At 46.4% G+C, this 72,089-nt stretch overlaps 1 protein-coding gene across 1 annotated transcript; it reads left to right on the top strand.

The window, feature by feature from the left end:
• The first annotated feature begins 23,356 nt into the window (after positions 1-23,356).
• Positions 23,357-31,357, top strand: LOC137675716 (transmembrane protein 271-like). Its single transcript, XM_068421906.1, is given in 3 exon segments — positions 23,357-23,406; positions 30,707-30,867; positions 30,870-31,357. Coding segments are annotated over 3 exon segments (699 nt in total).
• The last annotated feature ends 40,732 nt before the right edge of the window (positions 31,358-72,089 follow it).

The raw sequence follows: 72,089 nt of genomic DNA, 5'->3' as shown, positions 1-72,089 counted from the left end.
TTTCTTCCTAATATCTAATCTAAATCTACCCTCTTTCAGTTTAAAACCATTCCCCCTCGTCCTATCACTACTTGCCCTTGTAAAAAGTCCCTCTCCCGCTTTCCTGTAGGCCCCCTTCAGGTACTAGAAGGCTGCTATGAGGTCTCCCTGGATCCTTCTCTTCTCCAGGCTGAACAGCCCCAACTCTCTCAGCCTTTCTTTATAGGAGAGGTGCTCCAGCCCTCTCATCATCTTCGTGGCCCTCCTCTGGACTTGTTCCAACAGCTCCATGTCCTTCTTATGTTGGGGGCCCCAGAGCTGAACACAGTACACCAGGAGGGGTCTCACGAGAGCGGAGTAGAGGGGCAGAATCACCTCCCTCGCCCTGCTGGCCACGCTTCTTTTGAAGCAGCCCAGGATACAGTTGGCCTTCTGGGCTGCAAGCAGGCACTGCCGGCTCATGTTGAGCTTCTTGTCAACCATCACCCCCCAAGTCCTTCTCCTCAGGGCTGCTCTCAATCCATTCTCCGCCCAGCCTGTATTTGTGCTTGGGATTGCCCCAACCCACATGCAGGACCTTGCACTTGGCTTTGTTGAACTTCATGTGGTTCGCACAGGCCCAGCTCTCAAGCCTGTCAAGGTCCCTCTGGATGGCATCCCTTCCCTCCAGCGTGTCGACCACACCACACAGCTTGGTGTCATCGGCAAACTTGCTGAGGGTGCACTCAATCCCACTGTCCATGTCTTCGACAAAGATGTTAAACAGGACCGGTCCCAATACAGACCCCTGAGGAACGCCACTCATCACTGGTGTCCACTTGGATATTGAGCCATTGACCGTAACTCTTTGAGTGTAACCATTCAGCCAATTCTTTACCCACCGAGTGGTCCATCCATCAAGTCCATGTCTCTCCAATTTAGAGACAAGGATGTCGTGCGGGACAGTGTCAAATGCTTTGCACAAGTCCAGGTAGATGACATCAGTTGCTCTTCCCCTATCCACCAGTGCTGTAACCCCATTGTAGAAGGCCACCAAATTTGTCAGGCACTATTTGCCCTTGGTGAAGCCAACCACCTCCTCGATTTCTGTGTGCCTCAGTACAGTTTCCAAGAGTATCTGCTCCATGATCTTGCCAGGCACAGAGGTGAGACTGACTGGCCTGTAGTTCCCTGGGTCTTCCTTTGTTCCCTTCCTGATAATGGGGGTTATGTTTCCCCTTTTCCAGTCAGTGGGAACTTCACCAGACTGCCACGCCTTCTGAATAATGATGGGCAGTGGCTTAGGAACTTCCCTTGGGACCTGCAGATGCACCTCATCACCTCCCATGGACTTGTGCACCTTCAGGTTCCTTAGATGGTCTCGAACCTGATCTTCTCCTACAGTGGGTGATTCTTCATCCTTCCAGTCCATGCCTCTGCCTTCTGCGACTTGGGTGGTGAGGCTAGAGCACTTGCCAGTGAAGACTGAGGCAAAAAAGTCATTGAGTACCTCAGCCTTCTCCATACCCTGGGTAACCAGGTCTCCCGTTTCCTTCCAGAGGGGGCCCACATTTTCCCTTGTCTTCCTGTTATCACCAATGTACGTATAGAAGCTTTTCTTATTGTCCTTGACATCCCTGGCCAGATTTAATTCTATCAGGGCTATAGCTTTCCTAACCTGATCCCTGGCTGCTCAGACAATTTCCCTGTATTCCTCCCAGGCTACCTGCCCTTGCTTCCACCATCTGTAGGCTTCCTTTTTGTGCCCAAGTTTATCCATAAGTTCCTTGTTCATCCATGAAGGCCTCCTGGTGTTTTTGCCTGACTTCCTCTTTATTGGGATGCATCGCTCCTGAGCCTGGAGGAGGTGGTCCTTGAATACTAACCAGCTTTCCTGGGCCCCTCTTCCCTCCAGGGCTTTATCCCAAGGGACTTTCCCAAGCAGGTCCCTGAAGAGGTCAAAGTCTGCTCTCCTGAAATCCAGGGTGGCGAACTGGCTGCATGCCCTCCTTGCTACCCTATGGATCTTGAACTCCACCATTTCATGGTCGCTGCAGCCAAGGCTGCCCTTGAGCTTCACGTCTCCCACCAGCCCCTCCTTGTTGGTGAGAATAAGGTCCAGCATGGCACCTCTCCTCGTCGGCTCCTCTGTCACTTGGAGAAGGAAGTTGTCATCCACGCATTCCAGGAACCTCCTGAATTGCTTGTGCCCAGCGGTGTTGTCCTTCCAACAGATGTCAGGGTGGTTGAAATCCCCCATGAGGACCAGGGCCTGTGAACGTGAGGCTACACCTATCTGTCTGTAGAGGGCCTCATCTGCTTGGTCTTCCTGGTTAGGTGGCCTGTAGCAGATGCCCACTATAATGTCTCCAGTCCTTGCCTTCCCTTTAATCCTGACCCATAAGCTTTCCAGCAGCTCCTCCTCCATCCCCAGACAGAGCTCCATGCACTCAAACTGATCATTGACATAGAGCACAACACCCCCTCCTTGTCTCCCCTGCCTGTCCTTCCTAAAAAGCCTGGATCCCTCCATTCCAATGCTCCAGTCATAAGAGTCATCCCACCATGTCTCTGTGATGCCAATTAGGTCGTACCGTTGCAGGTATGTGCACGTCTCTAGCTCCTCTTGTTTGTTCCCCATGCTCCGTGTATTTCCATAGAGGCATTTCAGTTGGGCCCCCAACGAAGCTGCCTTGCTGCCTGAAATTCCTATCCGTGGCTCTTCTGACGCTCTCCTGCCGAGGTAGGTTTTCCATGCCATTTTCTCGTCTTCTCCGTGGTCGTGCAGGAAAAACCACAGGGCACCTCATGATGTGTACTGTCTGTCTCGAGTAGGTCTTGCAGGGGAACGCTGTCTCCTGATGGCTGAGACATTCTTCGGTGCAGGTGGGGAGCGGGGTCTGTCCTCCACCTGGGACAATTTGTCCAACACCTCAGTGAGCAGTTCTGTGGATTTGTCAGATGGTTTTTCCACAGCTGAGATGGTGGCCCGTGTGGAGGAAACGAGATTGTCTGCATACTGCCGCATCCTATTATCTATGTCGCCCACCATTGGGGCATCGGCATCTGCCCAGCTAAATAACTCTAATGAGTAGCCACATGACAGTGGCACGGTCTGTACCCACTTGCGCCACATGGGTCCGGTAACTTTGAGTGCATCTGGATCTAGTGGTGTCTGCGGGTCATCCAGGTCAGCAAAAATCAGCTCCCGCACAGCTATTTCCCTGAGATTCTTAACACCTCTCTCAATGGTTGTCCACTTGCCTGGGTGGTATATGACATCATGCCTGAAGGGATACCTGTTCTTCACGCTTTGCAGGAGTCGCCGCCAGAGAGTGAGGGGCTCTGCACCACTTGCAAGACCCCTATCAATACCTACCTCTCTAGCCATTGAGAGCTAGAGGTCCCAGCTACTTGGCTTCACTACCATCTAACTCAAAACCATCAGCTCCATTATCCCAGCAGCGGAGCAGCCAAATAACAAGCTGCTCGCCTTCATGACGGTTGTAATCTCTACGTATATCTCGCAGCTCACTCAGGGATAGGGATCGAGTTGTTACCTCTGGCTCGTCCTCCTGTGATGTCCTAATCGGCCATCACGACCTGCTCTTTTTGTGGTTTTCATCTTCTGTACAGGAGCGACTGATACCAGCACTGGTTGAGTCCCTAGGTTAGCTGCATCCCCCATCACTGGGGGCTGATTAGCTGCAGCCCTTGTTGCCAAATACTGGGTCATCGCAGCAAGTGCTTCCTGGAGCTGAGTAATCACAGTACCCAGTGCAGAGATCTGAAGAGACTCTGGGGTAGCCGGGGCACCTGCTGTAGGGACTGGCAGGGTCTGAGTATCTGCAATTTCAGTTGTGGCTGCCGGGGCAGCTGCGGTGTCTGCTACAGTGGTAGCAGCAGCTGTGCTGTATCCACCCTTACACCAATGCTGAAGCGAGAGCAAGAACTGAAAAACACTCAAAAGGCCTGACAATATGAGCATGGTGGTCAAAACATCCCACGGGTATTAAAAATTTTCAAAAGCCATTGAGATCTGCTTCAAGGGAAAAAGATCATACAGGTCACTCATTCCCATCTCATAGAAATCAGAAATGGGCACAGTTCCAAACGAATTTATAATACCATAAACCAATGCCAAACCACATAGCAGACTGATACAGTTAAGTCCATGCCCAGAAGTGACAAACCACACAAAACCAGTAACAAACAACGGCAAAACCATACATTTGATTAGCCATCTGTCCTGGTTTGGCCTAAAGCAGGCCAATTTTCCTTTCAGTGATTTTTACTTTCAGCTAAGTGTCTTCTAAGTAACTGCACTTTCTGAGAATAACTGCATGTTTAGCAGACAGTGTCTGCTTCCAAGACTGATAACGCTCAAAGTTTGTAGTTATCACCGAGGCACCGGTAGGGATGTTATGCAGAAAGGCTCTTGCTGTACTTATTCTTAGAGAAACCAAGGTCACTGCTAAATTCCTCACTGCTTACGAGTGAAGAGCCGAAGGGGGGTCGCACCTGCAGGGAGGAGCGGACAGGGCAGGTGACCCAAAATGGACCAACGAAGGTATTCCATCCCATACATGTCATTCTCAGTATAAAACAGGGGGGATCACGAGGGTCTCAGCCCTTCTTCTGCTGTTTTTGGGGGCCTCTGCCTGCTTGGGCTGTTCCTGCTGCTTCGGGGTGCTTCTGCGGCTTGAGCCTTTGGCCAGTGTCCAAGGAGGACTCTGTCCATTTTCCTGCTGCTCCCGATCCCAATCCATGCATCCCTGAATCCAGTTCTCGACCGTCGCTGGGCCCAGCCTGGGCCTTCCCGGAGCCTGCCCTGCAGTGCCAGTGGTTACGTGGCTGACATCAGGGGAGCTCGATCTTGGTTTTGTATATATTTGTATATATTTGATTATTCCAATATTATTATTATTATACTCTTTTTTTTTTCATTATTATAGTTTATTAAAACTGTTTTAACTTTCCAACCCATAAGTCTCTCTCCCTTTTCCCTTTCCCTTCGGGGTGGTGGGGGGAGGGTTAACAGAGAGTATCTGCCACAGGTTTAATAGCCGGCCCAGCTTTAAACCGTGACAGATTTATTGGCGCCCAACGTGGGGCTCGAGAGAAGCTCCGACAGGTTGCTCTGATAAGTCGAATCCCAGCTCCAGTGGGAGGAGACCCGGAGAGCTCAGCCGAGAAAGTATCAGATTTATTCCTTTGAGATTTACGAGGGGTTGGAAATTAAAACAGATAGCTAAGATGATAATGTCATTTTTGAACGCTCTGTTATCTCGTCTTTTTATAGAGTTTCTTTCACAGTTGACTATTGCAATGCTGCCTTACCTGCCGTAGGCGCTGTGTTATTGCTTGCTTCTTCTTAATGTTTACATGCGGTTTAGCAGTGGGCGCTGGTCGAAATGTATTGTTTTGGTATGGGGTTTGATACTGATTTATGCCGTGATAAACTGGGCAGTTACTATTCCGATCTCTTATCTCTATGACACAATGATGGGCAGCTTTAATCATGAATCGGTAGCAGCGACTTCATCTGCGCACTCCGGGCATCCTTTAGCTGATTTTGTTAATGATTGCCCTTTCAATTTTACTTTGGGAAATAGTACCTTCCCCTTTTCTGCCAAGCTGATTCCACTAGATTTTGCGAAATTCAGATGGTGCTGTGTAGGTGGCATGTTTTTATTTTCAGTTGTCCTGAATGTGTTTCTGATGTGGGATAAGATTAAATATCGGTGCAAGGACAGGTGTAGGTGTTATGCAGCCACCTCAGATCCTACAGCGCATGCTGCCGCTACAGCTACTAAATCCACTCAAACACTGGCAGCTCGCACCACAGCCGCTACACCCCCCAAGACAGCAGCTGCATCTACTCAAACCTCGGCAGCCTACGCCGCAGCCGCTGCACGCCCCAAGACAGCTACTGCAGCTACTCAGACTACACCCTACATGGCCACTGCAGCTACTCAGACTACACCCAACATGGCCACTGCAGCTACACGGGCTACACCCAAGATGGACACTGCAGCTACTCAGCCTCTAGATAGTCTCAGCACTCCCACGACAGCCACTGCATCTACTCAAACCCCAGCATCTACCCGATCTGTAACAACCTCCCCTGTAACCAGGAAGAAATACTGAAAGAAATCAGCTCGTGAAGAGAAGGATGATGACTCAGAGCCTTCTAAGGCAGAGCCATCATATGACCCAGGTGAGGGCCCTTCTCAGGCAGAGTCAGGGCCTGACACAGATGGGGGTTTCCTTGATCATCTTTTTAAAGCAGACCCATCACAGAAGAAAGGTCCTTCTAAAGCAGAACTATCACAGGAGGAGGACTCGGACGTAGAGATAACCTACCACTCCTTATCCCTGAAGGACCTGCGAAATATAAGGAAAGACTTCAGCCGTCATGAAGGTGAGCCAATTATTACCTGGTTGCTCCAATGCTGGGATAATGGGGCGGATAGCATGCAATTAGATGGCAGAGAAGCCAGACAGTTGGGATCCCTGTCCAGAGACGGTGGAATTGATAAGGCGCTTGCAAGAAAGTCAAACACTATCAGTCTCTGGAGGTGACTCTTGTCAGCTGTAAAGAGCAGGTATCCCTATAAAGATGATGGTCTGAGCCGCCCAAGCAAATGGACCACTATAGAAAAAGGTATTAACTAAACTACCTTAGAGAACTAGCTGTGCAAGAGATCATTTATAGACACCCACGGGAAACTGTAGGTCCTGTAAATCCTGATGAAGTGGAATGCAACTGATCCATGTTCCGGAAGGTTGTGAAGAGTGCTCCACCGGCATATACCCATACATTGTCAATATTAGTCTGGGGAGAAGATGCTATGGCACGATCTACTGTGGGTAAAATGGCTAACTGTATGCAACAGTATGAAGATAGTATTTCTTCCCCACTGCAGGCCTGCATCTTGGCTGTGGAAAAAATGACTAAGGAAAACCAGGACTCATTTAAACAACTGTCAGACAAACTGTCCAGGATAGAGAATAAACTTGATTCTCTACCTACACAGGCCTGCATTGCAGCCGTTAGGAGAAAACGCTCTCCTACAGGACCGGGTCAAAGGAAACGGAACACGTCACGAGGTATCCTGTGGTTTACCCTGCGTGATTATGGGGAGGACATGAGCAGATGGCATGGACAACCTACCAGTACCCTACAGGCACGAGTACGTGAGTTGCAAGGTAGAAGAAAAACTGGAGAGAGTTTTCCTAGGAGGATGGCTGCTCCAGTTACCAGTGAGCAGGACTCCAGTCACGGTAGATGGGCCTCAGGTCCCTATTTCCCAAATGTGAATAGGGGAAATGAAGGTCCAGTCCACGTGAGCAGCACGAATCCATTCCTTAATTAGAGGGGCCCTGCCTCCAGACAGGTGGAGGAGAGGGATAACCGAGTTTATTGGACTGTGTGGATTCAATGGCCTGGCACGTTAAAACCACAAAGGTATCGAGCCCTGGTAGACACTGGTGCACAGTGCACCCTAATGCCATCGGATCATAAAGGGACAGAATCTATCACTATTTCTGGTGTGATGGGCGGAATCTCAAAAGTTATCATCATCTGTGTTGGAGGCCAAAGTGAGGCTAACTAAAAATGAATGGAAAAAGCACCCCATTGTGACTGGCCCAGATGCTCTGTGCATCCTTGGCATGAACTACCTTAAGAGAGGGTATTTTAAGGACCCAAAAGGGTATAGATAGGCCTTTGGTATAGCAGCTGTAGAGACTGAGGACATTAAACAGCTGTTTACCTTGCCTGGCCTCTCAGAGGATCCTTCTGTTGTGGGGTTGCTGAAAGTTGAAGAACAACAGGGGCCAATTGCTACTGCCACGGTGCACTGACGACAATATCACACCAATCGAGACTCCCTGATCCCCATTCATAAAATGATTAGACAATTAGAAAATCAAATGATTAGCAAGACTCGCTCACCCTTTAATAGTCCTATATGGCCAGTGCGAAAGTCTAATGGGGAATGGAGATTAACAGTAGACTCCTGTGGCCTAAATGAAGTTACGCCACCACTGAGTGCTGCCGTTCCAGACATGCTAGAATTTCAATATGAACTGGAGTCAAAGGCAGCCAAGTGGTATGCCACCATAGACATTGCTGATGCGTTTTTCTCAATTCCTTTGGCACCAAAGTGCAGGCCACAGTTTGCTTTTACCTGGAGAGGTATCCATTACACCTGGAATCAACTGCCCCAGGGGTGAAAACACAGTCCTACTATTTGCCATGGACTGATCCAGATTGCACTAGAAAAGGGTGGATCTCCAGAACATTTGCAATACATTGATGACATCATTGTATGGGGTGATACAGCAGCAGAAGCTTTTGAGAAAGGGGAGAAAATAATCCAAATTCTTCTGAAAGCTGGTTTTGCCATAAAAAGAGGCAAGGTCAAGGGACCTGCCTGGGAGATCCAGTTTTTAGGGATTAAATGGCAAGATGGGCGTCGCCAGATCCCGATAGAGGTGATCAACAAAATAACAGCTATGTCCCCACCAACTAACAAAAAGGAAGCACAAGCCTTCTTAGGCGTTGTGGGTTTCTGGAGAATGCATATTCCAGATTAAAGCCAGATTGTACGCCCTCTTTATCAAGTGACCAGAAAGAAGAATGATTTTCAGTGGGGCCCTGAACAACGACAGGCTTTTGAACAGATTAAACAAGAGATTGTGCATGCAGTAGCCCTTGGACCAGTCCGTACGGGACAAGATGTTAAAAATGTGCTCTACACCGCAGCCGGGGACAATGGTCCTACCTGGAGCCTCTGGCAGAAAGTACCAGGGGAGACTCGAGGTCGACCCCTAGGATTTTGGAGTCGAGGATACAAGGGCTCCGAGGCCAATTACACCCCAACTGAAAAAGAGATACTGGCAGCATATGAAGGAGTTAGAGCTGCTTCGGAGGTAATCTGTACTGAAGCACAGATTCTCCTGGCACCCCGATTACCAGTACTAGGCTGGATGTTCCTACTACCCATCATGCAACTGATGCTACATGGAGTAAATGGATTGCATTAATTACACAGAGGGCTTGAATAGGAAACCCTAATCGCCCAGGAATCCTAGAAGTGATCATGGACTGGCCAGAAGGCAAAGACTTTGGAATGCCACCAGAAGAGGAGGTGACACGTGCTGAAGAAGCCCCACCATATAATGTACTACCAGAGGATGAGAAGCAGTATGCCCTGTTCACCGATGGATCCTGCCATCTTGTAGGAAAGCATCGGAAGTGGAAAGCTGCTGTATGGAGTCCTATACGACGAGTCACAGAAGCCACAGAATGACAAGGTGAATCGAGTCAATTTGCAGAGGTAAAAGCCATCCAGCTGGCTTTAGACATTGCTGAACGAGAAAAGTGGCCAAGGTTGTATCTCTATACTGACTCATGGATGGTGGCAAATGCCTTGTCGGGGTGGTTAAAGCAGTGGAAGCGAAGCAACTGGCAGCACAAAGGTAAACCTATTTGGGCTGCTGAATTGTGGCAAGATATTGCTGCTCGGCTAGAGAAACTAGTCGTGAAGGTACGTCATGTAGATGCTCACATACCTAAAAGTCGGGCAACTGAGGAACATCGAAACAACCAACAAGCAGATCAGGCTGCTAAAGTGTTCCAAATAGATTTGGACTGGGAACATAAAGGTGAACTATTTTTAGCTCGGTGGGCCCATGACACTTCAGGTCATCAAGGGAGAGATGCAACATACAGATGGGCTCGTGACCAAGGGGTGGACTTAACCATGGACTCTATTGCACAGGTTATCCACGACTGTGAAACGTGCACCGCAATTAAGCAAGCCAAACGTTTAAAACCTTTGTGGTATGGGGGGAGGTGGTTGAAATATAAATATGGGGAGGCCTGGCAAATTGACTACATCACACTCCCTCAAACCCGCCAGGGTAAACGCTATGTGCTTACCATGGTGGAGGCAATCACCGGATGGTTGGAAACATACTCTGTGCCCCATGCCACTGCCTGGAACACTATTCTGGGCCTTGAAAAGCAAATCTTGTGGCGACATGGCACGCCAGAGAGAATCGAGTCGGACAATGGGACTCATTTCAAAAACAGTCTCATAGATAACTGGGCCAAAGAGCATGGCATCGAATGGGTATATCATATCCCCTGTCATGCACCAGCATCTGGGAAAGTTGAACGGTATAATGGGGTGTTAAAAACTACCCTAAAAGCAATGGGGGGTGGAACCTTTAAAAACTTGGCACAAGCCACCTGGTTAGTTAACACCAGGGGATCTATCAATCCAGCTGGCCCTGCTCAGTCGAACCTTTTACATACAGTAGAAGGAGATAAAGTCCCTGTGGTGCATGAAAGGAATCTATTGGGAAAAACTGTCTGGGTTCTTCCTGCTACGGGCAAAGGTAAACCCATTCATGGGATTGCTTTTGCTCAGGGACCTGGATGTACTTGGTGGGTGATGCTGCAGGATGGTGGAGTCCGATGTGTCCCTGAAGGTGATCTGATCTTGGGTGAGAATACTTAATTCTGAACTGCATGATGTTAATTGCTGCATAATACTAACAGTGTTCATAAGTGTCTTTCAGGTTGAGGCAGTGGTGATGGGAATGGAGCTAGCTGCAAGTAGCATCCAGTAACCTCCTCGAGACTGACATCTTTAACCTGCAACCCGTGGGCATGAACCGTGAAAAAACTCATACCATCTCTCCTGCCCTGAGAGACTGCTAGCCAGATGGAAACCCACAATCCTGAACTAAATGAACTTAATGAGCTTTTTGTATAGAGATGAATCATAAACTAGTGATATCTGTATATATTTGAAAATGAAAAGGTAGTGGTGATCTGAGTATGACATGAATGGTATGGAATAAGGGGTGGAATGTCCTGGTTTGGCCTAAACCAGGCCAATTTTCCTTTCAGTGATTTTTACTTTCAGCTAAGTCTCCTCTAAGTAACTGCACTTTCTGAAACTAATTGCATGTTTAGCAGACAGTGTCTGCTTCCAAGACTGATAATGCTCGAAGTTTGTAGTTATCACTGAGGCACCAGTAGGAATGTTATGCAGAAAGGCTCTTGCTGTACTTATTCTTAGAGAAACCAAGGTCACTGCTAAATTCGTCACTGCTTACGAGTGAAGAGCCTAAGGGGGGGTCGCACCTGCAGGGAGGAACGGACAGGGCAGGTGACCCAAAATTGACCAACGAAGGTATTCCATCCCATACACGTCATTCTCAGTATAAAACGGGGGGGATCACAAGGGTCTCGGCCCTTCTTCTGCTGTTTTTGGGGGCCTCTGCCTGCTTGGGCTGTTTCTGCTGCTTCTGCAGCTTGAGCCTTTGGCCAGTGTTCAAGGAGGACTCTGTCTGTTTTCCTGCTGCTCCCGATCCGTGCATCCCTGAATCCAGTTCTCGACCGTCGTTAGGCCCAGCCTGGGCCTTCCCGGAGCCTGCCCTGCAGTGCCAGTGGTTACGTGGCCGACATCAGGAGAGTTCGATCTTGGTTTTGTATATATTTGTATATATTTGATTATTCCAATATTATTATTATACTCCTCTTTTTTTTTTTTTCATTATTATAGTTTATTAAAACTGTTTTAACTTTCCAACCCATAAGTCTCTCTCCCTTTTCCCTTTCCCTTCGGGGGGTGGGGGAGGGTTAACAGAGAGCATCTGCCACAGGTTTAATAGCCGGCCCAGCTTTAAACCATGACATGATGAATTCTTGTACCAAAACCAGTCAAATCTCTGAAAATTTCAACCCTCCAGACTCTTAGACCAGAAGTCTATGGTTCTCCAGGTGATCTATTTACATTGGGCACTAAATAAACTATCCACATTTAGCCTATACCCAGGGCTAAACAAGAAACAGTTTTTTTCTCACCCAATGTCCTTTCCCCAAATGAGGAAGGGAATTGGGAAAAGGAAGGAGACTCATAGGTTGAAGTTAACCAGATTTAATGAAATGAAGAAATCAATATAAATGCTAACAAAAAACAGACAAAAGTATACTTATCCACAGATCACTGGCAAGTTGCTCCAGGAATCACAATGGTGAAGGAAGGGGGGCATGGCACCCCCCCACTCTTTCCAGCAAACCTTCTCTTTTATAGTAAGCTTGATGTCAATGATATAGAATACACCTGTGGGCCAGCCTGGGTCAGCTGCCCTGCATTGAACTTCTAAGGGCCTTGATCACCATGGCTGGCCACAAACTGAAACCAAATCCCAATGAAACCAGGACAGTGCTAAATAACTCTAAGTGAAATTCTGTTAACTCAGAGTGACACTCAGGAGATATAAATAATAAATTATGCACGAGGGGAGGTTGGTAGTGGAATAACTCCTAGGCTTCCATATTGAGTCTCGTGCTTGACAGGCAGACAGACATTTTGGAGAGGAATAATCAAGGAAACTGTGGGAAAAATTTACTAGCACAATTGCCCCGAGGGGGAAAATAAAAAGCTCCTGTAGAATTATTAATGCTCATTTTAAATTTGTGTGTCAGCCTAGTCTTTCACAATAAATTATTATGAGGGAAGCTGTCATGGTTTAACCCTGGTAGGCAGCTAAGCTCCACACAGCCACTCACTCGCTCCCCCCACAGTGGGATGGGGAAGAGAATCAGAAGGGTAAAAGTGAGAAAAATCATGGGTTAAGATAAAGATAGTTTAATAGGGAAAGCAAAAGATGCGCACAAAAGCGAAGCAAAATAAGGAATTCATTCACTGATTTGCATCAGCAGGTAGGTGTTTAGCCATTTCCAGGAAAGCAGGGCTTAATCATGCATAGTGGTTACTTGGGAAGACAGACACCATAACTCTGAACATCTCCCCTTCCTCCTTCTTTCCCCCAGCTTTTATTGCTGAGCATGACATCATATGGTATGGAGTATCTCTTTGGTCAGTTTGAGTCAGCTGTCCCAGCTGTATCCCCTCCCTCCTCCTTGTGCATCCACAGCCCATTTGTTGGCAGAGCAGTCTGAGAAACAGAAAAGGCCTTGACAGTGTGTAAGCACTGTTCAGTAGTAACGAAAGCATTGCTGTGTTATCAACGCTGTTTTCATCACAAATCCAAAACATAGCACCATACAAGCTACTATAAAGAAATTTAACTATCCCAGCCAAAACTGGTACAGAAGCTAACTGAGTTCAGCCTCCTGTTATGAACGCGGGGCAAGGAACGATCCTTTCCTTAGAAGTTTGCAGTCAAAATCAGAAAAACAGAAAAACTGAGATGGTCACAAAATCATGGGAATTATCATGCTGGAGATATGACATCTGACAGCAGCAGAACTGGAAGCTGCAAGGCAAGCACAAGAAACTTCTTGTACAATAAATGAACAACTTGATCCCAGTGGAAGTTTTGTTTTTCTTTCCCTAACCCTTGTCAGTTAAATGCTAATACATTGATGCATATAATTTATATCCCTTCTTAATTTGGGGCCAATATAAGTGGGTGTTCTCACTGTTCATAATAAGTTGCTAATCCATTTTTTAATCCCATTAAGCTCTTGGCAATAACAATGAGGTGATATAAAACACATATTTCCTTCGCATTTAAATAAGAATATTTATGTTGTGTGTGAGGGAATAAGGCATTTTGGCCATTCTACCTATAATTGTTTCATTAAGTGTTTAAATCCTTCTAGCTACAGTTCTTCTCTCCACCCTCTGCCACCCTGAGTGTCTCTCAAGGACATTGTCTTGGTGGATAAATGGAGAGTTTGTATGTGCTTTTCAAGGCAGTGCTTAGGTTTTAATAGACATCAGCACAAGTGTTGTACTTTGTATAAGTGTGCCCAATATGCATTTATCTTTTAGGAGATATAATAACACAGGGAAAGTTCTTTTAAAGATCTAAAGGCCAGATTTTCACCAACAGTGCTGGCACCTGACACAAGGGTAGCCAAGATCCTACAAGAAGTGTAATAAAATCTTCATGTGATCAAGAACCATCAGACCCATATGACCCATTCCTCAGAGGGGATAGTCTGGGAGCAGGAAGATGTTATAATGACCCTGCTTGTCAGGGCAGGCCCAAGATGAGAGACAAAACCTTAGGATTCAAAGGCTCTAGCAGGTAATAGCTTGAAGAGGCTGAGCTCTGCCTGTTAGCCAGTTTTTTTAGCTCTCCTGATACATATTTACAAATATGTGTTATCACACACACATTGTGTGTGCCCCCACACCCTCTAGTGGACCTGGCTTAGCAGGATAACGGGCATGAAAAGTCTGAACCTGAGCCAGGGCATGCATCTCCGATGCAGGTGATCAATGCCCCATGCCTGTCAGTGTTTAAGAGGCATTTGGGCAATGCCCTTAATAATATGCTTTAACTTTTGGTCAGTCCTGAAGTAGGAAGGCAGTTGGACTAGATGATCATTGCAGGTCCCTTCCAACCGAACTAAACTAAACTAAACTATTCTAGTCTAGTTTAGTCTAGTCTAGTCTAGGTCCTCCGGACCATACCCTGCTTGTAGGGGCCTGGACCGTGGGAAAGTTATAGAGAGAACATACCAGTACACTGTTATGTAACAGCATGAGATAGATAGCAAGAAAGCATAAGGATGTGGCTTGCTTAAGTTTATAGTAAGTATCCAATTAGAACAGTAGAAGTGGCACGCAGCCAGATTGTGTACAATACTTGTAGCCAATAGCTTAGTGTGTAACCGTTACATAAGAGAGTATGTAGGTTATAAAAGAGCGTGTTAACCAAAATAAAGAAGCTACTAGAGCACCATATTGGTGTGCTGTAGTTCCTTCCTCGCGCGGACCCCAACATTATGGTGACCCCGACGTGATCGTTGCATCGGAGAAGGGGGACCAGACGAAAGATGCGAGGATGACTGCCGTGCCGGCAGAGGTAAGCCGGGCCGTCCGAGAGAGACGGGGAAGCCGTCCGAGGGAGACGGGAAGCCGTTCGAGGGAGACGGGAAGCCGTTCGAGGGAGACGGGGAAGCCGTCCGAGAGAGACGGGAAATCCGTTCGAGAGAGACAGGGAATTGTAGGTCTACGTGATTAACGGCAGGATGGAGGGTGCAGTATCTGCACTGGAAAAGGCGGAGGTGGAATGTATTCTGCAGATAGCTGCGCAAACTGAGATTAAGATAAAAAGAAGAGAAGTAGAAACTTTGCTGGAATGGGGCCAGCAAAGAGGTTTCCTAAAAACCACCGATCAGTTGTTTTCTGCAGCTTGCTGGGACGATCTAGGGCAAGAACTTTCGCAGTTAGTCACGGTGGGAAATAAAAAGGCTAAAAAGCTAGTTAAATCTTGGAAGAAAGTGAGGGATATGCTGGAGGCTATGTCCTCTGAGGCGAAAGTGCGATCCGCTCTCAAAAAAGCACTAACAGAACCAGAAGAAAAAGAGCAGTTACCGGCGTACCCTGTAGAGGCAGCCCCTCCCTACGAGAACTTTCCGATACTTCCCCCCGACTCCCCCCGCGGGTTCGGCGCCTTCCACCGCCCCCCCCTCCCCCCCCCCCCCGCAGGCTCAGTGCCAGCTGTTTACCCTGCGATTGAGGAAGAGTTTTGGGGTGGAGAATCAACAGTCCCGTTAGCCCCGTTAATGCCTTATGAAGTGGGGCCGGAGGTGACATCTGGGGTCTCGGTACCCCCTTGGGAGGCTGCCGGAGGCAAACAGCCAACGGTGAATACTGAAACTGTACCCCTCCCCATGGAAGTAGAAACAAATGAGTCAGATGCCGCTCCTGAAGCGGACAGTAACGCGCCTTTGCGAGAGCTACTGCAGCGACAAGAACAGCAAATGCAGGAACTATTAAAAAAAAATGGAGAAGCTAGATGGAGGAGCTAGTAAAACATCGCGGCAACTTGCTTACAATAAAGCCTCACAGGCAATATCTGGCGGGTTAGAGGCTCTCGGACAGGCTATCGAGAAGCAGACAGCTCCGCCAGCAGAACCGGAACTTACTCTGGCAGAGCTAAAGCACAAAGAGGAAAAAAAATCCGGAAGTGGGCGTGAATTTGTGTGGAGAACGGAGAGTGGGAGGAGGCAGAAGCTGACGCGTACCTACGCGGCAGATTTGGGAGTGGCCTGGACGGTCCGTCTCCTCCCCGGGGCAGGCCGTCTCCTCCCCGGGGCGGGCGGTCGCCTCCCCGGGGCGGAACATCGTCTTCTCGTTCGCGCATGCGCCGACTGACTGACCCGCCGCGGCAAGAGCATAGCACTCAAAGACCAGCAGGTGAAGCTCGAGCTCCATCTATGCCAATGTCAGACTCCAGATTCCGATGATCCTGGTGATGAACAGAATACATGGCCTGCAGCATTACCCGGTTATGATCCAGTGCGACGATGGCAGGGAGTCATTCGAGAGGATACCATCGAAGGAGTAATGTTAATGCATAGTACCACCGCAATGCCAGTTTTCACACAAGGAGATCATCGTCAATGGACACCGTTTGATTGGAAAACTGTGAAGCAGTTACAAGAAGCAGTGATGCAGTTGCTAACATCATTCTTTAAGACTATCACTACAAGATGGCAAGCTATCGCTCAAGTCATTCGCAAAGGGACTGCACGGCTATTAGCTGTGGCTGGACGACCACCTGATAAGCTTGTTATTCCAATCAGCCTCAACTACCTACCAGATGTATGTCAACGAGAAAAACTTATGTCCTTAGTCCTATTGAACACGACGATGCAGATTGACAATCACTATCCGTCTCACCCCATCTTTAAAACTCACATATCGCTGGAAGAACGGCCTATTTGTTGCCGCTTGTCTGCGGCAAGCTCCGTTCGGTTGCTGGCTGGCCTGAGGCTATCCGCACCCCAGGGCCATTGAGCACAGACACCAATGTGAGGATGCAACAAATGGTGTTTATTTAACTGCGCAACAGCCTTATATAGGCGTCTTGTGCCGTACGAACTTGCACGATACTTGCCCATCCTGCTCCTTTCGCCACAAGCAATTGTGCTATTGCTTCCACTCTGGTACAAATTGTTGTTTTAGGATGAAAAGGTGGAAAAACCCATTCTATGATTTGCTGTTTAATGTCCGGCACCTGCACAGTCATTGCAGTAGAATTTATGGGGTCAGAAACCAAAGAGTCCACTCGAGCATTGCCTTCTGCAATAAACCCAGGCAAATTAGTATGATTTCTTACATATAAAACATAAAACAATGCAGTTCGGATTTGAATTTCTTGCCACAGAGCTTGCAGCAATTCAAAAACACACTGATTACATATATGCTCTATAACAGATCTATCCAATTGCTTTATAATGCCAGCTACATATGCTGAATCAGTAATCAAATTAAAGGGAATGGGAAAATTCTGAAATATTTTTAATACAGCTCGTAATTCTACCACCTGAGGTGAACCCTTTTGTTGTACTACCATAGATTCCCACTTGCCATCAGAATACCAGACAAGGCCCGCCTTGCCTGTGTTCTCAGATCCATCCGTAAAAATGGTAATTCCATCCACAGGAGTGTCTGCGCACCACACTCCTGTGGCAATTGGAAGTTCCGCACTCAATTTTATAACAGGATGGGAGGGCAAGTGGTAAACAACCTGTCCCGAGAAATTCTCCATAGCTGTTTGCAAAGCAAAGCTATTAGCCATACACCACTCAAAATATTGAGCTGCAATAGGAACGGTTAGTGATGCAGGGATCTCTGGCCACAAGCTCCCGACATCGCATCCGTCCTTTGATGAATAATCTGTGCCAATAGCTCTGTAACGAATCTGATCATTCTGAATTCCACTGACCAATTATTGCATACGGAATTTGCCTATCAAACAAAGTGATAATTTGTATTTCCTGATTCAAATCAATAAGATGTACAAATTTGGAATGTAGCCTGCTTTCTATTTCTGTAATCAGTTGCTGTACCTCTGAAGTAGTGTGTTGTGGTGCTGTTAAAGTTGTGTCCCCTGCTAACAATTGGAATATAGGCTACAATTGTGACGACGTAAGCCCCAAGTACGGCCGCAGCCATAACTTGAGCCTTATGTTCCACAGTACCCACTTTTGCACATGCTTTTATCATAGCCTTCAAATCTGTTTTTCCAGGTAAAGCTTCAATGATCTTTTGACAATCAGCATTAGCATTATCCCTGTTTGCCACAGGTCCAAGGCTTGGCAGCCGCGCAGGTTAACCCCGTGTGGAAACACCAGTCCTGCGCTCCCTGCGGTTCGGGCTGTGAGTTAACTGCTTAGGCCTGGAACTGGTTGGGAAGATTCATTTGTGTCAGCACACGGTTCCCCCCCCACGTTCTTTCTCCAGTTTCCCTGTACTCTGCAGCTGGTTGTTATCAGCTGACCTTGAGCATTATACTGAGACCTGCACAGCTTCACAAGATGCCCTAGCTTCCCACAGCAATGACACATCAAAACAGAGTTATCTCTCCCACTCAGCTTCAACTTCTTAAGGCAGTTTTTCTTAAAGTGACCTTCCTGTTCGCATGTATAACAACGATGAACTACCTTAACTGCCGCCGCAAAAGTTTTTGCTAAATGCTCCATCTGAAATGTGGTGGTTCCTACTTTCTCACAAGCATCCATTAGCTCAGTTAAGGTGGGGTTACGATTTGCCATCCCTGCAACAACTTTCCTGCAGTCCTCACCTGTGTTGTCCTTCGCTAACTGTAGTGGCAACGCTTCTTTTACAATTTTCCAATCTAACAGTTGCCAAATATTTCTCCCCTCAGGACCCGCACCCACAATCACCGGATATGCTTGTGGAATTATAACTCCTTCTAATAACGCATCTCGAATGACCCCTTTCCATTTCACTCCTCCCTCACCTCCCCCCCTTCCCCTGTATACGCGGGCGGACGCTGACCCTCTCCCTCACCTCCCACATTACCAGATGGACGCAAACCTCCCCCCCCGCCCTGATCTAAAGGTGGAGTAGGGAGTTGTAAAGGAGGTTGAGGTGGCCCTAATACTTGTCCCGAACACAGAGGGGGGTTTTGGGGGAGACATAGTCACGTGTCCCGAGGCGTTGGCTGAACGATGCTGCTGCAATTCCATCTTTAATTCTTCCAGTCATCTACCGAGCTCTGTCATGTCAAGTTCGTGTCCATTTCGTGATGGTAACAGTCCTTTAAGTCCTTGTGACTGTGGTACTGCTGACTCCGTAAATGGCGAATCCGGTAAAGGTGGATACAAAGCAGGTTTACCCTCCTTCTTGTCCTCCTGCTCAGCCTCATCCGTAGAGAGATCAATGAGAGGAGGGGGTTTCGGAGGGGGTTTCGGCCAAGTCTCCTGTTCAGCGTCTGAATCAATTAGTCCAAATCGAGTTCGTGTTTTAGGGCGCACTACTGGTTCTGATGGATCTGTATCTATTTTACTCGCTCCCCGCTCCTCAGCTTTTTTCGGAGCTGTCCGTATCGACGGTGATAAAGGAGCTGCCACCGGTACAGCCACCGGGGCCGTGGGAGGTGTTGGTCCCGCAAACAGTGAGGGGGTAGTAGACGTCTGTGGTCCTAAAGCCATAAAAGCTGTATGTGTGACTTCTCTCTCTGCTTTTATTCCTTTTAACGCTTCACTAACCAGCCTCCATGTAGCAGACAATTTAAAGGCTTCCTTATCACCACTTGACACCGCGTTCCAGAGAGAGTCACCAATCTTCTCCCATAAAGGCACTTCAAAGACATCATTAAAGGTTGTAAAATGTCCTTTATCTTTTGCCCAAAACAGTAACTGCTTTAACGCAGCTTCGTCATATTTAATTCCTCTCTCAGAGAGTATATGTTGGAGGAGTTTCACCACTGCCACTTCTGTCTTGGTCAGGGTACACCCCATGTAAACACGCCCGAGCCGCATCCCATGTCGCCCGGTCCTCCCGCGCAGCCCGTAGCAGCCACAAGATAACTCCCCATGTTTTTAATTCTTTGGCAGAACCCGCTGCCATAGCTCGCTCAGCGAGCTTCATCGAGCACCGCTCCCAGGTATTCGGCTGTAAAAAATCAGCCGGTCCTGCCACCGCCCCCTCTTTAATGAGACAGTCCACACACTGGGCTACGTCTTTCGATTTCACAGAAATCTTAAATTCCCCGCCCAGTAACGAAATCACCTTTATCAAGGCTTCCATGGTTCGCGAACCCACTCCGACCACCTGCGGTCCGCCAGTCCAGCTATCACGTCGGGGTCACCATTTGTTGCCGCTTGTCTGCGGCAAGCTCCGTTCGGTTGCTGTCTGGCCTGAGGCTATCCGCACCCCAGGGCCATTGAGCACTGACACCAATGTGAGGATGCAACAAATGGTGCTTATTTAACTGCACAACAGCCTTATATAGTCATCTTGTCCCGTACGAACTCGCACGACACTTGCCCATCCTGCTCCTTTCGCCACGCCTACCTTCCGTTACAGCCCGAGATTTTCCGGTCGCCGTACCCTAATCTACCTACACCTATTGTCGTCAGTGAGCCGTTGCAAGCAATCACGGTGTTTACCAATGCAAGTAGCCGCACCGGAAAAGCCGGATTTGTCTGGCAAGAACAGGGAGAATGGAGAAAACACGTCATCGTAGCAGAAGGATCTGCTCAGGTTTTAGAATTACAAGCTGTACTCCTGGCCTTACAAAAGTGGCGCAAAGCACCCTTAAATTTGGTAGTGGATTCCCTATACGTGGTAGGGGTTGTGAAACGCATACACCGATCGTTGCTTCGCCATATCGCCAATGAACTGTTGTTCAAAGCCTTTTTCGACCTATGGCATGAAATGCAACACCGTCTACACCCAGTATTTGTCACCCACATTAGAAGCCATACCAGTTTACCCGGAGGTTTGGTGGAAGGAAACTCCCGAGCCGATCAGTTGGTATCCACGTTTCCGGTGGACAGATCCCCACAGGCAAAATTAACAGAGGCTCGGCAATCTCATCAATTTTTTCACCAATCTGCAGCAGCATTGCGATCGCAATTCCAATTGACAAAGACTGATGCAAGGGCGATTATAGCTTCTTGCCCTGATTGTGCTAGAATACCTGTGTTACAGATTGCGGGAGCAAATCCCAGGGGACTCCAACCCAGACAGATTTGGCAAACAGACATCACCGAATATGCTGCCTTTGGCCGACTCAAATATATCCATGTATCAATTGACACCTGCTCCGGTCACATGTGGGCTACAGCCCTGACCTCCATGACAGCTAAGGCTGTTAAAAAACATCTGATGCAAGCTATTGCAGTAATGGGCCAGCCAGAACAAATTAAGACTGATAATGGCCCTGCCTATTGATCTGAATCACTTGCAGAATTTATGCAGAAATGGGGTATTACACATGTACGTGGTATTCCATATAATTCTACAGGGCAGGCAATTGTGGAACGTGCGCATCACACATTAAAAGAGCATTTAGAAATTATTTGAAAACAGGGGGAGATGGGACCACAGGATGCACTACATAAAACATTGTTTGTATTAAATTGGCTAAACCCTAAGCAGAACTCGCAAACATCACCTGCCATAGCTCACGGGCAGGGAAATCAAAAAGACCTCAGTAATACAAACGTACCAGTAAGGGTATTCATCCCAGAATCAGGCACTTGGGAAGGGCCAAAGCAATTAATAACCTGGGGCAGAGGGTATGCTTGTGTCTCCACAGGAAATAACTGCCAATGGGTTCCGGCTAAATGGGTGAAGCCGTGGCTAGATGAACCAGCTGACGCTACAGGACCAGACAACTCTAACACCAGAGGCCTTGAGGAGGTGTGATCACCGCCTTGCACGTATCATCTGGCCGTGACTCCAGAATCTGAATCCAGAACGGAAGATGCGGGAACATCATGGGTTTTTTGGACGAACTGGTTGGGTAGTCTGGGAATTGGAAGGTGGATAGCCAGCCTAGTGAAAGGCTTGGCGCAAGTATTGCTATTCTTTTTTGTCTTGGTATTCTGTACTATAAAAGGTTTGCAGGGAATGATATCAAGAACCATTGCCATTTATATTAAAAAAGAAAGGGGGAGATGTAGGGGCCTGGACCGTGGGAAAGTTATAGAGAGAACATACCAGTACACTGTTATGTAACAGCATGCGATAGCAAGAAAGCATAGGGATGTGGCTTGCTTAAATTCATAGTAAGTATCCAATTAGAACAGTAGAGGTGGCACGCAGCCAGATTATGGACAATACTTGTAGCCAATAGCTTAGTGTGTAACCGTTACATAAGAGAGTATGTAGGTTATAAAAGAGTGTGTTAACCAAAATAAAGAAGCTACTAGAACACCATATTGGTGTGCTGTAGTTCCTTCCTCGCGCGGACCCCAACACCTGCTCAATCAATCAAATACTGCAAGGTACCCTAGGATATCCTGGAATCCAAAATAGCCTGGACATTATATTCTCTCTGGTCCTGAACAACAATTGGAGGCAGAGGTCGAGGTTGCTGCTGGAAGGGATCTGGGTGAACAGCGAGATGTGAACAACAGGGAGAGTCCTCAGAGCATGCAGAAGCTGCAGATGAAACGCAACCAGACACACCCAGGCCACGATTTTATACAGGCCTACATAATGGTGGTCCAACTTAGAAGAAGAACGCACCAAATGATCATGTTCACTGGACAACCAAACATAGTCCCCAACTGCAAAGTCTAGTGCTGGTCACCAATGTGTATCTATCTGCAGTCTTTGTAAGCAGCCTTTGCTTTTTCCAGCTGCTCTCAAAGAAGCAAATGTATATGCCACAACTGCTCAAGGGAAGCCTCAGTGGAAACACCCTGGACAACCCCTGGAGTAGCTGGGTGGTCATGGGCATGAAAACCATACTACACATAAAAAAGGGTCTGCTGCATGAAAGAGTGGACACTGATGTTATAGGCAAATTCTGCCAACAGTAACACAGAGACCCAGTCATCCTGATGGTAATTAATATAATGGAGATATTGCTGCACGATCTGGTTCACCTGCTCTGTCTGACCATTATACTGTGGGTGATACGGGGTGAAAAGATGGAGTTGCATCCCCAGCAGGCCCATAAGCTGCCTCCAGAACTGGGCAGTGAACTGGGCCCCTCGCTCTGTCACCATGTTATCTGGCAGACCATGGCAGCAAAACACACGCTATCTGGCAGACCATGGCAGCAAAACACACGCTGCAAAAACAAATGCGTAGTCTGAGGGGCTGTGGGCAGCTTCTTCAGTGGAACAAAACTAGCAGCCTTCGTAAACAAGTCCACCACCACAAGCACCGCTGTATGCCCCTGAGACACAGGCAAGTCCACAAAAAAATCCATTGAAATAATTTGCTATGGCCACGCAGGAGTTCATAAGAGTAGTTGTAATAGTCCCTGTGGCATCTGTGTCAGTCTCAGTCCAAGCACACACATCACAAGCCCGAACATAGCTCACAACATCCGCATGCACTGTAGGTCACCAGAAGCTCTGCATAACTTAAGGCAAAGTCTTCCGATGACCACCATGTCCTGCTATCAGAACGTCATGACACTGCTGAAGGACCTGCACGTGCAGTGGGTGTTTTGCCAATAGACAGGGTCAGCACAAAGGACACAGACACCAGGTTCAAAAGATAAGCTTACTTTTACTTTAGTTTAAGGCAGCAATAGAATAGTAAGGGAAAATAATACAGCAGGAACAAAACAAAGCAAGGTGATGCACCTAATCATTACTACATAGAATTAAGCAGAGTGATTAAGAAAGATTCATCACCAATTGCCTTAATACTTTACCATCATCCAGATTCGTACATCAGCTGGGGAGCCCCTGTTACAGCAAGGATTTGGGAGAGCCTTTCCTGGCAATTGGGAGGTCCTACGCAGTGCGTCCACTCATACGTGAAGTCTCCAAAGTCACTGTAAGAGGGTCCAGCTTTTTTTTAATACTATTGAATAAACAAGCTTATATAACTTCAAATATGGAAAAGTCTAGTTTCACACCATTAGATGCCACCTAAAGCCTGGCAAAGGCTTAAGGAGGAAGTAAGGGAGTGTCTTTATCTATTTGGCACTGACTACATGTTCCCAGACAAGGTCGAACACACGGTTTCCCAGCCTTGACAGCCTGCCTCTAAACAAGAAAATAGATACGTTCTCATGACATGGATACATTCTCATGACTTCTCACTTTCACTAAGGATTATATTTTACCTAAGCTACATCTTTTGTTAATAATCATGCATATTTCACTAATAATCATATACTAATATTATATAATGTATGGTTGGAGGTTCATCTAGAGGTCAACTTTAGTTTGGGGCCTATTGTTCAGGCCTCAGCAATTCAGTGGGCTGACAGAGAGACATCTATCTATCTTTCTATCTATCCATCCATATCTTGGGGAAGAGGGGCTGGAGACCTGCCTGGCAGAAAAGGACTTGGGGGTGTGGATCAATAGGTGGCTGAATATGAACCAGCAGTGTGCCCAGGTGGCCAAGAATGCCAACAGCATCCTGGCTTATATCAGAAATAGTGTGGCCAGCAGGACTAGGGAAGTGATCGTCCCCCTGTACTCATCACTGGTGAGGCCACACCTTGAATACTGTGTTCAGTTTTGGGCTCTGTCTTCATTTAGCCCACACTCAGGGCTAAATAATAACAGTTTTTCTCTCACCCAATGTCCCTTTCCCAACTGAGGAATGAAATTGGGAAAAAGAGGGAGACTCGTGGGTTAAAATTAAACAGATTTAATAAAATAAAAAAAACTATATAAATGCTAACACAAAACACACAAAAGCATACTTCACTACAGGTTGCAGCAAGTTGTCCAGGAATAGCAACTATCAGCAATGAGGAAAAAAGAGAGACAAGAAGAGAAAAAAGAAAAAACAACCTCACCTCTCCCTAGCAAGCCCTCTCTTTTATAGTGAACTTGATTGTTAATGATATAGAATACACCTGTGGGCCAGCCTGGGTCAGCTGCCCTGCATTTAACTGCTGAGGGCCCTGATCACCATGGCTGGCCACAAACTGAAACAAAATCCCACTGAAACCAGGACAGGATTCCACCTATCCATTCTATATCATTTACATCAAGTCACTACTATTTTCCCCATCCCTCAACATACATACACATTCACACAGATATTCTTTCCAGTCCATGGGCCATCTTTCCAAGAAGTCTACTGAATCAATTCAGTTAAAATCCATGGGTTCCATTTCTCATAGTCTTTCTTATGTCAGGAAAAAACATTGGTGTGGGATCCACTCAGTTAGGAGCTCGGGACCAGGCCTAGTACGGTGTTACGGACTGTTGAAGTTGGGCATAGCAGGATGGTGTATTGCATCTTGATCTTGCAGTGCATGTATCTGCTGCAGCACATGTTAAAGGTATGGGGTGATTCTTACTATAATAAATGACACTTAGCATCATACTTCCCCAGAATTAAGTCTCCTTGGGGTACACATTTTACTTCCCCATCCTCCTGCATCATCCACCAGGTGCACCCAGGTCCTTGAGCAAAAGCAATTCCACACATAGGTTTGCCTTTGCTTGAGGCAGGAGGAATCCAAACTGTTTTCCCCAACATATTTCCTGCATGAACCACGGGGACTTTATCCCCCTCTATGGTGCACAACAGTTCAGATTGAGCAGGACCAGCCTGGCTGATAGATCCCCTGGTATTAACTAAGCAGGTGGCCTTTGTTAAGTGTTCATCCAAATTTTTGAAAGTCCCATCACCCATTGCTTTCACTGTCGTCTTCAACAGTCCATTACATCGTTCAAATTTCCCAGTGGCTGGTGCATGGTAGGGAATGGGATATATCCATTCAGCACCATGTTCTTTAGCCCAGGTGTCTGAGGCTATTTCGGAAATGAGTCCCGTTCTCTGACACTATTCTTTTCGGAGTGCCATGTCACCACAAAATCTGCTTTTCAAGGCCCACAATAGTGTTACGGGCAATGGCATGAGGCACAGGGTATGTTTCCCACCAGCCGGTACTTGCTTCCACCATTGTGAGCACATAGCGCTTGCCTTGGGGGGTTCATGGAAGTGAGATTGTCCTGGTTTGGCTCAAACCAGGCCAAATAGTCTTAGAGAACCCAAGGTCACTGCTTACGAGTAAAGAGCCGAAGGGGGTTGTACCTGCAGGGAGTAGTGGACAGGGCAGGTGACCCAGGATTGACCAGCAAGGTATTCCATCCCATACATGTCATTCTCACTTTCCTGTTTATCACTAACCCACTGCCTCCTGGAGGTGGGGCCCAGGAGGGAGGGGCCCTCCTGTCTCCCACTGATTGGTACCAGCTTTGCCAAATCTCCAGTTAAAAGCCTGCAGGTGTGATGGCAGTGGAGCTTTTGCATTTTGCCCTCTGCCCGTGCTGGGTGGAGCTACTGCATTTTCCCCTCTGCCCGTGCTGGGTGGAGGTACTGCCTTTTCCCCTCTGCCTGTACTGGGGGGAGCAATTCTGCCTGAGGAGGATTTCCAAGCTCTCGATCTTGGTTTTGTGTATATTTGTATATATTTGATTATTTCTATTATTACTATTATACTCTTTTTCATTACTATAGTTGATTAAAACTGTTTTAACTTTCCAACCTGTAAGTCTCTCTCCCTTTTCCCTTTCCCTTAGGGTGGGGGGGGGAAGAGGGTTAACAGAGAGCATCTGCCACTGGGTTAATAGCTGGCCCAGCTTTAAACCGTGACAGGTGTCACAGACAAATCAGGGCACCCTGAATGTGGTTTTACATGGGGTTCATATATCCTTCAAACGTTCAGGTATAACACGATTTGAATAAGATTTGAGTCAGTCTTGCTATAGTTACTTATTTATGATGTCAGACAACATTGGGAGGGTTTCAAAGACATGTTAGAGGGGCTAGGATGCTGGCATTTTCTTGGTTGTCCAGAGTTATCCTTTATCCTTCATGGACAGCTCTAAGCTTCCGAGAAGCAACGCCAGGCTGTCCTTCTGGTCCTTGCAATGAGCTAGTGTCCTTCAGTTTGTTTTACTTAAGCATGAACAATACCAAAGTCTCCATTAAAATTCCACTGCCTCATTACATTGCAGTGTGTAATGTAAACTAATATATGTTAACAAAGTTAATACACTTCCATACTATAAAGACTGATATAATAGGGAAGGAAATTTTCATAATGCCATGGGGTTTTTGTCAGGGCTGTATCTCTGCATATTTTGTTTCTGGTTTTCCCTTTTCCCTTTCATGCTCACCATGAGGAGTGGTCAGCAAGGCACCCCCACGCCAGCCATCCCTCCCACCCTGTTTGTGCACAGAGTCCCACTGGCCCCTTGAGGCCACAGAGACAAAGATATTTTGTGTTCCCCACTCCTGTTCAGGTCCCACAAAGTGCTGCTTTATTGAAAGAGTAAACAAAGCAATCCCATTAGTTTGGGGCTGGCCAGCCTGTTCCTTCCAAGTTCCTCAGATGTGTTTCCCTTGCCTGATCTCAATCCCTGGCTGCAGGAGGAAGGGAGCCAGCAGGAGTGCAAGGCTGACACTGTTGGGTCTCACCTGGACCAGGTAGTGTGCCCAGCCAATCCCATTGTCAGGTTTACACGGGTATCCAGTCAAAGGAGATGATGTTCTGTAAATATTATGTCTTCGGCTGCTGTTGTTGTGTTATCAGGAGAGCTAATAAAACTGGCTAGCAGGCAGAGCTCAGCCTCTATGAGCTATTGCCTGCTAGAGCCTTCGAATCCTAAGGTTTTGTCTCTCATCCCGGGCCTATCCTGACAACTAGCTTAATGAGACCCTCCCCACTGGGGATATCAGGTGAAGATGTCTGGTCCCCAAGCCTCTGCAGGTGTGTCTGCAGAGGATGCTGTTAAAGCTCTGCAGTGTTGTACAGAACAGATACAACAGCTCAAGTCACAGTATTCACAGGAACTGAGATGGTTACTGGATGAGATACGGGAAAAGACTCAAGCCTCAGTAGAGTAGCTTTGTTGTCGTGTGGAGGCTCTAGAAAGGGCAGGCTCTGCTTCACCTCCCTGTTCTCCCCCTACTACTATTCTTTTGCGTGGTGGTGATTTTTCCCCTATGTCTGTTTGTTCTCTCCCTCCCCATTTACTGGGGATATGGAACCCTCCCTCTCTTTTTGCATTTCTTATGGTGGTTTTCCTGGAGGGTTGGGATAGTGCTTTTCCCAGTGATCATGCAAAGGTCAGCTTTATTTTGTCCCGTTTGGGGGGGCAAGGCCTTGCAGTGGGCTCAGTCTTTATATGCTCAAGGAGATGGGGGTTTAGATGATTCTACCTCCTTGCTTGCGAGGATGGTGGATTTCTTTGGGGAAATCATGCTTCAACCTCATTTTCTAACCCTCTGCTCAGTCCACACCAGAGGGGGCAGAGTGTGGCAGAGTACACCATGCATTTCCTGCATATGTCAATCTGCATGTTGTCAGAGCTGAATTGGGGGGATGACTCTTTGTTGCCCCTCTATATTCATGGCCTGGTGTTATGAAAATTCCCTTCCCCAACTATTATATTAATCAGTCTTTATAGTTTTCCTATGACTAGTAATCACTAGTGTATGTGTTAGTAATTAGTCAAATCGTGTTGTACCTGAACACTTGAAGGGTATAAGAACTTTGTGTAAACTCACAATCAGTGTGCCCAATTTGTCTGGGACACCTCATGTGCATGAATAAATATTTACCCTTGTAATTCTATACTTTACATCCTAGGCTCTCTCCTTGGTCAGCACGGGCCAGTTGCAAATTTTCGTAACAATGGAGACAATGACAAGAAACAAACCTCACCAGTCACAATAATTGATGGACTATCAAGAAACCACCATAAGTGCCACTTCCAGGAAGATCAACCTGGACTTTGCAAATGATAAAATTGTAAACCAGGAGGATTGAACTAGATGATCTTCCGAGGTCCCTTCCAATGGGCTGCTCAGGGAGGTGGTGGAGTCACCATCTCTGGATGTGTTTAAGAAAAGACTGGACATGGCACTTAGTGCCATGGTCTAGTTGACAGGGTGGTGTCAAGGCAACGGTTGGACTCGATGATCCCTGAGGTCTCTTCCAACCTGGTTGATTCTGTGATTCAATCCCTAACATTCTGTGATTCTGTGTGATTCTGTGGGAATAGAGCTATACAAACCAATTGAGGGATGTGCAGGGGGAAGGGGGAGCAGGGAGGAACAAAGAGGGGGGTAGACAGAAGAGGGTATAAAAGGGGCCAGTCACATTTAAAATGGGGTCAGTCAGTATGCTTGTCTGTCTGAGCCCTGTGCCTGATCACTGCAGTCTGTCCTATCTCATTAAATATTTTCTTAACTAGCTCTCTGTGTAATCTCACTCTCTATCCCATGTGTATGTGTGCCACAAGAACTAAGCGCCAGTTATTAGTGAGACCTGTGTGTGTGTAAGTGAAAATTGGTGCCATCTACTGGAGTCAGACTGAGGGTATGGATGCCCTGCGGCCTGTGGTGTCAGCTACAGGAGCGAGTGGGGGGTCTTTAACTTCCAGCCACTGGGGCGGGAACAGTGTGTGTCTCCAAAACCAGCTACTGAGGGGGACTGGGGCGAGTGAGGTTAGTGATTGGCTCAGTGCCAGTGGCTGGAGCAGGACCACAGGTCACAGCCCATGTGCCTGGTGCAGGCTGCTGGGGAGGGGGCCAAGTGTCTGTATATTCCCCAATCCTGGTATGCACGGGGGGTGTGTGTGTATTCACTATCAAAATTTAAGATGGACTAGCTGGAGAGTAGGCAGGCCTCAGGTCTGGGCCAGGGCATCAGGCAGGCAGAGTTTCCATGCTGGTACACCTGGGGGACTTGTGAATGTGGAGTGCATGAAGGACGAGTGTGTGAGTACATGTGTTTTTGCTAGAGAGCATCAAGCTGCACTAGCCAGAAGTAGGGGACCTGTGAACCACGTAAGAGGGCCTGGGATCTGGGCAGGGATGCCAGGTGGACAGACAGGCTATGCTGGTACTCAAGGGAATGTGTGTGTGCTTGTGAACCTAGAGAGTGTTGTGTGTGTGCCTTCACTAGTGAACTTCTATCTCCACCAGCTGAAGAGGAGGAAGGGGACTTTCCTGTCCATGTTTATGTTTTATGTGAGTCCTGTATGTAGGCGCTGTTGAAGGCAGTACCTTCTCTGTGGCAATCTGTGTGACTGGCTCTGTCAGTGTCCCGGGTCCCAGGGCTGGTCTCCAGCTCTGCCACTGGCTGAACTGTGTGCTATAGATGACAGCAGCATGCACCAAAATAACTGACACAGTGCAAGAACAGGTTAACAAAAGAGAACTAGAATACACAGAAACCTTTCCAGATTAGTGATGGGTTGAGAAGGGGAGAGCAATATGCTCAGGATGAAGTAGCCTTTCCTGCTTACGTTGTCACTGCCTGGGTTTGGTGCCATGCATCCCCCTTTTCTTACAGTGGCTGTAAAACCATTTCCCCCTCTGTGTGCATGTCTGCCACAAGAACCTGGCCTGAGGAGAGAGGATCACTGCAACCAGAAGCATCCACCCTGCACAAATTTTCCTGTGGCATAGCCCCCTTACTGCTGCCATGAGGCAACACCCAGGCAGAGGGAGGGGTTGGGAAGCCAACCCCCATCCCTCTCCTGCCATTTTGCCTTGCCATGCATCCAGGATCCCCAAAAGGAGGGGGCCTCCCTGCCTAGAGAAGGGGGAAGGGGAGAGCATGAGCTTGGCTCACTGAGGCCAGTGGCTGCCTACTGTGGGGAGTGGCACTGCTGCCTTTGGAGAACTCCCTGTCCCCTCTTCACCATGTCCCTGTATTGCATGGCAGCTGCCACCAAGGAGGACGCAAGAGGATGAGGAGGGAGGAAGCGCCAGAGAGGCAAGCAGCAGGCGTCCGGGGGAAGTAGACGCTCCGTGAAGTGGAGTGTGCAGGGAGCCTGCTCCGTGCTCTCCAGCAGCCTCCTGCTTGCCTGCGCACTCAGCGCCACTGCCATGGGCCTGAAGTGCTTCTTGCTGAGCTCAGAGCTCAAGGACAAGCCGTTCTGCCTGGGCATGACTGCCAGTGCCTTCTGCTCACGGTTGGCCTGTCGCTCTTGAGTTCAGCGTTGCTCTGCAGCCACCAGCCAGACAAAGCAGGCAGTGGGAGTGGGGTTGACAGGCAGCTGCACACCCAGCAGTCAGCAGGGCAGGGCACAGGGTGCGAGGTGGAGCAGAAGGCACTCCCTGGGGGCCAGCAGAACTTCCTGCTCTTTGGGGTGCTTGTGTTCATGATGGGTGTGCTGAGTGCCTTTGCTGGTGCTGTCATTGATGGCGGCACCATGTCACTCATGGAGAGGAAGTACTCGCAGTATTGCCTGCTGCAGGCTGGCAGCTTAGTTCATCTGTGGAGTGGCTTGTCCTCAGAGGGTTCCTCTTTGGTCATAGCAGCACTGCGCTGCCAGAAGCTGCGGGACTACCAGCGCAGATTGGTACTCTCCACCATCTTCAACACGCTGGAGTGTCTCCTGGGCCTGTTTAGCCTGCTGCTCATCAAGACAACTGGAGGCTGGCCAATGTGACGCCCATCTACAAGAAGGGCTGGAAGGAGGATTCCGGGAACTACAGGACTGTCAGCCTGACCTCGGTGCCAGGGAAGGTGATGGAGCAGATCATCCTGAGCACGATCACACGGCATGTCCAGGACAACCACAGAATCGGGCCCAGCCAGCATGGGTTTATGAAGGGCAGGTCCTGCCTGAGCAACCTGATCTCCTTCTATGACCAGGTGACCCGCCTAGTGGATGAGGGAAAGGCTGTGGATGTGGTCTACTTAGACTTCAGTAAACCTTTGACACAGTCCCCCACAGCATTCTCCTGGAGAAACTGGCAGCTCGTGGCTTGGACAAGAGTACTGTTCACTGGGTAAAAAACTGGCTGGACAGCCGAGCCCAGAGAGTGGTAGTGAATGGAGTTAAATCCAGTTGGCGGCCGGTGACCAGTGGTGTCCCCCAGGGCTCAGTCTTGGGGCCAATATTGTTTAATATCTTTATTGATGATCTGGACGAGGGGATTGAGCGCACTCTCAGTAAGTTTGCAGACGACACCAAGCTGGGTGGGAATGTTGATCTGCCTGAGGGTAGGAAGGCTCTGCAGAGAGATCTGGACAGGCTGGATCGATGGGACGAAGCTAACTATATGAAGTTCAACAAGGCCAAGTGCCGGGTCCTGAACTTCGGTCACAATGCTACAAGCTTGTGGCAGAGAGGCTGGAAAGCTGCCTGGCAGAAAAAGACCTGGGGGTGCTGGTGGACAGCCGGCTGAATATGAGCCAGCAGTGTGCCCAGGTGGCCAAGAAGGCCAACGACATCCTGGCTTGTATCAGAAATAGTGTGGCCAGCAGGACGAGGGAAGTGATTGTCCCCCTGTACTCAGCACTGGTGAGGCCGCACCTTGAATACTGTGTTCAGGTCTGGGCCCCTCACTACAAGAAGGACATTGAGCTGCTGGAGCGTGTCTGAAGAAGGGCAACAAAGCTGGTGAAGGATCTGGAACACAAGTCTTATGAGGAGCGGCTGAGGGAACTGGGGTGGTTTAGTTTGCAGAAGAGGAGGCTGAGGGGAGACCTTATCGCCCTCTACAACTACTGATAGGAGGTTGTGGTGAGGTGGGGGTCGGTCTCTTCTCCCGGGTAACCAGCGATAGGACGAGAGAAAATGGTGTCAAGTTACGCCAGGGGAGGTTCAGGCTGGATCTTAGGAAGAATTTCTTCACTGAAAGAGTCATTAGGCATTGGAACAGGCTGCCCAGGGAGGTGGTGGAGTCGCCATCCCTGGAGGTGTTCAAAAAACGTCTAGATGTGGCACTTCAGGACATGGTTTAGCGGGCATGGTGGCATTGGGTTGACGATTGGACTTGATGATCTTTTAGGTCTTTTCCAACCCTAACAATTCTATGATTCTATGATTCTATGATTCTAAGAACTACAGGGCATCCCAGCACAGGCTCAGATAGTAGCACCAACTGCAACACCAATGGCAGCAGCAGCAAGAGGGCAATCAGTGGCAGGGTGGCAGCCATCAGGTGCAGCATCAGAGCCAGGGCGCCATCTTCTCCAAAGATGAGTCCATACTCTCTCCCAGGGACTACTCTTTCCAGGAGGTGTCCTGCATCAACATGGGCATCTTCCATGTGTTGGACAAGGCCAGCATGGAGGTGCACAGTGGGGATAATCCCTCCATTGAGCTGCCTGGCTATTCACCCATGGACACTGAGCTCAACACATCTTATCCATACTGCTACCCCTTGCCCTGTGAACAGCCACCCCTCCACACATCTGCAAGGTCATCTACCCAAGGAAGCCTGTGCCAACAGCGCCTAGGGTATGGAAACAAGGAAAAAAAGATGGGTTGGGGAGCCTGTCTGTGTGGCACTCTTCTTCCTCCAGCCCTCCTCACTACCTGCACAGATAACCAGCCACTGGGACCGGATGCCCCTGCCACACAGCTCAGAGACAGCTTTTGTAACACAGATGGCATGGTTATGACACCCTCTGACAGGGAAGGCCAGCACTGGGCTCCTCTCCAATCTCAGCACTATATCTGGGAGAGAAGCTCCTTTCCTCCCTGTGCTGCCACCTCCTGGGGTTGATCCAGATAAATCTGTTCATAAACAACCACCCTGTGCATCCTTTTCCTTTAGCACTGAGAGTCTGCACTGCATGACACACCTGGTAGATAATCATCATGAGCATAAAGTGCTTTGGATGGCCAGGGATACTAAGTAAACCCATTCATACATTTGGGCCTGATGAGGTTTTTTTTGTCTGCCCGTGAAATATCAAGACTGAGTTTTTAAAAGACTGAACAAGAAACGCCTAAGGGTTGGTTACTCCTGTTGTTATTTCTCCTTAGCTAATTTTAGTTCAAGTGAATCATCAGGCTTCAACTTTAGCAGTACAAAATGACCCCATTTATGATAAGGAAAAAGTATAAGGCAACTTCCTTACCTCTTGGAGACAATTTTTAAAACAGCAAAGACATTCTTGTAATGTTTAATAGAGCTGTTATGAGGATACTTACATTTACACTATTTCTTGAAGAACTGAGTTCTGTTAAAAATGAAGTGAGTTAACACCTCCATTGGTTGTTTAAGATGCACATTAAAAATAAACCTACACATTCAAGAGGAAAAGAAAAAAATCAACAGCAACATTTTTTACACTAATGTGCCTGCTTTTGTTGATAACTTCTTACTATAAAAGCTTTCAGAAGTCTACAGTGAAAATATTTACCAAATTAACAGCAACTTAAAATTAATGGTTAGTTACTAAAATAATAGGATATGTCAATTTAAAGGCAGTCCAAATGTCATGCCCATATCTTATTTAAACAGGTTCTGCATTTTAAAAGCAAGGCAGGGTTTATTTTTGTTTTACACAAGTGGACAGTTTAATCCGATTTTGTACAACTACAGAGTTTACTTTGTAATTGTTAAAGAAATTTCTTCACCCTAGGTTTCCCGAAGCAGAGTCTCAGATGCCAATTTCCAGGAAAATAAACAATTTAATTGAATAGTGCGGCCATAAGGACAGCTTGAGCTGTGTGCCTCTGGGGAAAGACTCAGAACAAAGAAATCCCTGGGCATTTATACCCTTACAACCTATGCACCCGCTCTTCACATGCTGTTCACGCGCCCTGCACACGTCTCTTCGTCCAATGGTAATTAACAGTCTGGGGTCCTTTTGTTTCTTATTGGATTCTTGATCTTCCAAGAGAGATGTGAAACATCTTATCTGCAAGAGTTACAGCTTCTGCTGAGTTACAGTTACTTCTGACAGCTATAGCCTCCTTATCTTCCAGTTCACACCGGTCTCAGGGCCTTCCTTCACGTATCCAAGCAACAGTTCAAGATAGGTTCAAAAGTACGCAACAGTTGTGGACCAGGGCTTCAGCAACTTTAGCTACGAATGCTAAGCAAGACTATTCAGACAACAGAATACAGTTAAAAGAATTCAATTAACTAAAATTATTCTACAACAGTCCTCCCTTTGTTTTTATAGGCATACCTGCCTTATAAAGGGTCATCAAGAAGGGTGCATCTATATCCTTGTATGCTCCTAAGTATTATGTTTCTTAAACAAGTCTGAACACATTGAGAAAAGCAACAGAACAATAAGAGCGTAACAACTACAGGAAGTAAAATCTTATTAAGAGTGGCACAATTGTTTTAGTTCTTGATGAATGTAAATATATACACAAAATATTACAAAAATGGATTCAAGGGGTTCCCACACATAATTAATATAAAGGCTATACAATCAGAGCTAAATAGGCTGAGCACTACAGATGTGTGTAATTCATCTGGATGTTATTCCCAATACAAATTTGGTAACCCGTTCATCTCCATCTAAGAGGCTGGTCCTAGCGGGAATAAAGGTCCCAGATATAGTTGTGTCTGCCAAACACTATTCCTGATGATGACAACCCTAGAGGTTGGCGAGGGGTATTTTCAATATCTTAATATCCCATAGTACTATTCCTAAAACTTCAGGCCATTTTAAACCCATCTGACTACAAGTTCAAGTAATTTTATTATTTCTTTCAGTTTCGTTGGAGCCTTTGGTATGAGCTGGACAGCGTATTACAGCAATTTCCCTTGAAAGATGTCCTGATTTGGCCTAAACCAGGCCAATTTTCCTTTCAGTGATTTTTACTTTCAGCTAAGTCTCTTCTAAGTAACTGCACTTTCTGAAACTAACTGCATGTTTTGCAGACAGCGTCTGCTTCTAGGACTGATAACACTTAAAGTTTATAGTTATCACTGAGGCACCGGTAGGAACGGTATGCAGAAAGGCTCTTGCTTATACTTATTCCTGGAGAAACCAAGGTCACTGCTAAATTCCTCACTAATTACAAGTGAAGAGACGTAGAAGGATTGCACCTCCAGGGAGGAGCGGACAGGGCAGGTGACCCAAAATTGACCAACGATGTATTCCATCTCATACACGTCATTCTCAGGATAAAGCAGGGGGATCACAAGGGTCTCGCTCTCTTCTGCTATGGCCGGCATCCAAAGAGGACTCTGTCCGTTTTCCTCCTGCCCTTGAACCCAATCCATGCATTCCTGAATCCAGCTCTCGACCGTCGCTAGGCCCAGCCTGGGCCTTCCCAGAGCCTGCCCTGCAGTGCCGGTGATGACATGACCATCATCCATGGAGCTTGATCTTGGTTTTGTATATATTTGTGTATATTCAGTTATTTTCATTATTATTATTATACCCTTTTTCATTATTATAGTTTATTAAAACTGTTTTAACTTTCTAACCTGTAAGTCTCTCTCCCTTTTCTCTTTTCTTTCCCCTTCTTGGGGGGGGAGGAGGGTTAATAGAGAGCATCTGCCATCAGTTTAATAGCTAGCCCAGCTTTAAAGCATGACAGAAGCTTAATAGCTTCCAAGAGCATTCAGATTTTAGTTTCATTAGTAATATTCTTTTCCACCAAGGTAAGGAATTCTCATTCTTTCTATAGAATAGCCATTGCATGACACACTAAGAGCATACTTAGAGTCAGTATAAATAGTTACCCGCTGATCAAGTCCCCATCAGACTGTTCTTGCTAATGTAGTTAATTCAGCCCCTTGGGCACCCACTGAGGGTCGTAGAGGTGCTGCTTCAAGTATCTCTAAGTTTCTCACCACTGCATAGTCCATGTGTCATTTTCCATTCATGTAGTATGAATATTCATCGGTGAAAAGGGTTAGGTCAGAGTTTTCTAGGGGTTGATCTTGCAGAACTTCCTGTAGGCAGCTGGAGTGAAACACTATCTGAGCACAATCATGATGCAGCTCACCATCAGAGGGAACAGGCAGTAAAGTTGCCGGATTCAAAACATTACATCTTTTTAAAATAATATTATCTGCATTTAAAATCATTAATTCGTAACGATGTGCTCTTTGTGGGGATAATGCTTGTGTAGCATGTTGTTTAAATATCAGTTCTACTTCATGCGGGACATACATGGGTGTTGGGTGACCCAGGACTAATGGTCTGCTTCTTTCTATGATAGTTGCTTGAGGAGAAGAAACACGACTCCACACAATCCAATGTGAATCAAACTGAAGACACTTTATTAAGCATAGGCTGTTCTTTTTATACATTTGTACTTTCCCTGGCTGTAAGCATGTGCATTGCTATTGGTTAATATTACTGTCCACACTTCAAGCACACTCTTCTTTGATGTGTTGATTGGTCACTGCTCTGCCACTGGTCCTTTCTTGATTGGCTCCATCAGTTCTTGTTTCTGATCCTCCGTGTTTGGCTCCCCTCGGCTACTCCCTCAATTCTTGTTTGCTCAACTGCTGTTTTTTCTCATCTCTTCTCTCCAAGGTCGGCTTGTTGACACTAACTGCATGACTCTTGTCACGCAGCTAGGCCCTCACTCCATGCTCTCATACTTCTGGCTCATTACATGACCATTCTCCTCCAGAAACCCCTCCACAATTCCCCCTTTCTTTTCTTGAGGCTGTGTTTATCATCCGCTGCAGGGCCCTTTGCAAGGAGGAGAATAAACACGGTAATACAAGCATGATAATACAAATCACGAACAATCCCATTAATAGCATTTTAATCAATCCGACCAGCCACCCTCCAATTCCCAGATTACCCAACCAGTCATCCAGAAACCCATGCTGTTCCCGTATTTTCTGTGTGGTATCCATGAGCTCTTTGATCTGCTTATGAATTGACTTGGAGTGATCGTTCAGATCCATGCAACACATCCCATCAAAATCCTGACATCCATGACCATGTGCTAATAATAAAAAGTCTATAGCAGCTCTATTTTGTAAGGTAGCATGTCGGATACTATCTACATCATTGGCTAATGTTCCTAAAATTCTAGAAGTTTGATCAGCTCTTTTTGCAACCCAGCAAGATAAATTTCGCAATTGTGTTAGTCCTTGTGCAGCAGCGACACCCGGGGCAAAAATAGAAGAAAGAACTACTTTGGTCCTAGACCATAGTTCTACCTCGTCTTTGCATTCTTTCCCCGAGGTAGTGACACTTCTTTTAATCTTGTGTAGGTTAGTGTGGTTTAATATGACCTTTCGTGTAGGCATTAGTAAGCTTAATTTACCTATGGTACACGGACCTCCCAGTTTTTTACTGGGCAGCCCTGGCCAAGCCCTATCCCCACAAATTAGGAATAAACCTTTCGTAATTTTCTAGGCGTGGCCAAATCTGGTGCTGGCTCTGTTCGACTGCGCCCTACTTTTGCACACCAGATCGATTCATTTTGCCACAATGGATTACTGGGTGTGACATTTTGTAATCTCTTTATGTCGTTCTGATAAATGTTCGATCCCTCTGTGTAATTGAAAAACACACAGGATTCCGCCCCTAAATTTCCTAGGATGTCAAGTTCTTGGGGCTCTAAGGGACTGACAGGCAAGCTATCGTCCCATAAATCCCAATGTTCGCCACATTTCATTGCATTCTCACAGAGGCTCTGTTTCAGCACATTCAACCTTGCCACTATCTCCTTACTTTCAGATCTGTTTAAGGGGACCCCCACTAGAAATGTATGAAAGGGTTGTTCAGGTTGAGCTAAGGAGGCACAAAACTGCGTCTGGTTCAAGCTCCGCATCAGAGTCACCCAAACGTTGTGACTCCCCTTCCATGGTGTCGGTGGAAGGACTATTGGTTGATGACCTTTTGTCAGGTCCAGGATCCAAAGCAGGCTTAACACAGAAAAAACAACCCCTTGCTTCATCATGACTGCGCCTTTTGCTCCCTTTTCTATACCTCCCACGCAAACCTTTTGTCACACTTCCCGCAGTCAGGGCACTGGATCTCTCGAGAGGTCAGTGTTCCGAGGCAGATCCTGAGTTGGCTCCTGTAGTTCGGGTTGTTTTTGTAGCCACGGCTTCACCCACTTAGCTGGTACCCATTTGGCTCCTGTATCTGTAACGACACATGCATACCCTCGACCCAACGTTATTAATTTCATTGGACCTTCCCACACACCAGTCACCCCATTTTTTGCCATCACTTTGGCTTGTTCCTGTTCTTTCTGAAAAGCCTCCATACCTCCCTTTAACCCTGCACCATGTTTTACTGCTGGAGGTACAGAGTAGTCCTGTGGCAAGCGTAAAAAGTTTAGTACATAAAGCGCTTTACACAACCTGTCAGGAGGAGATAGCCCTGGCTCTCCCCCTTTTTGTTTTTGTAAAAGGTGTTTCAGAGTTTGATTCATGCGCTCCACAATAGCTTGTCCCGTTGGTGAATGTGGGACGCCCGTTACATGTGTTATACCCCACAGTTGGAAAAAGTCCTGTGTGGCGCGTGCCACATAGCCTGGGCCATTGTCTGTTTTAATCGTCTGTGGAATGCCCAGGGCTGCAATAGCAGAACGCCTGTGTCGTTGAACGTGTTTGCTGGATTCGCCTGTTTGTGCTGTAGCCCAGGTAGCAAGGGAGAAACAGTCAACACTCACGTGGACATATTTCAGCCGTCCAAATTCGGGGATGTGTGTTACATCCATTTGCCATATCTCCAATGGTCCAGTACCGCGGGGGTTGACACCAGGTGCTAAACCACCCCCAAGATGTTGACAGTCTGGACAGGACTGGACTATCCCATGTGCATCTGCACCACGTAGCCCAAACTGACGCCGCAATACCTTAGCAGATTGATGGAAAAAGGCATGGGACCGTTGTGCTTGAGCGAAGCGATCAATTGAAGGCGCAGCCCAGGCAGGTGCGACAAGTTTGTCTGCCCGAGCATTGCCTTCAGCTAAGCCTTCCAGGAGTCCTGTGTGACTACGGATATGTGTGATGAAATATGGATGCAGTCGCTCTGCCAGCAAGAGCCATAATTCATGAAAAAGTTGGTATAGTTGTTCATTAGCTATCTCTTTGAGCAGAGCACGCTCCATCCTCTGGACAATCCCTACGACATATAAAGAGTCACATACCACATTAACAGGTGCTGTGTTCCATCGCCGGAAGACCTCCACCACACTCGCAATTCTAATTGTTGTGTAGACCCTTGAATGTCAGATAAAATTACATCATGCCACTTCCCATTGTCTAACCATGTTAGTGCTGCTTTTTGAGCTTTGCCTCCAGCATCTGTAAAAACGGTGACACCACTGACCGGATGTTCTGACCTTTTTGGTAATTCCTCCCATTGACCCAATTGCAGCACAGAGAAGTATTTGTGAGGGGGTAGATGTACCTTCAACTCGCCCCTATAATCCAATAACGCAACTTATAATGGTATGGAATTTTGTAACGCCCATTGTAGATACTCCGCAACCAGTGGAATAACCAAAAAAGCTGGTTCGACGCCTGCTATCTCTACAACCCTCTGCCTTCCTTTCATTACAAGTTGCGCTATGGCCTCTACTTTCGTAGTGATGGTACGTTTTGGTTGCATTGGCAAAAAGATCCATTCCAGCACATGTAGAGGATCCTTGTCAGTCACCCACTGCATAATTAATGCCAGGGGGTGGCGATCGTGATTGATAACCAATAGTCCAAGACTGTAATCTGGGTCCCAGCGGTGAGTGTATGCCATAGCTATTTTGGTACTCAGGTGTTTCAATGCCTGCTCCGCTTCCTGTGTCAATGTGCGGGGGGCATCTGCACCGCCTCCTCTCTTTAGCAATTGCATCAAAGGTGCCAATTCAGCATTGGTGAGACCACACAGGGTTCGCACCCAATTGAGGTCTCACAACAGTTTTTGTACATCATTTAAAGTACTGATGTTCACTCGAATTTCTAGTTTTTGGGGTCTAACAGTTGTTTTGGTAATTTCCCACCCAAGGTACTTCCAATTTTCCTCCTGTTGTACCTTTTCTGGGGCTATTTGCAATCCACCTTTTGCTAGTTCAGTCTGCAGTGTATTAATCAGTTGTTTTTTATCCAATTGTTTCCCTGCTATTAGAATGTCATCCATATAATGGTATATGATCAAATTTGGAAAATTCCTTCATACAGGAGCAAGTGCCCAGGCCACATACATTTGACACATCGTCGGTGAATTTTTCATTCCCTCTGGTAACACAACCCAATGATATCGTTTCATAGGTGCAGCTTTGTTCACTGATGGCACCGAAAAAGCAAATTTCTGATAGACATCAGGGTGTAAAGGGATGGCGAAGAAACAATCTTTTAAGTCAATGATTAAAATGTCGCAATCTTTAGGGATCATATTGGGGGATGGGAGCCCCGGTTGTAGGGTTCCCATATCATCCATGACCTCATTGATTTTTCGAAGGTCACGTAACAAATGCCATTTTCCACTTTTTTTCGGAATAGTAAATATTGGGGTGTTCCATGGACTTGTTGTGGGTTCAATATGACCTTTTTCCAGTTGCTCCTGTACCAAGCTTTCAAGGTGGGCGATTTTTTCTGCAGACAGCGGCCATTGATCAACCCAAAATGGGTTTTCCGTTTTCCAGGTTAGTTTTAGGATTGGTCGCCCTTCATCAATGGCCGCCTCTTAAAAACCCTCGCTGTTAGTTACCAAACGTGCCCCTAATTGACTTAATGCATCCCTCCCCAGTAAACAAATGGGGACAGGCATCACATATGGTCTTACTGCACAGGTACTCCCATCCTTCAATTTGCAACAAATCACATTTTTACTGATTTTAGTGGTCTGTATTCCCCCGACTCCCATAATGGGCGTAGGGGGGATCTCCAATGGCCGTGAATGAGGCCACGCTTCTTGACTGCTTATGGTAACGTCCGCTCCAGTATCAATCAACATAATGACCACGCAAGTTTTCCCACCAGGTTCTTTTAGTGTTACCCGTTCTGTTGGTTTCGCCTTACTGATATCCATTGCCAGATAAATGTCAGCCTGGCCTGTTGATCCAAAACTCCCAACCCCTCTTATCTGATTCCCGGCTGTGGGCACAGCTGACTTAAAGGGGACCAGTTGTCCAATTTTTTCTCCTTTGGGTATATGAATTGGTGGCAGGGGGGTCCATACCATAATAGATATGACCCCCGTAAAATCGGCATCGATTACACCGGGTAAGACGAAAAGACCTTTTCGGGTCGTAGAGGATCGCCTGATAAGTAAGGCACTCAACCCGTGACCCAGTGGGCCTTTCATATCGGTGGGTATACATTGTACTTGCGGGTCTATCAGAGTCACCTCTACTGCTGTGGCAATGTCCACCCCAGCACTCCCTCTTGTGGCGGCGGCGACGCCATCCAGGCAGCCCGGGTTGAAGACCTATTTTGTGTCATTGCGCTGGGTCTCCTTGCGCTCGCCCCCGCCCCCGTTTCCCAGCCGAATTCCCTGCTTAGTGAACTTAGATCGGCATTCATCTGCACGGTGACCGTATTTTCGGCAGCGATTGCAGGTCCCTGCAAACCCGTTACTTTTTACTCGGCGTTGAGCCTTAAGGTGTCCCAGTTTGCCGCAGTTGTAACATTTTGGTCCCTGATCGCCTCTTCCTGATCGTACTAGAGGTTTCACCGCAGCCGCAAAGGCTGACGCCATGTATCCTGCTGTTTCTTCTGCTGTTCCTACGCGTGCACGCGCATCCATCATTTCTACCAGGCTAGAAATTTTGGGTAATGTCTGTAAGATGTGCTTACAAGTAGGATTAGCATTGTCGACTGCCAACGACATTAGCAACGCCTCTCGAGCTACATCGGTCAGAGATGCCCTTTCCAATGCTTCACGCAATCTTTCTAAAAATGTCATATAAGGCTCAGATGGACCTTGCCTTATTTTTGTATAGGCAGGAATTACTTTCCCATCTTCTGGGAGGGTTTTAAAAGCCTCTCGGGCTAAGGTGGCAGTAAGTGACTTGTTTATGGGATTGATAACAAGGTTCTAGTAAACAAAGATTCATGCTGTTTACGCTTAGTCCTAGAAAAACAAAGGTCTCTGCTAATTATGTAAGGCCAAAAGACAAAACAAAACTGTAAAGAACAACTTTGTGATGTTCTTGAAATGCTGTAGCACCTTTCGTATGGGCCTCAGGAACACCGGGACGATCCCGAGCGGCAGAGCCGGTAATCATCCAGCTGAAACCAGACGCCCGACCGGTAAGATGAAAGCAGTATCCAATTAAGCTGGAAGCAAGAAAAGGACTAGAACCACTAATAGAACGATTCCTAAATTTTGGGTTACTAAGAGAATGCCAGTCAGAATACAACACTCCGATACTGCCAGTTAAGAAACCTCATTCAGAAGAATATAGATTGGTTCAGGACTTAAGAGCTATAAATCAAATCGTGCAGGATGTCCACACGGTAGTGGCAAACCCGTACACTCTTTTAACCACTCTGAAGGAAACAGATAAATGGTTTACCGTATTAGACCTAAAAGATGCGTTCTTTTGCCACCCACTGGCAGCCGAGAGTCAGGAACTGTTTGCTTTCGAATGGGAAAGTCCCACGACTGATAGAAAAACTCACCTGTGCTGGACAGTGTTGCCGCAAGGATTTAAAAATAGTCCTACAATCTTTGGAAATCAATTGGCCAAAGAATTAGAGAACTGGCAGAGGATGCACGAAAACATCACCTTGTGGAAGACCCTCGGCCTGCAAACAGCTGTGCTTTACTTGGGGAGCATAAGATTTGCTTGGGAACACTGCACTGAGAATAGTTTTTGCTTGCTTCTAAGATAAAGGAGCCGAGACCAGTTCACAGGGCTTTTTGAGGCATGAAAGAAGTAAACATGTGTTGAAGGTCAGTTCTGAACACAGAGCTGAAAACAGGGAATGGTTGTTGATGTTTTGAGCCCAGGACACTGTGGCTCTTGCCAGAATGGGTGATGAGTGCTTAGCGTGTGAATGTTGATGTTATCTTGAACTGCCTAGTCTGGCTCCTGCATTGTAGCAGTTAAATAGGGTAGTAGCATAACAATAAAAAGCCTTAGGCCTTTCGGCTTCAGGCCCTTGCATCCTCGATCTCAGAGTCTGTGCCTTCCTTGCTGCCCGCTGCATCACCTTACTGCAGTATGTGGATGACATACTGGTAGCAGCAAGTAACAGGGAGGATTCCATACAGATAACAATAGATCTTCTAAACTTTCTGTGACTGGCAGGGTAGAAGGTCTCCCGGAGAAAGGCACAGATAACCCAGCAAGAAGTAATGTACTTGGGATTCACAATTTCCCAGGGTCAACGTAATCTGGGAACCGAAAGGAAAGAGGCTATCTGCCAAATTCCGGAACCCAAATCAAAGCGGGAGCTTAGAGCATTTCTAGGGATGGCCGGATGGTGCTGCCTCTGGATAATGAACTCTGGACTCGTTGCCAAACCCTTATACGAAGCTGTACAAGGAGAGGGAAACCTCCTTGTTTGGACTCAGCAATGCAGAGATGCATTTGCAAAACTAAAACAGACTTTAATGAGTGCTCTAGCTCTGGGCCTCCGGAACTTAGAAAAACCATTTGAACTATTTGTACATGAAAGACTGCATATTGCTCTAGGAGTGTTGGCCCAGAAACTAGGATCATGGAAAAGACCTGTGGGATACTTTTCAAAACAATTAGACAATGTCAGTAAGGAATGGCCAGCATGCCTCCGAGCAGTGGCAGCTACAGTACTACTGATCCAAGAGGCCCGAAAATTGACGCTCGGGCAAAAGCTAACTGTGTTTGTGCCCCATGCAGTTACAACTGTTCTGGAACAAAAAGGAGGACACTGGCTATCACCGAGCCGGATGCTGAAATATCAAGCCATTCTTCTGGAACAAGATGATGTGGAGCTGAAAGTAACCAGCATCCTGAATCCAGCAACCTTTCTGACTACAGATCCTGGTAGGACAGAATTAACACATAATTGCTTGCAGACGATGGAACAGACATACTCCAGCAGAGCAGATTTGAAAGACTTGCCAATGGACAATGCAGACTGGGACTTGTTTGTGGATGGTAGTAGCTTTATGTGGAATGGAACACGGAAAGCAGGATACGCAGTGGTAACCACTGAGGAAATAATTGAAGCTAAGGCTCTAACATCTAACACATCAGCTCAGAAAGCAGAGCTCATAGCCCTTCTGAGAGCATTAGAATTGTCAAAAGACAAAACTGTCAATATATGGACAGACTCAAAATTTGCTTTTGGAGTAGTCCATGCTCATGGGGCTATTTGGAAAGAGAGGGGACTGTTAACCTCTCAAGGATCCCCAGTCAAATATGGGCCAACAATCCAGCAATTATTACAAGCAATTCATCTGCCCAGACTAGTGTCAATCATGCATTGTAAAGCACATCAATTTGGAGACAGTCCGGTGCACGTGGGAAACCGAATAGCAGACAAAGCTGCAAAAGAAGCAGCCGAAAGTCAAGTATTGCTACTCTTACAAGAAAAGGTCCGAAATTTGGGACCTAAGAGTCCGCAATACACACCAGAAGATGATCAATTGGCTAATGTACTGAAAGCAAACAAAAATGAAGAAGGGTGGTGGGTGACTCCCTCACAACAAGTAACAGTTACACAGGAAATTATGTGTGAATTAGCTAACAGACAACATCAAGAAACTCACTGGGGAATTGAAGCAATGGTAAAGGCACTGAAGACACAAGTGCTAAGTGTAAAAATGGCTGGAATAGTCAAAAGCATAGTGAAGAAATGTGAGTTATGCTTGAAGAACAATCCTCACCTACCCCGAAAACCTGTATTAGGGGTGACAAAAAAAGGAAACAACCCAGGAGACTATTGGCAAGTAGATTTCTCTGAATTACCGCGGCAAAATGGGTATCGGTATCTTTTAGTAATGATAGATACTTTTTCAGGCTGGCCGGAAGCTTTCCCCTGTCGCACCAACAAGGCAAAAGAAGTAGCAAAAATTTTGCTTAAAGAAATAATACCAAGATTTGGGGTACCTTTGGGACTATCTTCAGACAGGGGCCCACACTTTGTAGCGGAAGCTGTTCAAAATCTGGCTAAAGCGTTAGGGGTAAAATGGAATCTTCATACCCCATGGAGGCCTCAATCAAGTGGAAAAGTAGAAAGAATGAATCAAAGCCTAAAAAGACAGATAAGTAAAATTTGCCAAGAGGCTCGGATAAAGTGGCCAGATGCTTTACCTTTAGCTTTGCTATGAATACGCATTCAGCCTAGGACTAAGGAAAAGCTTAGTCCTTTTGAAATCATTTATGGTAGACCCTATCAAGTAACAGAAACAGGAGTTGATCCCGAGATCATGGGGAAACAGTATCTGAAAGAATATGTTGTCTCTCTAGGAAAGGTTTTGTCCTCTCTCCACAGGTACATCACTGTGTGCGCACCGTTATCCCTGGACGTGCCTGTGCATCAGTACCAACCTGGGGACTGGGTGTACCTGAAGACATGGTCAGATGAACCGCTAAAAGAGAAGTGGAAAGGACCTTTCCAGATTCTGCTCACCACCTACACGGCTCTCAAGCTCGAAGGAATCACTCCGTGGATACATCACAGCAGGATCAAACCAGTTTCAGCACCAGAATCAGAATGGATTGTAAAACAAGAAGGACCTTTACGTTTAAGATTAACCCGGGCAGCACAAGGTTCTGTGTTATCTCCCTTGCAGTAATGTTTGGAAATGCAGAAATTGATACAGGTGGAGAGGCCAATACAGACATAAATGAGAACTTAATTCTAACTCTGATACAAGGGTTTGGTAGAATGCGCAATCTTACTAGCGTAACAGCATGCATCCCAATTCCTCATTCAGCCAGTCAGCCTATCCCCTGGGGTATCATACCAATGAATTCATCCTTGTTGGAAGCTTATGATAACATCACAGAAGCCTTTAAACAGGCTAACGCTTCCTATTACCTAGATAAAGAGAATAAGTGTAGACAAAGAGGTAGTGATGTTTTGCAAGATGCTGTTCACTGGAGACCAGGAGATAACCGGACAGTATTTGGAAGGGGTTCAGAGAAACAGTGTCCCGGAGGATCACATCCCTTAAACACTCAGTTTTTACAAACTGCCTTAGCAGCCTCCGGTGGACAAGCTATAGGGTTACTGTCACTTTGTGTTACTGAAAATGTGATACCTAACGTGACCACCGCTCCAGAATGTACTCACCTTAGACAAAAACCCAAAACCTGGTCCACACTTTTGGGAGGACATTGGAAATACATAGGGAAAGTAGATTGGTGTTTTAATTGGGGTATGAAGACTATTCGTAATATTAGCAGAGCTGATTGGAGGTGCCTCAATGTCTTAAATCATAGTAAAATATCGATCCTAAATTCTACTTTAATGATGATGGAAAATTGCAAAAGACAAAATTTTTCAAGTGAAAATTGTAAACAGGAAATTCCATTCCCAGGTTATGCAACATGGGTCGTGTCAAATGGATATTGGACTACTCGACTACGATTAAGTACAGTAACTAGGCAAGTGACTCTAGGATTATTGACCTTATGTCCTACATGGAAAGAGAGTCCAATCAAAGCCCCATACTGGGGACGAATTAAAAGAGATGCTAAAACAGAAAGAGACCCTGATACTTGGATTGGGCCCTCCTCAGCAACACAACTTGAATGGGGATTTCAAAGTTTCCTTTTACCAGGACTGATGGCTTTAGAAAATCGGATGCTAATAGAAAATCTAACGTGGCAAGTAGAATCTTTATCAAGAGCCACTCAAAAGGGATTTCAGATTGTTAATAAACAGATCCAAGCCAATACTAAAATGACTCTGCAAAATAGACTGGCCTTAGACTTGCTATTAGTCAAAGAACAAGGAGTGTGTGGATATCTTAAGTTAGACAAAGAGCACTGCTGCATCCACATCACAAACATTACTGATAACCTGCAAGAGCAATTGGATAAAATGAAGAATCACAGAATCAATCACAGAATCAACCAGGTTGGAAGAGACCTCAGGGATCATCGAGTCCAACCGTTGCCCTGACACCACCCTGTCAACTAGATCATGGCACTAAGTGCCATGTCCAGTCTTTTCTTAAACACATCCAGAGATGGTGACTCCACCACCTCCCTGGGCAGCCCATTCCAATGTCTAATAACCCTTTCTGAAAAGAAATTCTTCCTAATGTCCAACCTGAACCTTCCCTGGAGAAGCTTGAGGCTGTGTCCTCTTGTCCTATCGCTAGTTGCCCGGGAGAAGAGGCCGACTCCCACTTCACTACAACCTCCCTTCAGGTAGTTGTAGACTGCAATAAGGTCACCTCTGAGCCTCCTCTTCTCCAGGCTAAAGAACCCTAGCTCCCTCAGCCGTTCCTCGTAGGTCATACCCTCCAGACCCTTCACCAGCTTGGTCGCCCTCCTCTGGACTCGCTCCAACACCTCAACATCTTTCTTGAAGTGTGGGGCCCAGAACTGAACACAGTAGTCAAGGTGCGGCCTCACCAGTGCCGAGTACAGAGGGACGATCACTTCCCTAGACCGGCTGGCTACACTATTCCTAATAGAGGCCAGGATGCCATTGGCCTTCTTGGCCACCTGGGCACACTGCTGGCTCATGTTTAGCCAGCTGTCGATCAGCACCCCCAGGTCTCTTTCCGCCGGGCCGCTTTCTAACCACTCTTCCCCCAGCCTGTAGCGCTGCATGGGGTTGTTGTGGCCGAAGTGTAAGACCCGGCACTTGTTCTTGTTGAACCTCATGCCGTTGGTCTCGGCCCATCTATCTAACCTGTCCAGATCCCTCTGGAGGGCCTTCCTACCCTCCAGCAGATCGACACTCCCACCCAGCTTGGTGTCATCTGCAAATTTGCTGAGGGTGCACTCAATCCCTATGTCTAGATCATCTATAAAGATATTGAACAGCACCGGCCCCAGAACTGAGCCCTGGGGAACACCGCTAGTGACCGGCCGCCAGTTGGACTTTGCCCCATTCACCACCACTTTCTGGGCTCAGCCATCCAGCCAGTTTTTAACCCATCGAAGAGTCCACCCATCTTAGCAGAAAGTAGCAGAAGACAGCAGGGCAACCAGGGATGCAGCAGAAAATAGCTGGCTCAACAAAATCCTGCAATAATTAGGTGGATTATCTCTAAAAGGATGGTTAGCCGCATTATTAGAGGGAATAGTTTATGTAGTTGTTATTATAGTTATTATAGGGATCTGCATAGGTTGTGTTAAGAGAATCATTGAGAAAAGTATATGGAAGTAGTGAGATAATAAATCTAACTACTTCCAAAGGGGGGAATTGATACCAGACGGTTCAATTTAGCAACAGTTTAGCAAGAGTAGGCCTCAGAGTTAGCAATGGTTTAGCAAGAGTAGGCCTTAGAGTGGGCTCTAAAGGCCTGCTCTGTGTTACCTTTGTACAGAACAAACTTTCCTGTCAATAATCTTCCTTTTAGCTAGAATAATAATAGTTTCTGAAGTAAACTACATGTTTTGTAGATAGAGTTTGTTTATGGGATTGATAACAAGGTTCTAGTAAACAAAGATTCATGCTGTTTACGCTTAGTCCTAGAAAAACAAAGGTCTCTGCTAATTACATAAGGCCAAAAGACAAAACAAAACTGTAAAGAACAACTTTGTGATGTCTAAATTAACTTGATTCATAAACTCTTGTGTCAGAGGAGAGATAAGTCCAAAACGATATCTTCTTCTTGGGAACACATGTACTTGTAAACAAGAAGGCCTCAACCACGCTTGCGCACAAGCACGATTTAAGGGGGATTGGGACCACCAGCGACCCCCAGAGACCACCCAAGACCCCTTCCCCAATTTAGTACGCATGCGTAGAGACATTATGTAATGCATTACATAATGTGCTATGTATAAGTTTTTTTTTAAATGGGTGAGTCTTTTTCTTGGAATTATGTATATAAGGAGCAAGCTTTTGTTCTCAGGTGTGCATGATAGGAGGAGATATCCCCCATGCACTCAGCTGTAATAAACCAATGTCGGCTTTCTAAACTATAATTTGGTTTGGAGAGTTTTCTTGGTTACTCTTTTTCGGTAACACGGGGAGCGGGTGATCCAAGGAGCAATATCCAAAACCCTGACTCCTAGTGCATCCCCATCCTGTTAAGGAATATAACTCCTTTTTCTTTTTTTACTTGCTATTTGATCTGGGTGTGAGCTATCCTAGGGGTTGAGAAATTCTTTGCCTGATAGCTGTCCTAGGGGTGGAGAAATTCTTTAAATTCTTTATCTTATCAGCCTGATGCGTAAATTAGCTGCCTAAGCACATCTCAATAGAACAAGTTGCAGAACATTAAGATTATACAAAACCCAGCTAGAACTGGTCTTGCAGTTTGACTGAGAGCCAAAATGTTACCACGCCTGTGCAAGAAGGAAAGGTGAGAAGTGCACAGTGAGGAAGACATATGGCCTTCATCCCTGAGACCCCGGCCCACGACCACCAGGAGGAACTGCGCGTGCGCAACCAGGAGGAGTTAAAGGCGGAGACTATGGAAATGATCTCCTGGAACTCATTATAACAAAGACCGCCTTCTCGGGGAAAGTCATGAATATGTATAGGCGTCCTTGGAAATATGATGAATATGTAACACTTTGCCACATAAATATAAGATGAATTACCGCGAACGGTGCGCATGACTTTGGTGGGACTACCCCCCCGTGCTGCCCAGTGCTGAATAAACATACCTACTTTACAACCCTGCCGGTTGTGGAGTCTGTTTTCTGCACGTCAGTCCCCAATTGGTTTCTGCAAAATGTGTGGTTCACTGATGTCTCTGCTAAACGGGAGGGTAAGATCTGGAGATACAGGGCAGTCGCTGTACAGATAAGAACTGATCAAAAATTGATTATGGAAGGGGAAGGCAGCGTGCAAGTGGCAGAGTTGGTGGCTGTGTGGAGTGTTTTCAAATGTGTCCCCTGTTTATATTTACACTGACTCCTTTGCTGTGTGTAAGGGGTGTACAGAGTGGCTCCCCTTCTGGGAGCAGAATGGGTGGGAAGTTAACAAAATACCTGTATGGAAGAAGGAGGGATAGCAAAATATTTTAGCTATTGCTAAACAGGGAAATTTTGCTATAGCATGGGTGGCTCCCCACCAGCTTGACGAAACCCCGGTCAGCCAGTGGAATAACAAAGCTGATGTATTAGCCCGACTGGCTCCTCTGCAAAGTGAGCCGGTGGTAGAAGAATGGGAGCGATTATTAGAGTGGTTGCATCTGAAAAGGGGGCATACCGGAGCAAAAGACCTCTGCCAGGAGGCCCAAGCTCGAGGCTGGCCGGTTACCAGGGAAAGTTGTCAAACTTGTATTTCTGCCTATGGCCAGTGCTGCAGCCAGCATGCAGCCCCCTGCATCTTAGGCAAGGGAAAGGTTTTTGGTCTTTTCTTCCCTTTTCTACAGGTGAACCCCTCAAAGGATGACGGCAGAAGACTCCCATGTGGATTTTAATTCCCTGTATAATACTGGTATTCATAGCATTGTTTGTACGTTTGGCATGGGTTATATATGATCACGTCCCCAGACGAAGATCAAAACTGTGGTATTGGACCAACAAGGCTGGAAAGGCGGTATGGTTCCAAAAATATTGGTCTCGCACAAATGATACCATCCTCAGTCAAATTAGTTTTGGATGTGACTGTACTTGGATAAACGATTCAAAAGTTTGGGAATGTACTTGTTATTGGAATAAAACAAAAAGCGAATTTATCCCTGTTTGGGGGGACCCCCTGGGAAATAAGAAAAATTTATATTTTTACAAACCTGCAACCAGCAGAGACCCCTTCAAAAAGGGAATTCAAGCACTAAAAGGCCATTACTGGATTTGTGGCCACTACGCACATAAGGTGCTGCCAGCAAATTTGACTAGGGTGTATTATGTTGGGGTGATTCACCCTTTATTCTTTCTGCTCCCAGGAGACAAGGATGAAGATTTGAGTATCAAATTATATGCTGCTATAGCAGGTGGTAGTGGCCAAGTGTGGGGAAAAGATGCCTGGCCCCCTATTATGGACCCGCTACCTGGAATCCTAATGAGAAAATCAATGGTGCCCGAGAACCCATCTATAATCTAAACCTCATAATTCGGCTACAAGCTGTCTTAGAAACCACCAATGAAACTGCTCATGCCCTGGATCTATTAGCAGACCAAGCCATGCAAATGAGAACGGCAAATTTCAACATCAAATGGTCCTTGACTACTTGCTGGCAGAAGAGGGGTGAGGGGTGGGTATGTGGTAAACTGAATGTTTCTAACTGTTGTTTGAAAATTGATGTTCTTTCAAGTTGTTAAACAGATAACATCAGGAACATGAAAATTAGCTCATGTCCCGATACAAACCTGGGAGGGTTGGGAAATAGATCCCTTTTTGTGGCTTCCAGGTGCTCCGTGGGTCAAATGTGTTTTATTTTACCTGTTATGTGGTTTTGCAATGTTGATGTTCTTACCCTGTATTGCCGCCTGTTTTATACAATTTATTCAATGTGTTGTAACATGCATTTTATAGCTGCTCCATCACCGGAGGGCATCAAACATGTTAGTGTTGTTTACCAGCTAAAACCCTCCGTTATACAAGTTATTTAAATATGTTTGTGTGAGCCGACACAGGCAGGACGCAGGAACAGCCACAAGACCACGGATAAAATGCAAAGAGCAAATTTATTCCCGTTACCTCGCAAACCGGGGGATCTCCGAAGCAGCACCCGGGGCAAAGGCACGCAAGCGGGGACGCAGGCACCGCGGAGCTCGGTTCCTGCTAGACAGAGAGTGAGAGATTTCGGGCCTGCTGCTTTCGCCTGTATATTAAGGATTTCTAGCAGGCGGTAGTTTTCCACTGTGCTTTGATCTTCTTGCAGCAGGGCCGGAATGTCCGGCCTCAGCAATTAGGTGCCCCTGAGCCTTATCACAGACCTCTGTTATCTGAATGCAGATGTTCTACTTGTCCAGCACAAAAGACTAAACAACCGTTAGTAGTATGATATATGTGTTTTTCGATACCCCAGGTGCAAGTCACTTGAGCGTGTTTACAATCCTCCTCGCCAATCTTCCGTTATATTCCCACATTCCACCCCCTCGCTGAAGAGACCACTTCTCCAGGGGAGTACAAAGCTGGATGTGTACATTTGGGCTTGCTGGGTATAGAACAGAGTAATATACAGAGGCATACAATAAATACATATAGGAAAAGGAATAAACATATATATCTATAGAATAATAGTGTAAATCAAGTGTCCCAGTTATCCTGTCAGGGAATGAAACCATTCAGCCAGCCAGGCACCATCAGTAGATTGTTCCATTGGATGCTATAAGTCCTGGAGATATTGAATGTTGTCCTCTGTGCTGGCTGGTTCGTCAGTGACGTTGAGGTTGCATTTATGGTGTTGGAGGAGGAAACAGTCCACAGACAATCAATGTTGCAATGTTCAGTGGCATACAGTCGTTACCTACTTGGAAAAAATAGCAAATGAAAGACATGAATATCACAATCACTCAGCATAATATAATTGTATAATACAGCTACTGGCATGCTAATGAAACACACTGTTAAAGGATCTGCAGCCGTTGATCTTCACTTAATATAAAAAGCAGATGAGTTAGCTACAGTAGAGGCCGACCAAATCTAGATATTTACATGTAGGGTTTGCAGAAATGTATCCAGGGCATGTGCTTGTAGTGTAAGACTATAAAGCACGACGAGCCAACCTGTGATAGGGGAGGAAAACAGGAGTGTCATCTCCTTCCAGTAATACATACGCTGTTGCTCCAGCTCCTTCAGCTACTATTACCCCAGGTTTGGTGGCCTGATGTGGTGTAATTGCCCACACAGATTGGAGGGCCATGGCTTGTGCTTTTTCAGATTGAACTTCAATTTGATGTTGGCTTCGCGACACCAATAACACTGTTCCAATGCTATCTCCTCTAGACAAGGTACAGGTATTCGTCGAAGATACCTGAAATACAAGAACTCGAGAATCTGATATCAACAAAGGATGTAAAATAAGAGGAGAAGTTGGGGTGCAAAACCATACGGTATTCTCAGGGGTTATTATATAAATCTTCACATGTAGACTAATAGGTTGTGGCCTGTCGGGTTCCGGATTTAAGGTCCGCCTCTAAAGCAAATCTAGAAATAAAATGCAGACAGCCGCCCCCCGTCCGCCCCCCTCGAGAGAGAGAGAGGGAGAGAGAGAGACCCGCCTAATTAGTCAAAAAAGGAGAAAATCTAGAAATAAAATGCAGACAATCCCCGTCCCCTGCTCCCCGAGAGAGAGAGAGAGAGAGAGAGAGACCCGCCTAATTAGTAATTCCAGTGCAGCCCACGTGCGGCGTGCCTGGTTCAATGCAGACAGCCCGCGCGCAGGGCCCGCCAAAAATATAAATAATTCCAGTGCAGCCCACGTGCGGCGTGCCTGGTTCAATGCGAACACCCGGTATGCTTAACCTGCCTGCAGGTAAAGCACCCCCAAAAAATCCTGACCCGAAATATTAAAGATTCGTGATCCTTGAGTTCAGACAAAGCACAACCGAGGCACGGTATCAACAAACTTGGCTCTGACTTTATTAGGTCCAACATTGAGGCAACTCAATATTCAAGGAAAAGAAAGAGAGAGAGGTAAAAGAAAGAAAGAAACAGAGAAAACAGTTGAAAGAGAAAGAAAAAGAAAATATTCACCACCCTGAGATCCAGCGGCGTCCCGCTTCCTACTTGGAAGATGGCGGTGAGGGTCCCACGTGTTGAAGTGATCCAGCCTCTTTTATAGAGTTTTTCGGCAGAGTCATGTGACTGGGAGCCGTCAGTCAACAGTTCGCACCAATCACAGGTCCAAAGGCGGGACATGTCCGGTTCCTGCGCCGTAGGATTGGTCCCTTGCCAGGCTGTCACCGGAGACACGCATCCGGAGGCGGGTGGAGGGCGGGCGCCTAGCTTATTGCGCCATCTTACGTTGCCAGGCTCAGGCATTCTAGGCAGCCGCCATAAGATGTCGCCCGAGCACGTGGTTTACGATTTCTGAGACAATGCTAAAAAGGAAGGGCCAGATTCCCACATGGCCCCACCGTGCAATCTGTTGGTGTGAATAATTCCATTTCACCAGTAGTTAATATTTTGGGAGAGATACCATCTGGAAGAATCTCAATCCTCACCACTTTTTTTTACTGGAGGTGTTGTGATACGCTCATAGGGTGTTTGATTATGGATATTGCGGCTGTTTAACTGTCCTGGTTTGGCCTAAACCAGGCCGATTTTCCTTTCAGTGATTTTTGCTTTCAGCTAAGTCTCCTCTAAGTAACTGCATGTTTGCAGACAGTGTCTGCCTCCAAGACTGATAACGCCCGAAGTTTGTAGTTATCGCTGAGGCACCGGTAGGGATGTTGTGCAGTAAGGCTCTTGCTGTACTTATTCTTAGAGAAACCAAGGTCACTGCTGAATTCCTCACTGCTTACAAGTGAAGAGCCGAAGGGGGGTTGCAGCTGCAGTGGGGAGCAGACAGGGCAGGTGACCCAAAATTGACCAACGAGGGTATTCCATCCCACACACGTCATTCTCGGTATAAAGCGGGGGGATCACGAGGGTCTCGCCCCTTTCTGCTATGGCCGGTGTCCAAGGAGGACTCCGTCTGTTTTCCTGCTGCCCCCGATCCCGATCCGTGCATCCCTGAATACAGCTCTCGACCGTTGCTAGGCCCAGCCTGGGCCTTCCCGGAGCCTGCCCTGCAGTGCCGGTGGTGACGTGGCTGACTTCAGGGGAGCTCAATCTTGGTTTTGTATATATATTTGTATATATTTGATTATTTCTATTATTATTATTATACTCTTTTTCTTTATTATAGTTTATTAAAACTGTTTTAACTTTCCAACCCATAAGTCTCTCTCCCTTTTCCCTTTCCCTTTCCCTCTGGGGGGAGGGGGAGGGATAACAGAGGGCATCTGCCACAGGTTTAATAACTGGCCCAGCTTTAAACCGTGACAGATTTATTGGCGCCCAACGTGGGGCACGAAAGAAGCTCCGACAGGTTGCTCTGATAAGTCGAATCCCAGCTCCAGTGGGAGGAGACCCGGAGAGCTCAGCTGAGAGAGTATCGGAGTTCTTCCTTTGAGATTTACGAGGGGTTGGAAATTAAAACAGATAGCGAAGATGGTAATGTCAGTTTTGATCGCTGTGCTATCTCGTCTCTTTATTAAGCCTTTTACAGAGTTAAGTGTAATAATACCTTACTTGCCGTTGTTTGTTAGTGTTTATGTGCAGTTTATCATTGCTGGGTACTGGTCAACATGCATTGTTTTGTTATGGCGTTTCGTATGGATTTATGTCGTGATAAACTGGGTTGTTACTGCTCTGACCTCGGTAGCAGAGATTTTATCTGCGCACTCTGGGAGTCCTTTAGCTGATTCTGTTAATGATTATACTTCCAATTTTACTTTGGGAAATAGTACCTTCTCCTTTTCTGCCAAGGTGATTCCACTAGATTTTGCGAAATTAGGATGGTGCTGTCTAGGTGGCATGGTTTTATTTTCGTTTGTCCTGAATGTGTTTCTGGTGTGGTATGTGATTAGATGTCAGTGCAGCAACAGCGGTAGGTATCATGCTGCCCCTGTAAGCAGGAGAAAACACCGAAAGAAATCAGCTAGTAAAGTGAAGGATGATGACTCGGAGCCTTCTAAGGCAGAGCCAGCACAGGACCCAGGTGAGGGCCCTTCTCAGGCAGAGTCAGGGCCTGACACAGAGGGGGGTTTCCTTGATCGTCTTTTTAAAGCAGACCCATTACACAAGAAGGACAAGAAAGGTCCTTCTAAAGCAGAACAATTACAGGAGGACTCGGACTCGGAAGTAGAGATAACCTACCACTCCTTATCCCTGAAAGAACTGCGAAATATAAGAAAAGATTTTAGTCGTCATGAAGGTGAGCCAATTATTACCTGGTTGCTCCGATGCTGGGATAATGGGGCAGATAGCATAGAATTGGATGGTAGAGAAGCCAGACAGTTGGGATCCCTGTCCAGAGATGGTGGTATTGATAAGATGCTTCCAAGAAGGTCGAACACTATCAGTCTCTGGAGGCGACTCTTGTCAGCTGTAAAGAGCAGGTATCCCTATAAAGATGATGTTATGAGCCACCTAAGCAAATGGACCACTATAGAAAAAGGTATTAACTACCTTAGAGAACTAGCGGTGCAAGAGATCATTTATAAACACCCTCAGGACATTGTAGATCCTGTAAATCCTGATGAAGTGGAATGCAACCAATCCATGTTCCGGAAGGTTGTGAAGAGTGCTCCACCAACACATGCCCATACATTGTCAATATTAGTATGGGGAGAAGATGCTATGGCACGACCTAGTGTGGGCGAAATGGCTAACTATATGTGACAGTATGAAGATAGTATTTCTTCCCCACTGCAGGCCCGTGTCTCGGCTGTGGAAAAACTGACTAAGGAGAACAAGGACTCATTGAAACAACTGTCAGACAAACTGTCCAGGATAGAGAATAAACTTGACTCTCTACCTACACAGGCCCGTGTTGCAGCCTTTAGGAGGAAACGCCCTCCTACTGGACCGGCTCAAAGGAAACGGGACACGTCACGAGGTATCCTGTGGTTTATCCTGCGTGATTATGGGGAGGACATGAACAGATGGCATGGACAACCTACCAGTACCCTACAGGCACGAGTACGTGAGTTGCAAGCTAACAGAAATACCAGTGAGAATTTTCCTAGGAGGATGGCTGCTCCAGTTACCAATGAGCAGGACTCCAGTCAGGGTAGATGGGCCTCAAATCCTTTTTTTCCAAGAGTGAATAGGGGAAATGAGGGTCCAATCCCCGTGAGCTGCACGAATCCAGTCTTTAATTAGAGGGGCCCTGCCTCCAGCCAGGAGGAGGAGAGGGACAACCGAGTTTATTGGACTGTGTGGATTCGATGGCCTGGCACATTAGAACCACAAAAGTATCGAGCCCTGGTAGACACTGGTGCACAGTGCACCCTCATGCCATCGAATCATAAAGGGACAGAATCTGTCAGTATTTCGGGAATAACAGGGGGATCTCAAGAGTTATCTGTATTGGAGGCCGAAGTGAGCCTAACTGAAAATGAATGGAAAAAGCACCCCATTGTGACTGGCCCAGATGCTCCGTGCATCCTTGGCATAGACTACCTTAAGAAAGGGTATTTTAAGGACCCAAAAGGATATAGATGGGCCTTTGGTGTAGCAGCTGTAGAGACTGAGGACATTAAACAGCTGTCTACCTTGCTTGGCCTCTCAGAGGATCCTTCTGTTGTGGGGTTGCTGAAGGTTGAAGAACAACAGGTGCCAATTGCTACTGCCACGGTGCACTGACGACAATATTGCACCAATCGAGACTCCCTGATCCCCATTCATAAACTGATTAGACAATTAGAAAATCAAGGAGTGATTAGCAAGACTCGCTCACCCTTTAATAGTCCTATATGGCCAGTGCAAAAGTCTAATGGAGAATGGAGATTAACTGTGGACTATCGTGGCCTAAATGAAGTTACGCCACCTCTGAGTGCTGCTGTGCCTGACATGCTAGAACTTCAATACGAACTGGAGTCAAAGGCAGCCAAGTGGTACGCCACTATAGACATTGCTAATGCATTTTTCTCTATTCCCTTGGCACCAAAGTGCAGGCCACAGTTTGCTTTTACCTGGAGAGGTATCCAGTACACCTGGAATCGACTGCCCCAGGGGTGGAAACACAGTCCTACTATTTGCCACGGACTGATCCAGACTGCACTAGAAAAGGGTGGAGCTCCAGAACATTTGCAATATATTGATGACATCATTGTATGGGGTGATACAGCAGCAGAAGTTTTTGCCAAAGGGGAGAAAATCATCCAAATTCTCCTGCAAGCTGGTTTTGCCATAAAAAGAGGCAAGGTCAAGGGACCTGCCCGGGAGATCCAGTTTTTAGGGATTAAATGGCAAGATGGGCGTCGCCAGATCCCGATAGAGGTGATCAACAAAATAACAGCTATGTCCCCACCAACTAACAAAAAGGAAACACAAGCCTTCTTAGGCGTTGTGGGTTTCTGGAGAATGCATATTCCAGATTACAGCCAGATTGTACGCCCTCTTTATCAAGTGAACAGAAAGAAAAATTATTTTCAGTGGGGCCCTGAACAACGACAGGCTTTTGAACAGATTAAACAAGAGATTGTGCATGCAGTAGCCCTTGGACCAGTCCGTATGGGACAAGATGTTAAAAATGTGCTCTACACCGCAGCTGGGGACAATGGTCCTACCTGGAGCCTCTGGCAGAAAGTGCCAGGGGAGACTCGAGGTCGACCCCTAGGATTTTGGAGTCGAGGATACAAGGGCTCTGAGGCCAATTACACCCCAACTGAAAAAGAGATACTGGCAGCATATGAAGGAGTTAGAGCTGCCTCAGAGGTAATTGGTACTGAAGCACAGCTTCTCCTGGCACCCCGATTACCAGTACTAGGCTGGATGTTCAAGGGTAAGGTTCCTACTACCCATCATGCAACTGATGCTACATGGAGTAAATGGATTGCATTAATTACACAGAGGGCTCGAATAGGAAACCCTAATCGCCCAGGAATCTTAGAAGTGATTATGGACTGGCCAGAAGGCAAAGACTTCGGAATGCCACCAGAAAAGGAGGTGACACATGCTGAAGAAGCCCCACCGTATAATGAACTACCAGAGGATGAGAAGCAGTATGTCCTGTTCACCGATGGATCCTGCCGTCTTGTAGGAAAGCATCGGAAGTGGAAAGCTGCTGTATGGAGTCCCATACGACGAGTCACAGAAGCCACAGAAGGACAAGGTGAATCAAGTCAATTCGCAGAGGTAAAAGCCATCCAGCTGGCTTTAGACATTGCTGAACGAGAAAAGTGTCCAACGCTGTATCTCTATACTGACTCATGGATGGTGGCAAATGCCTTGTGGGGGTGGTTAAAACAGTGGAAGCGAAGCAACTGGCAGCGTAAAGGTAAACCTATTTGGGCTGTTGAACTGTGGCAAGATATTGCTGCTCGGCTAGAGAAACTAGTCGTGAAGGTACGTCATGTAGATGCTCACGTACCTAAAAGTCGGGCAACTGAGGAACATCAAAACAACCAACAAGCAGATCAGGCTGCTAAAGTGTTCCAAATAGATTTGGACTGGGAACATAAAGGTGAACTATTTTTAGCTCGGTGGGCTCATGACACTTCAGGTCATCAAGGGAGAGATGCAACATACAGATGGGCTCGTGACCGAGGGGTGGACTTAACTATGGACTCTATTGCACAGGTTATCCATGATTGTGAAACATGCGCTGCAATTAAGCAAGCCAAACGGTTAAAACCTGTGTGGTATGGGGGGCGGTGGTTGAAATATAAATATGGGGAGGCCTGGCAAATTGACTACATCACACTCCCTCAAACCCGCCAGGGTAAACGTTATGTGCTTACCATGGTAGAGGCGACCACCGGATGGTTGGAAACATACCCTGTGCCCCATGCCACTGCCCGGAACACTATTCTGGGCCTTGAAAAGCAAATCTTGTGGCGACATGGCACGCCAGAGAGAATCGAGTCGGACAATGGGACTCATTTCAAAAACAGTCTCATAGATAACTGGGCCAAAGAGCATGGCATCGAATGGGTATATCACATCCCCTATCATGCACCAGCATCTGGGAAAATTGAACGGTATAATGGGCTGTTAAAAACTACCCTAAAAGCAATGGGGGGTGGAACCTTTAAAAACTGGGATAAGCATTTGGCACAAGCTACCTGGCTAGTTAACACCAGAGGATCTATCAACCGAGCTGGCCCTGCTCAGTCAGACCTTTTACATACAGTAGAAGGGGATAAAGTCCCTGTGGTGCATGAAAGGAATCTGTTGGGAAAAACTGTCTGGGTTCTTCCTGCTACGGGCAAAAGTAAACCCATTCATGGGATTGCTTTTGCTCAAGGACCTGGATGTACTTGGTGGGTGATGCTGCAGGATGGTGGAGTCCGATGTGTCCCTGAAGGTGATCTGATCTTGGGTGAGAATACTTAATTCTGAACTGCATGATGTTAATTGCTGCATAATACTAACAGTGTTCATAAGTGTCTTTCAGGTTGAAGCAGTGGTGATGAGACCGGAGCTAGCTGCAAGTGGCGTCCAGTAACCTCCTCGAGACTGACATCTTTAACCTGCAACCCGTGGGCACGAACTGTGACAAAGCTCATACCATCTTTCCTACCCTGGGAGACTCCTAGCCAGATGGAAACCCACAATCCTGAACTAAATGAACTTGATGAACTTTTTTTTTTTCTGCATAGAGATGAATCATAAACTAATGTTATCTGTATATATTTTAAAATGAAAAGTTAGTGGTGATCTGAGTATGACGTGAATGGTATGGAATAAGGGGTGGAATGTCCTGGTTTGGCCTAAACCAGGCCGATTTTCCTTTCAGTGATTTTTGCTTTCAGCTAAGTCTCCTCTAAGTAACTGCACTTTCTGAAACTAACTGCATGTTTGCAGACAGTGTCTGCCTCCAAGACTGATAACGCCCGAAGTTTGTAGTTATCGCTGAGGCACCGGTAGGGATGTTGTGCAGTAAGGCTCTTGCTGTACTTATTCTTAGAGAAACCAAGGTCACTGCTGAATTCCTCACTGCTTACGAGTGAAGAGCCGAAGGGGGGTCGCAGCTGCAGTGGGGAGCAGACAGGGCAGGTGACCCAAAATTGACCAACGAGGGTATTCCATCCCATACACGTCATTCTCGGTATAAAGCGGGGGGATCACGAGGGTCTCGCTCTCTTTCTGCTATGGCCGGTGTCCAAGGAGGACTCCGTCTGTTTTCCTGCTGCCCCCGATCCCGATCCGTGCATCCCTGAATACAGCTCTCGACCGTTGCTAGGCCCAGCCTGGGCCTTCCCGGAGCCTGCCCTGCAGTGCCGGTGGTGACGTGGCTGACTTCAGGGGAGCTCAATCTTGGTTTTGTATATATATTTGTATATATTTGATTATTTCTATTATTATACTCTTTTTCATTATTATAGTTTATTAAAACTGTTTTAACTTTCCAACCCGGAAGTCTCTCTCCCTTTTCCCTTTCCCTTTCCCTTTGGGGGGAGGGGGAGGGATAACAGAGGGCATCTGCCACAGGTTTAATAACTGGCCCAGCTTTAAACCGTGACAACCTGCATGGGCCCTAACAGAATCATCAGTGACCCAGCCATGGATAGGTATGGGCGTGTGTACAGTTACACTATTTTGTCCTGTGATTCTTTCAGATTCTTGTAGTGCCCAAACTACAGCCAAGATTTGTTTTTCCATCGGGGTATAGTGTATAGCAGAGCCTTGTAATGCTTTGGACCAAAATCCTACAGGTTCCTTCTGATTTTTTGGCCCAGTCATTTGCCACAATCCCCACGAGACTATATCATCTAGGATTGTTACTTCTAGTTCAAAAGGATATCCTTGCCTAGGGGTATATAATTGTGCATGCTCAATCAAAGCATTTTTACAGGCATCAAAGGCAGAATTCTTGTTGCTGCTTGGTCCACTGCCAAACAGCTTTCTTCTTAGTTAATTTCTGCAGAGGGCGCATTAACACTGCCAGATGTGGAATAAAAGTTCTCCAGTACCCTAAAAGTCCCAAGAAGGTCTGTAACTGTTTCACTGTGGTTGGTACAGGAAATCGCTCAACTGTTTGCTGTACTTTATTTGGTATTTCTCTAACCTGTCCATGCCAAACTATCCCCAAAAATTGTACGGTAGTACTAGGACCCTGTATTTTCTTTGGATTAATTGCCCAGCCTCGGCCCTGTAGGTGTATTTTCAGCGATTCAGCGGCTGCAGCGATTTCTTGCTGTGACTCTGCCATAATCAACAGATCATCAATATAGTGGTAAACAGTAACAGTGCCCGACCATAGGGCAACATCAGCTGCTATCATTTGGTGGCAGATGGAGGGACTGTGTTTGTATCCCTGAGGCAAGACCTGGAAAGTATATTGCTTTTGTTGCCAGGTAAAGGCAAACTGGTCTTGGCTTTCTGAGGCAATGGCTATTGAAAAGAAAGCATTAGCAAGATCTATCACCACCTTCCAGGGCTGCAAATTTTTGCTGATTTTTTCTATAAGAGTAACCATGTCTGGTACTGTAACTGCAAGTGGGGGGGTGACCTTATTTAATTCTCTGTAATCTACAGTCATTCTCCAAGTGCCATCTGATTTTCGAACAGGCCAAATAGGATTATTAAAAGCAGTCATAGTTTCCCTAACGATTCCCACTGGTTGAAGTGCCTGAATGGTTTGAGTAATTTCCTCTTCCCCTCCCCGGGATACGATACTGTTTCACGGTTATCACCTTGGCAGGCACAGGCAGCACAACAGGATCCCACTTCGGGAATCCGTGCAAGACAGTTATAGATCGAATAGCAAATCCTGCCTGTGAAGTTCCGAAGCAGAAGCGACCATTTAAAGTTTCAACTGTTCGTCCTGCCAGCACATCAATACCCAAGATATATTCATTAATCGGGGCAAGTAACACGGTCGCAGTAAATGGTGTAGCATTCCCTATTGTTAAAATCACCTTAGCTCGGAGGGCGGGGGTTGGATTTCCCCCCAATCCACAGATCTGTGATGTGGCGTCTTTATTATCAATATTACTATGCAATACAGTAACTTCAGCTCCAGTATCCACCAGAGCTAATACATGTAAAATCCCCCCAGATCGCCACTTTATAGTTAAAGGAACATAAGGGCGTCAGTCCCCCTCACAGTGGGAGGCTACGGTGGTGGCAATTTCGGGGGACCTGCCAAACCTTCATGCCTGCTGTTTTGGCATTTGCCAGGTAGTGTCATACATTGCGCTGGCAGGCGGGGCGGAGGGTGTGCGTGGAGTTGGTGGTGGGGCTAGGGGTGGTCGACTTTTTCACGTAAGTGCCAACTTTTGCCATCTGCGAAACATTTCTGATGTTGTGATCCCATCTATTTCTGATCGTGGAATGCCGGCTTGTATAAGATCATTCCACATTTGTTTTCTTGTCACCCGTGATGTAACCCCCTTTGCTTTTGCCGGCTTTCCTTTATTCACCACCCGAATAGATGGCCCTGAAATTACAGCTCCAATTTCCCTTAAGGTATCTGCTAGGGCGCCTATATTACTCGTAGCATTTGTCACTGATGATATAATGAGGGGCTTTAGTGAGGCAGGCGCTCCTCTCAAGAACTGCATTTTGATACTTCTCGTTACGGGTGTACTGTCTGGATTAGATCCCGTAACTAATGCATGAGCCATCCCCATCTGCCGCACCAAATTAATAACTTCCTCCAATGTGAACCAGCTTACAAAGGACGACTGAAACGTTGGGACCCCAAGGGCAAGGGGGATGTTGTAAATACTTTAATTACTCGACTATCCTGGGTGCTCAACTAAACAAAGGGAAACCTTAACAATTTGGAGAGTGGTAATGGCTGTAAGATAAGGATGGTCTCACTTCAGATGGCTGGGCCTTGGGAGGGGCGGATGCACGGGAACATGGAGATAAGGGAATTGCAACAGCTACCTCAAAGGACATGGCCTACATGATCCCCGGACTGAGTTTGCACAGAAGCAGGGGTCAGTCAGCAAACACAGTGAGGAAGACTACTGGCCTTCATCTGAAGACCCCTGACGACCACCAGGAAAAACGACTGCGCATGCGAACGGACATTTGCATATCTCATGGCTATGTAAATGAGTTCTCGGAAATCCTATGACTATGTATAACTTTATGGTATATATTCTCTGGAAATTTGCCAAACCGGGGCACACGATTTTGGTGGGACTACCCCCCGTGCTGCCCAGCGCTGAATAAACATACCTACTTTACAACCTTGCCCATTGTGGAGTCTGTTTTCCGCACGTCATTTTGGCGAGCCAGGCAGGAGAACTCTGCTCGGCTGCGGGATCGACTGAGGAAGCGGACGCCCCTAGGTGCGCCCTGAGCACTTTTCTCGGAAGGGGCCTCCGATTCCAGCCGCCCACCGCAGGAGCAGACAAGAATCTCCTGAAGCCGCGGATAAATGGTATGTTTAACAGGGGACCGGTCGGGAAGCCAGTAAGTCGTTGGGGATGCCCACGCGTGGCCGTGATACCAGACGGTTCAATTTAGCAACGGTTTAGCAAGAGTAGGCCTCAGAGTAGGCTCTAAAGGCTTGCTCTGTGTTACCTTTGTACAGAACAAACTTTCCTGTCAATAATCTTCCTTTTAGCTAAGAATAATATAGAATAATAATAATAGGTTCTGAAGTATCTACATGTTTTGTAGATAAAGTTTGTTTATGGGATTGATAACAAGGTTCTAGTAAACAAAGATTCATGCTGTTTACACTTAGTCCTAGAAAAACAAAGGTCTCTGCTAATTACATAAGGCCAAAAGACAAAACAAAACTGTAAAGAACAACTTTGTGATGTCTAAATTAACTTGATTCATAAACTCTTGTGTCAGAGGAGAGATAAGTTCAAAACAATATCTTCTTCTTGAGAACACATGTACTTGTAAACAAGAAGGCCTCAACCACGCTTGCGCACAAGCATGATTAAAGGGGAATTGCGACCACCAGCGACCCCCAAAGACCACCCAAGACCCCTTCCCCAATTTAGTACGCATGCGTAAAGACATTACGTAATGCATTACATAACGTATTATGCATAAGTTTTTTTTTTTTTTTCTCTTTTTCTGGAATGCGTGGGCTTTTCTCGGGATTATGTATATAAGGAGAAAGCTTTTGTTCTTAGGTGTGCATGCTAGGAGGAGATATCCCCCATGCACCCAGCGCTGCAATAAACCAATGTCAGCTTTCTAAACTATCTTTGGTTTGGAGAGTTTTCTTGGTTACTATTTTCCGGTAACAGCCGGGGCTGCTGGTAAACTGCGCAGAGACGTCTGGCGTACAGCGTAGTCCCCGTATGGGAGGAGGGTACCCGATGGGGGGATTTGCTGACCGATAGAGCGGCTGCTAGCGATCTTGAGGGTAGATCGAGTGAATCCGAGGTTATCGCTGCATCCCGATATCGGGAGCCAGGACGGACCTGCTAATGACTGTATAAGAAGCAGGAGAAGGGTAAGCGAGCCTCTCACAATTGTGATATGGGAGGATTCGCTGACCGATAGAGCGGCCGCTAGCGATCTTGAGAGTAGATCGAGTGAATCCGAGGTTACCGCTGCATCTCTAATCGAGAGTCAGGACGGACCTGCTAATGACTGTATAAGAAGCAGGAGAAGGGTAAGCGAGCCTCTCACAATTGTGATATGAATATTTGCAGCTGCTGGAGGGATAATAACTGGAGCAATTGCTGTATACCTTATTTACAAGCGCCCGGGTATTCTACATCAAGTGTCTTTTATGCAAAGAATCTTTTATGTTAAGAGTGTTTTATGTTAAGAGCATTTAATTGTGTGTGTGTTTCTAAGAGTATTTTATGTTAAGAGTATTTGACTCTGTGTGTGTGTGTTTCTGAGACACAACGCCACTGTAAACTGAGTGAGAGTCCCGATTCGTAGCGCCGGAAATGTTTGCAGAAATTTGTATATGTGAGTTAAGTTGCTGTGGTGCTTAGTCAATTTCTTTAATATCAGAGTTCTGACTAATCTCTTGAAGGAGCCTATTTAACTCCCACAGGATGGTTAATAACTTTGGGCTGGGAACAACATCGGCAAGAACACCTGCCCGAATCTAGATACCCAGGGGCAATACCTTGTTTTGTGTGTGGGACTGTGGTACTTAATAGACAAGGTGGATGACATTCGGTGTGGATCCTTTTAAGTTGTAAGACCTGTAAAAAGGTGGTACTGTGTGTTTGGGAGATGAAGGGCTGAGTGAATCATGTGTTTTTTTCTTTTTTTTCACCCTCTGAAACCATCTGGAGTGGCAGAGGGACTGTGGAATGATCCCACCACAGGACCCTATGGTACTCGCCCTTGAGCGAGAAAATAATAGAGTCTAAAGGTAAACTGAGGCGGTGTTGTTCGGCATGTAGTATTGGACAAAAGTACACTAGAATAAATACTTGCCAAGCACGGGAACAAGATCTAACTGATTTGTTTAAGCCTCCCCCTCGACCACAGGAACAGGATGAGGACCCCACTCCCCCAGACAGCCCCGTATCCTCCCGCACCAGGAGGAAACCTGCTCCAACAGCTTTACAAGCACCCCTTTGAGAGGCAATAGGATCTGACAGTGGGACAATGCTAATAAAGGTACCTTTTTCTACTACTGATTTGGAGGCATGGAAAAGGGTTGCCAAAGATTACAGGAACGATCCGATAAGTGTAACCAAACATTTTCAATTTATTGTGAAACAGCATAACCCTGATTGGAATGACATACAATTGTTATTAGATTACATGACTGAAATGGAGAAGCAGTTAATCTTAAAAACTGCAGGAGATTTAGCTGAGGATCACTATAAAACTACGGGAGGAGATATAAAGGAATACCTCCCCCTTCAAGGTCCAAACTGGCAACCCAATAGATCTGCACACACGTGGAAAGGTTAAAGACATATCAGGAGTGGATCTCGAAGGGAATGGAGAGAGCCATTCCTAAAACCATAAATTGGTCAGCATTATATGCAATCAAACAAGGTCCCTCCGAGTCACCATCCGAATTCCTGGATTGATTAAGGGACGTAATGCACCCCAATACACCGCTGGATCCTGATTCAGAGGTAGGAATACAACAATTGGTATCGCCGTTCTGGGGAATCTACCCTAGCGGATCCCCTGGTCACCATAAAGCTAGGGAAGATTCGAAACCCTCCCCAACAGAACCCCTGATTATAGTAAGGTTGGGGAATGAGAAAATAAAATTTTAGTAAATACAGGAGCTACCTATTCAGTGTTAAATACATGTAGGAGTAACTTCAATTATCATAGTGCGTCAGTTGTTGGTGCCACAGGGCAGGAAGAAACTTGACCCTTTTTCCAGCTTTTAAAATTTGGAATTGGGAAAAGGGGTGTTAACCCATCAATTTCTCTACATACCAGATTGCCCCATGCCGCTGTTAGGATGAGATATGCTAAGTAAATTGAATGCACAAATTACTTTTACAAAAGGAAGAATCCAAATCCATATCCCTGAAAATAAAGCTCTGGATACCCAAGTTTTTATATTACAGAAGGAAGCCGAGTTACAGGAGATACCAGAAGATGCTGTGACACCTCTTGTATGAACTTCAGGAACAACGGGACGATCCCGAACGGCAGGACCGGTAACCATCCAGTCAAAACCAGATGCCGGACTGGTAAGATGAAAGCAATTCAAACAAGAGCTTAGAGCATTTCTTGGGATGGCCGGATGGTGCTGCCTCTGGATAATGAATTTTGGACTCATTGCCAAACCCTTATATGAAGCTGTACAAGGGAAAGGAAACCTCCTTGTTTGCACTCAGAGGTGCATTTACAAAATTAAAACAGACTTTAATGAGTGCTCCAGCTCGAGGCCTCCTGAACTTAGAAAAAACCATTTGAACTATTTATACATGAAAGACTGCATATTGCCCTAGGAGTGTTGACTCAGAAACTAGGATCATAGAGAAGACCTGTGGGATACCTTTTAAAACAACTAGACAATGTCAATAAGAGATGGCCAACATGCCTCCGAGCAGTGGCAGCTACAGTACTGCTGATCTAAGAGGCCCGAAAATTGTCGCTCGGGCAAAAGCTAACTGTGTTTGCACCCCATGCAGTTACAGCTATCCTAGAACAAAAAGGAGGACACTGGCTGTCACCGAGCCGGATAATGAAATATCAAGCCGTCCTTCTGGAACAAGATGATGTGGAACTGAAAGTAACCAGCATCCTGAATCCAGCAACCTTTCTGACTACAGATCCTGGTAGGACAGAATTAACACATAATTGCTTGCAGACGGTGGAACAGACATACTCCAAACAAAGCTGACTTGAAAAACATGCCAACGGACAACGCAGACTGGGACTTGTTTATGGATGGTAGTAGCTTTATGGGGGATGGAACACGGAAAGCAGGATACACAGTGGTAACCACTGAGGAAATAATTGAAGCTAAGGCTCTACCATCTAACACATCAGCTCAGAAGGCAGAACTCATAACCCTTCTGAGAGCATTACAATTATCAAAAGACAAAACTGTTAATATATGGACAGATTCAAAATTTACCTTTAGAGTAATCCATGCTCATGGAACCATTTGGAACCGCGGCAAATGGGTATTGGTATCTTTTAATAATGATAAATACTTTTTCAGGCTGGCCAGAAGCTTTCCCCTGTCGCACCAACAAGACAAGAGAAGTAACAAAAATACTGCTTAAGAAAATAATACTGAGATTTGGGGTACCTATGGAACTATCTTCAAATAGGAACCCACACTTTGTATTGGAAGCTGTTCAAAATTTGGCTAAAGTATTAGAGATAAAATGGAATCTCCATACTCCATGGAGACCTCAATTAAATGGAAAAATAGAAAGAATGAATCAAAACCTAAAAAGACAAATGAATAAAATTAGATTAAACAACCAAGTGCTTTACCCTTAGCTTTGCTACAAATACACATTTAACCTAGGACTAAGGAAAAGGTTAATCCTTTTAAAATCATTTATGATAAACCCTATCAAATGACAGAAACAGGAGTTGATCCTGAGATCATGGGAAACAATATCTAAAAGAATGTTATCTCTCTAGGAAAGATTTTATCCTCTCCCCACAGGTACACCACTGTGAGCGCATCAATACCAACCTGGAGAAAACACCAGCTGAGACAACAATTAGAATCGAATAAGTATTTTGAACAGGTCTCAATGATATAGTAAAAGAATTTACTAACTTTCTAGTAAAGGGGGGAATGAAACGTTGGGACCCCAAGGGCAAGGGGGATGTTGTAAATACTTTAATTACTCGACTATCCTGGGTGCTCAACTAAACAAAGGGAAGCCTTTACAATTTGGAGAGTGGTAATCATCCAAAAAAGCATTAGCAAGATCTATCACCACCTTCCAGGGCTGCAAATTTTTGCTGATTTTTTCTATAAGAGTAACCATGTCTGGTACTGTAACTGCAAGTGGGGGGGTGACCTTATTTAATTCTCTGTAATCTACAGTCATTCTCCAAGTGCCATCTGATTTTCGAACAGGCCAAATAGGATTATTAAAAGCAGTCATAGTTTCCCTAACGATTCCCACTGGTTGAAGTGCCTGAATGGTTTGAGTAATTTCCTCTTCCCCTCCCCGGGATACGATACTGTTTCACGGTTATCACCTTGGCAGGCACAGGCAGCACAACAGGATCCCACTTCGGGAATCCGTGCAAGACAGTTATAGATCGAATAGCAAATCCTGCCTGTGAAGTTCCGAAGCAGAAGCGACCATTTAAAGTTTCAACTGTTCGTCCTGCCAGCACATCAATACCCAAGATATATTCATTAATCGGGGCAAGTAACACGGTCGCAGTAAATGGTGTAGCATTCCCTATTGTTAAAATCACCTTAGCTCGGAGGGCGGGGGTTGGATTTCCCCCCAATCCACAGATCTGTGATGTGGCGTCTTTATTATCAATATTACTATGCAATACAGTAACTTCAGCTCCAGTATCCACCAGAGCTAATACATGTAAAATCCCCCCAGATCGCCACTTTATAGTTAAAGGAACATAAGGGCGTCAGTCCCCCTCACAGTGGGAGGCTACGGTGGTGGCAATTTCGGGGGACCTGCCAAACCTTCATGCCTGCTGTTTTGGCATTTGCCAGGTAGTGTCATACATTGCGCTGGCAGGCGGGGCGGAGGGTGTGCGTGGAGTTGGTGGTGGGGCTAGGGGTGGTCGACTTTTTCACGTAAGTGCCAACTTTTGCCATCTGCGAAACATTTCTGATGTTGTGATCCCATCTATTTCTGATCGTGGAATGCCGGCTTGTATAAGATCATTCCACATTTGTTTTCTTGTCACCCGTGATGTAACCCCCTTTGCTTTTGCCGGCTTTCCTTTATTCACCACCCGAATAGATGGCCCTGAAATTACAGCTCCAATTTCCCTTAAGGTATCTGCTAGGGCGCCTATATTACTCGTAGCATTTGTCACTGATGATATAATGAGGGGCTTTAGTGAGGCAGGCGCTCCTCTCAAGAACTGCATTTTGATACTTCTCGTTACGGGTGTACTGTCTGGATTAGATCCCGTAACTAATGCATGAGCCATCCCCATCTGCCGCACCAAATTAATAACTTCCTCCAATGTGAACCAGCTTACAAAGGACGACTGAAACGTTGGGACCCCAAGGGCAAGGGGGATGTTGTAAATACTTTAATTACTCGACTATCCTGGGTGCTCAACTAAACAAAGGGAAACCTTAACAATTTGGAGAGTGGTAATGGCTGTAAGATAAGGATGGTCTCACTTCAGATGGCTGGGCCTTGGGAGGGGCGGATGCACGGGAACATGGAGATAAGGGAATTGCAACAGCTACCTCAAAGGACATGGCCTACATGATCCCCGGACTGAGTTTGCACAGAAGCAGGGGTCAGTCAGCAAACACAGTGAGGAAGACTACTGGCCTTCATCTGAAGACCCCTGACGACCACCAGGAAAAACGACTGCGCATGCGAACGGACATTTGCATATCTCATGGCTATGTAAATGAGTTCTCGGAAATCCTATGACTATGTATAACTTTATGGTATATATTCTCTGGAAATTTGCCAAACCAGGGCGCACGATTTTGGTGGGACTACCCCCCGTGCTGCCCAGCGCTGAATAAACATACCTACTTTACAACCTTGCCCGTTGTGGAGTCTGTTTTCCGCACATCAATAGCGCTTGCCTTGGTGGGTTCATAGAATTGAGACGTAATCAGTTCGCCAGGCCTCGCCATACTTGTATTTCAGCCATTGTCCTCCATACTACAGGGTTTTTAATCATTTGGCTTGTTTGACTGCAGCACAAGTTTCACATTCGTGGATGATCTGTGCAATAGTGTCCATGGTCAAATCCACCCCTTGGTCACGGGCCCATCTGTATGTAGCATCTCTGCCTTGATGGCCTGACATATTATGGGCCCACCGAGGTAAAAATAATTTACCTTTATGCTGCCAGTCCAGGTCTACTCGAGACACTTTAACCTTAGCCGCCTGACCCACCTGCTGGTTGTTTTCACATTCCTCAGTGGCTCTACTGTTGAGTACATGTGCGTCTATGTGAAATACCTTCACAACCAGCTTCTCTAATCAGTCAGCAATATTCCACCACAAGTGGGCTGCCCAGATGGGTTTGCCTCTCTAGTGCCACTTGTTTTTCTTCCAGTGCTTCAGCCACCCCCACAGGGCATTTGCCACCAAACATGAGTCAGTATACAGGTAGATTACTGGCCATTTTTCTCAGTCAGCAATATCTAAAGCCAGCTGGATTGCTTTTACTTCTGCAAACAGACTCAACTCCCCTTCTACTTCAGCTGCTTCTGCCACTTGTTGTGTAGGA

This window comes from Nyctibius grandis, chromosome W (genome assembly GCF_013368605.1).
Source record: "Nyctibius grandis isolate bNycGra1 chromosome W, bNycGra1.pri, whole genome shotgun sequence".
Classification (NCBI taxonomy): domain Eukaryota; kingdom Metazoa; phylum Chordata; class Aves; order Nyctibiiformes; family Nyctibiidae; genus Nyctibius; species Nyctibius grandis.
This window is presented reverse-complemented; position numbering and strand designations above follow the sequence as displayed.